The sequence below is a fragment of the Lactuca saligna genome, chromosome 2 (genome assembly GCF_052625555.1).
Source record: "Lactuca saligna cultivar CGN05327 chromosome 2, ASM5262555v1, whole genome shotgun sequence".
NCBI classification, from domain to species: domain Eukaryota; kingdom Viridiplantae; phylum Streptophyta; class Magnoliopsida; order Asterales; family Asteraceae; genus Lactuca; species Lactuca saligna.
In genome coordinates, this window is record NC_136418.1 from 13,613,821 (window position 1) to 13,685,909 (window position 72,089).

Sequence of the window (72,089 nt, forward strand, 5' to 3'; positions counted from 1 at the left end):
CAACCACCGACGCTGCCTCATGTTCAGATTCGGCTGATCCATGAGGTACCTCAAGCTCTTGTGGTCCGTGTAGATGGTACACCGAACCCCATAGAGGTAATGTCGCCATATCTTGAGGGCAAATACCACCGCCCCCAACTCCAAATCGTGCGTCGGGTAGTTCGCCTCGTGAGGCTTGAGCTGCCTCGAAGCGTAAGCAATGACATGCCCCCTTTGCATCAGCACCGCGCCCAACCCAGAAATGGACGCATCACAATAAACCACGAAATCCTCTACGCCCTCAGGCAGGGTTAAGATCGGCGCCTCACACAATCTCTGTCTCAGCGTCTCAAATGCAGCCTGCTGCTCGGGTCCCCACCGAAAGACCACGGCTTTCTTCGTCAGCCGCGTCAGGGGCACGGCTATCTTGGAGAAATCCTGGATAAATCTCCGATAGTAGCCTGCCAATCCCAGGAAGCTCCGAATCTCAGATGGAGACTTCGGAACCTCCCATCTCATCACGGCCTCGACCTTGGCCGGATCGACCAGAATCCCGTTCTGGTTGACGAGGTGTCCCAGAAATTGCACCTCGCGCAACCAAAACTCACACTTGGAGAACTTGGCATACAAGCTCTCCCTCCTCAGGGTCTCTAACACCTCTCTCAAATGCTCCTCATGTTCCTCCCGGGTCTTGGAATAGACCAAGATATCATCGATAAAGACTATCACAGACCGGTCCAGCATCGGTCTGCATACACGGTTCATGAGGTCCATGAACGCGGCAGGAGCATTGGTGAGCCCAAACGGCATCACCACGAACTCGTAATGGCCATAGCGCGTCCGAAACGCGGTCTTCTGCATATCCTCCTCCCTGACCCTCATCTGATGATAACCCGAACGCAAATCAATCTTGGAGAACCAAGATGCGCCCTGAAGCTGGTCAAAGAGGTCATCAATCCTCGGAAGCGGGTAACGGTTCTTCACCGTTACCTTTTTCAGCTCCCGATAATCTATACACATCCGATGCGACCCATCCTTCTTCTTTACAAACAGAATCGGGGCTCCCCAGGGCGAACTGCTCGGCCGAATAAATCCCTTGTCCAGCAGCTCCTGCAGCTGCGTAGACAACTCCTGCATCTCGGGAGGAGCCAACCGATACGGTGCTTTGGCTATCGGAGCCGCACCGGGAATGAGGTCAATCCTGAACTCCACCTGTCGCTCCGGAGGTATCCCAGGTAGTTCCTCCGGGAAAACATCAGCAAAATCTCGAACCACCGGGACCTCGCTCACGGTCGCCTTACCCGCCTCCCGGGTGTCCATCACGTACGCGACATAACCCGCGCATCCCTGCTGAAGGTAGCGCCTAGCCCTCGCTGCTGAACATACAGTGGGTCCACACTGCGGCCGCTCTCCATGAATCACTAACTCTCCCCCGCTTGGGGTCCTGACTCGCACTAGCTGCTGTGCGCAATCTATCACTGCCCCATTAGGGCTCAACTAATCCATACCAATAATCACCTTGTTCCCACGCAATGGAATGGGAACCAAGTCTACCAGGTAACGCTCCTCAAACAGTCGTAGAACACAATCTCGAAACACCATCGATGCTTGCATCGATCGATCGTCAGCAATCTCTACCTCTAACGGGCAATCTAACTCGCCTGAAGTCTCATGAAATCTCTTGCTAAGAGCAAGAGAAACGAACGATCGGGATGCAACCGAGTCGAACAATACCTGGACCGGGATGCCGTTCACATGGAACGATCCTAATACACATGTATACACACGGAGCACATATCAATATCATAACAACGTAAAATAAAAGATAGAAGGAAGGAATCATACCCGTCACCACATCGGGTGCGGCGCGTGCCTCCTCAGCAGTCAACTGAAATGCCCGACTCCTCACCACTGGAGCCTCTGCCTTGCCCTGACGGCCATCCGTGATCCGCAGGGTCGCTGGCGCTGGCGCCTTCACTGGCGCTGAAACTGTCAACATGGGGCAATTGGCCTTCTTGTGGCCCCTCTGGTTGCAGTGGAAACACAGCAACTCCGATGTCTGAATAACTGTCGCAGGAGCAGTGCAATCCCTGCTGATATGCCCAAACTTGCCGCACTTGTAGCAGCCTGACGACCCCATCCTGCACGCCCCCTCGTGCGGCCTGCCGCACCTCCTGCAGCGGCTTGGTCCCGACTGGCCTTTTGGCCTCCCATCTGATCCCTTGGGCTTCTTCCCCGAAGCCCCTGATGCCTGACCATCCTCAAGTTTCCGTTTCCGGATGTGCTCCAAATCTATCTCTCTCTCTCTCTAGCCCTGGCAATCATGGAGTCCAGGGTAGGGCAAGCCGAAAAGCTAACATGCTCCCGAATGTCAGCTCGTAGCATATCATGGTAACGAGTCCTCCTCATATCCTCGTCACCTGCATACTGGGGCACCAATAAAGCCCTCTCCCGAAACTTGGCGGTGATTTCCGCCACGGTCTCTGTCGTCTGCCTCATGTCTAAAAACTCCCTGGCCAGCTGCTGAAGCTCAACCGCTGGCGCAAACTCTGCCCTGAACCTAGCCACAAAGTCCGACCAGGTCATTGCCTCGATAGCCGAGGCTCCCAACGAGTCACCCACTGACTCCCACCAATCTCGGGCCCGGTCCCGCAAACACCCTGCTGCGTACCTCACCTTCGACCCCTCGGGGCAGAAGCTGGTCAACTGGGCGGACTCGATATCCGCAATCCACCGCCTGGCGACAATGGGGTCCTTCACCCCATGGAAATCCGGCGCACCACTGCCCCTGAAGTCCTTGAAGGACAGCGTGCGAGATCCTGACTGGCTAGAGGCCAAGTCGCTCCTGAATGCCCGTAGGCGATCCTCCATCAACTCCCTTGGGCCGTAAACCCCTTTTCAAGGGCTTAAATGCCCTAAAACTTTCCCCAAATGCTTAAGGACTTTAACTACTAGTACTTGTGATTGTTTAGAACATCAAAAGCTCATCAAAATCACAAGTTAGTAGGAGTTTACGGCCAAGAACTCCTCTTGGGCCGTAAACCCCTTTTTGTGGGATAAAAATCATTCCAAGCAACCCTTAAGCCTTTAGACAATTTACCTTGCACCTTTGGGACTAGAATGGAGAGTAGAACACATAAAAACCACTCCTTGAAAGGAGTTTACGGCCAAGGAACATATCTTGGGCCGTAAACTCCAAGTGAAGGCACCAAAGTGTGCCTCTTGTCCCCATAAGCCTTAGATAAATTCATGAAAGCAATCCTTGTTGTTTAAGTGCTTCAAATCAATTAAAATCCAAGAGTTTACGGCCGTAAACTCTAGTATGAAGGACTTTAGGCCGTAAACTCCCATATGGAGTGTTCTAGAGCCTTAAACTACTTCATGTGTTATTCCAACAAAGCTAGGAGTGAGCTAGGACCAAGATAGCACCATAAAACACCCAAAACCAACCTTTGAGGAGTTCACGGCCATAAACCCATGAGTTTACGGCCGTAAACTCCAAGATGTGGGGTTTGTTGGGTGGTAAACTCCAAGATGTGGGGTTTGTTGGGTGGTAAACTCCTATACAAGGCCATTTGATGTTTCAAACCCTTTTGCCTTGTCCCGTAACAACTTAGATGCAACCATTTGAACCTTAAACACTCATAAGAGTGCTTACATGTTCCTAATTGTATTAACTTACTTTGTTAAGTTATTATGTGGCTAATTAGTTATATATATGCTTATTATATGATAACTAGGCTCGTACGTGTGAACAAGTCTCCGTTTGACACTTAGCACGGTACCCGATACCTCAATTCAAGCGACTCACCACATGTGAGTTCATACCCCTTGAATCAATCTTTGAAATGATTTTAAATGTTTTAAACACTTTATGGGGGGGGGGGATACAAGTCAAATACTTATAGTTATTGCTTCAATCACATGTGATTGCCTTTAATCACATGTGATTAATAACTAGGAAAACAACGATTTTTACAAATGTTCAAATTATTTATCAAACTGTTTCACTTCAAACGTTTTACAAACTCTTTTTACTTATCAAATGCTTTTATTAAACTTTGTTCTACTTCTTATAAATTGCATGCCCATATACGTATAGATGTATAAATAATGTTTAAAAGGCTTAGGAAAGCCACCTATCCTATTTCCTTTTCCTCGATTTGGATGTGGTCTGGTGGAGCTTCGGGTGACCATCCGAAAGTCGTTTCAACATTAGTTATATATAATATATACATGTATAGACATAAAAGCACTTCCATACTCAGATTTATCAGTACATCAATAGTTAGTTACCATCGGGGTAACACAGTACAATACATATACATATACTAGAAACAATACATATACAATGATACTAGAAACAATACATATACAATGATGCTAGAAACAATACATATACATATACTAGAAACAATACATATACATATACTAGAAACAATACATATACAATGATGCTAGAAACAATACATATACATATACTAGAAACAATACATATACATATACTAGAAAGAGAAACAGTACATATACATGAATACTTTATTATGGTGATTTAAATCGGAGCATGACTTAACTGTCATGGCTCGAGTTGTAGCCAGAATTCTCTTGAAGGGAGAGCGTTGAGTTTGCGTATAGATCTATATTGGATTGACAATCCTACACCTTGCTGCTAGCTACAGCCGGACCTGCAGGTCTGCGGGTGCCAAACGTCATTCCGTTATTACGACCATTCATTTGTCGTTGTTACTAGTCAATAGTATGGTGCAATTTATCACGTAATGCCTTAATATAAATCCGGTTAAGGTAGTTAGTACCGCAGTAGTCTTATAATACAAAGGCTACAGTACTACATTAATTTACCCATTACATATTTTAGTGATAACCTCACTTAAACGTTTATGTACAAACTATATTTTGTTAAATGATAGTTACATTTGGGAAATTACACACTTTTACATAAAACGAGCATACAAAACAGTTAAGCCTTGGTAGAAGGCTACTTTAATAGAAAATATAGGTTTTTCTGAGAGATTCAAACTTTTACGAACAATTGCAAATCTTTACATACATTTTACAAACTTATACTTTATACATGTTCAAACATTTTCGGATGACAAATACCGACACTAAAATACTTATGAACTCACCAGCTTAATGCTGATAAACTCTTTCAAAATAACTTGTATTCTCAGCTCATCAGTAGACAGGTACCGAGACCAGCTTTTGAGAAGATGGAGCGTATTCAAGACTCATCTTATTATTTTGATATACGTTATTTTTGGTGTCTATAATGTACAGAACACGCTTGTATTAGAATTATATATTTAATGCAATGGAAGATGTTGTTTGCTTATTTACATTTACTGTGATGTGATACTTACATGACGTCCTCCGCCCCAGAACGTTTCCGCCATTCTTGGTTTTGGGGTGTGACACAATCCCAATCAAATACAGTACAACATGTTCAATTGTTCTGTTGTAGACAAACTTCCTATGAGAAGGAGGGCTTTTTCGTCAATTGCATTGTCCACCTTTTTAGGTAGGACAAAAAATTACAATTTTTGTCCCAACTTTTTTTAGGGATATTTTGTACAACTTGTTTTCTCTTAGACAAGCTTTCTTGCGTTATTTTTGATAAGGATGAGGAGGGTATTTATGTCTTTTAGACAAACAAGAGATAAGTTTAGAAATGATTACAAATCGTTAAAAATCGAAGAAAAAACGCCGATAATTACCTTTCATAGTCAACAGTGACAAAATGGTTTCATTTAGGTTTTCGTCGGAAGATATGTTTCTTCGATTTGTTCTTCGCGAGGTTGAGAATGTTTGCGGTGATTGAATCCTTCTGGAAATGGTTTTTGTGTTATGGGGAAACGATGATGTGTTCGAAAAGGGAAATGATAGATTTGTTGTCGAGATTTGATGTGCGATAAAATTACAGAAGTGCCATGGATGGTTTAATGTTTTGGATTATTTACAAATTTGCCACTCTGTTTTTATGTTTTTTAAATTCATTAAATGATTGGCTGCGAATGGTTCTCCCATTCTCAACCTTTTTTTCTCAATTGAATACTCTTATATATATATATATATATATATATATATATATATATATATATATATATATATATATATATATATATATATATATATATATATATATATATGGAAATGATCAAATGAGAACACCTAAAAGGTTGAGAACGCGAAAACAATTCTAGACCAATCAATATACAAGGATATATTAGTAATTGTATATTTTAATTAAATTAAAATAAAATAGAATTCATTGAAATTCCCTTAAATGTAGGATGAGTTACCAAAAAACAAAAAAATATTCTATTTTTAATTTTACTTATTAATAGAATATAAAAAACATTTTTACCAAAATTTAATTTAAAATTGAAAAAAAATCAATTCTTTTCTCGAATTTCACATTTTTTTCAAAAAATGAATAGAAATTCAATCCCAAATCAATATACTTGTATTCAAAAACAAAAAATTTCTTCAAAAAACCTAATACGACTCCAATCGCAAATGAATATACATCAATTTACAAATAATCCAATGCCTTTTTCATCAAAATAAAAATAGCGTAAAAATTATCATTTCTTAAAGAAGTGAATACCTCTAATCATAAATAAATACACTCATTCATACATGAATACAATGTTATTTAGAAATAAATACAACCATTCACACAATAATACACTGTTATTCACAAATAAATACACTGTTACTCATAAATAAATACAAAATAAAAATAGTGTAAAAACTTAAAAATACCTCTGATCATAAATGAATACACTGCTATTTATAATTAAATTCACATTCTATCAGAGATGAAAACACCAAAATTGCATTAACACCAAGGCCAACAAGCTCGGCAGCTAAAAACCTGAATATCTTTTTCTATAGAAGAAGAATATATATATATAAGAAAGTTTAGATAGATATGATCAAAAAATGGATGAAGAAGTACTGAAAACGTACCCTATGACTATTATTGCCATATAAGAGGAATGAACTGAGATAAATGAGCTCCGATGCAAGACTTATGGCGTTAATGGTGATGACAAGAGTGTTGTCTGACAAGAGTGTTTTTTGGGTGATTGATAGGTAAGCCATTGAAGATCCATAGCAAACAGTTCATGATACACGCGATGTAAGGATCTGGTGAGAATTCCTCTACTGATTTGTTCTTGAAGATTCTCCATATCGTAGGCCTATGATTTACCAGTTTTGATTTCATGATATGATCACAATATAGAAAGAACAACTAATTTAGGTGTATAGTCATAATGTAAAGGAACTTACGAGGGAGAGATAAACAGGCCGAAAAGGATGACATTCCATGTGGAAGAGAAAGTTATGAACACGGATAATGTAGAAGAAACAGCAATCTAAACTTGAAATTGGAAGTTGAACAGATGAATTGTATTAGCTAAATAGGAATCATTATTTCATCCGTTTCAAACTAAGAGCAAGTTGATTTTCCAGATAACAGTAAACAGATTGATAAAAAGGGAAGAAACAACAAAACGGAATATGAAATTTTCTTTTACTCTCATTTCAAGCATACTATCGTCGACCTAATCACATCATGTTGATCGACTAACAGTTTTAGATTCAAACAGTCAGATCATTATTCAATTCTGTTTGTAATCAATAAAACGTAAACAATTTAAATCCAATGAAATTTCCAATTGGGTTTTAGTGCATCACCCAAAAATCCCAATTCAAACCCAAAATCCTCACTTGTGATCGCCAAACCACCACCATATAATTTTAATAACATTAAATCCCAATTGGGTTTATGAATCACTTATAATTTTAATAGCAGTAAATTGTGAAAATAATATCAAATTTTAAGAAGATAGCATTAAAAAAATCGAAACATGAACTAGAAGAAGAGTAACACGAACAAGAGTGTTAATCACAATTTCCGACCACTAGGGTTGTCGTCTGGTCGTTGGGCCACCTGAGTACCACCGCAATATGCCTCAAACGTCGTTGCTTCACCATCTCCCTTCTCGATCTCAATCCGAATTAAAGCTTACCTAAAACGATGTTGACAATGTCGATGATGGCGGCATAAGTTTCTGATTTCTATGGAGATAATGACACATATAGAAAGGTTGACAATGGCGGTAGGAGGGTTTAGGGTTTGATTCGAAGTGGTTGATAGATAGAGACGTGCCCTAGGTGTATATATATATATATATATATATATATATATATATATATATATATATATATATATATATATATATATATATATATTCACATTTGTTGCGCGTTTGGTTACTATCTTATCTAAAAAGACTATTTTGTCATTAATTTTTAATTTATTTAAATAAAAACCCTCAACCTCACTTCTATGTCACCTTACCTTATCTTACCTTATCTATCCTCCTTATTTAAATAAATTAAAAAATCAATGGTAAAATAGTTTTTTTGCAACAAAAACAAACTGTTATAAGGACCTTTCCAATTATAACATTAAGTTATGGACCAAAGATGCAAATTATCACAAACTATAGGGATCATTTGTGTAATTTACTCTTATATAAATTTCAAAACATATCCCTATACATGTCTTTCTCTTAATTTTGTTTTAAGCTCTTAATTTTATAAACGTGCAAATTTCAAAACATATCCCTATACAAAAACAAATGACTTAAGAAATTAATATAATTTTCAGTTATACAAATTTAGTCCTTATTTTTATAAACATTCAGTTGTTATTGGTAATATCAAGCACTTACATTATGTTGCATGATATCAAACATGTTTATTATATTTGGTACATATTCTACAAATACTTATATTATTATTCCATTTCAAATCATAAGATCAAACATGTGTAAAATGATATTTCATGAAACACAAAAGGTAATAACATTTGGTACATCTTCTTCAAAAACTTAGTAATATTCTATTTCCCCACAAGATATCAAACATGTTTAAACTAACATTTCAAGAAACCAAAATAAAAAAGTAATAATATTTGGTACATTTTCTGCAAAAATGAAGTTTGTTGTTTGTTGTAGTTGTACATACATGGTTTCAACTTCTATAGAAATCAAGCATTTCTTCTTCCACAGGATGAGTTTTACCTACTATTGTGAGGCAATGAAGAGGTTGACCAAAGTCAACTGTCCTTAATTGCTTCATTGACCCGGCCACCACCTTTTGGTTCTCACTTCCTAGCCTTGCAAATCCCACACACAATGTGTCTTCATTGTAAGCTTCCCAAATCAACAACAAAAAATAAAAATCTTTTTTTCTATATTAAACAAAAAATAAAAAATAAACAAATCAAGGAAATTACCTGATTCTCCACGTAGTTGTTCAACCTCTAAGAGTTGATCAATAGCAACTCCAATTGTCATGAAACTAGGAGGCTCGTATTGCTTTTTTCCTCTATAACATAATAAAAAATGTTGAAAAATATTTGAGTAAATTACACGAATGGTCCCTATGGTTTGGAGTAATTTGCACGTTTGGTCCCTAACTTATTTTTTTAACTCAAAAGGTCTCTACTGTTTGTTTTTGTTGCACGCTTGTCCCTGTCTTACCTAAAAAGACTATTTTGCCCTTGATTTTTTAATTTATTTAAATAAACACACCCCAACCCCACTTCCACCTTACCTCACCTTACCTTACCTTACCCACCTTATTTAAATAATTTAAAAAATCAAGGGCAAAATAGTCTTTTAAGGTAAGGTAGAGACCAAGCGTGCAATAAAAACAAACTATAGGGACCTTCCAAGTTAAAAATAAAAAACAAGTTAGGGACCAAACGTGCAAATTACCCCAAACCATAGGGACCATTCATGTAATTTACTCAAAAATATTAATAAAATGAAAACTACACTTTCTAACCTGCATAGTGATTCCAATGAAGGTTCTTTAACTCGTATATCTGCAATGCCAATAGAATTATTACTTTATTAGTAACTAAAGGATAAATAGTTAAATACTCATTTATGCAACAATTTCTCACAATATTGTTACCTAATAAACACAGAGTATGTAACCCTAGTCCTCGATTTCTTTGAATTTTCTCATAAAAACTATCAGGTCTCCATGTTTCTGTAAAGAAAGGTAAAGAAACAGTTTCTCCATAACGATAAAGTTGTAAGCCACATACTCCAACTGCATTCATTACTGATGCATTATATATCACCTTCACTTCCACCTCCAATTTCTTTGCCCTTACAACCAGATCACTATGTGTTGTCGCCCTATTTTTTATAAAATGTACATAGTCAACAATTGAAAGGGTATTTTTTTTTTGAAAAAATTATTTATGATTCAAATATAAGTGAGGAAAAGTATCATTACCCAAAAGGGTCTCCAACAACAAGGAAAGCAACATCAAATTCACGAGCCTCTAACAACATATCATCAGCCTTTTCCTCTACCATTTCCCTATCTGCAACTGTAAGTGGCTTTCCATACAGCTTTTCCTGTTAAAAACGAAAAAGATCAAACTCAAAAGCAAGAAAATTACAAAGGATATATGAGTTGTAAACATTTTATACAATGAATGAAAGAAAAGCTTAGTGATTCAAGTGTCACAAATCCAAGTCATCAAGAGCTTGAAGAATCGATGCTTTAGTAACAATCAACCTAAACCATGATCTTTAAGCTCTATTTGGGTAAAATGTGTAAGAACATGTTCTTGTACTCGTTTTCTTTCTGAAACTGCGAAGAATCTCCCACACCAAATCCGAATCTCTCTAAAGATACTTACGTATCATAACTTCAATCAAAACATTATCATTCGGATTCTTAAAATCGCAATGACGGCTTTCAAAACTCAAATACAGGAAACCCTAAATCTGATTTACTCAATTCGTCCCAAAGGAGTTTTCTTACAACTTTCGAAGGTAAAACGTTTACTTAATTAACTTCAAATACTAATAAGAACCGATTATTCGGTAGCAAGTAGTGCAATAGAAGTATCTAAGTTACAAACAAAGGAAAGATACGAATAGAGAAGTGAAATTACCAGGGTGGAGATGCCATCTTTGGATATACCAAAGGAAAGGAGAGATGTGTAGGATTCAATATAGAGCTTTTGGCATTTCTTCACAGCTTCTAATCCTCTTAATGTGATGTCTTTTTCATCGCCGAGTCCCAATCCGATTATATACAACATCTTCAATCCCTCCCTCTGCTGAATCTGTTTGCTCTTGTTTTTTTCTCTGTTGTAAACTTGTGATGTGATTGCAGGAAGATCCAATGTTAAACCCTAACCCTCGAAGTGCAGAAGTCGATATGTGTTTTTTGTTTATTAACATTTTTGTGTAAATTTAATCAAAAAGTCGATATATAAGTGTCATGATATTACAACTCACCATTAATATTATATATCTCTTATCATACCATTTGTCAACCTATTAATTATCCATTATAAATTTATTATATCTTCATGCTTAATAAAAACCTCCCTTAAATGCCACTTGTCCATCTTTTAGACCTGTGCTTCTGCCACGTGTCCACCTCTCCAGTAATTCTCTCTATTTTCTCCCGCCCAATTCATCATTCAATATAAAATCTGTAATCAAATATGTATCCCTATAATTCAGCTGCCGAATTTAGTGTAATTTCGGTTTTAATCGTCTCTATTCCTAAACATCAGCGATTAATCTTTAAATACATAATTGATTTTTAAATACAGGATTCTGTATCAATTCATCTTTTAGACCTTCCTACTTTATGTTGTCGATCCTTAAATCTTGCCAATCGTTTATATTTCTTCGTTATTTCCTTTTTTTTTAACCCTAATCTTCTTTTTCCTCTTTATTAATGACTGCGTTTGCAAGGATCCCATGTATGTGTTTTGATCTGAATGGTTTCCATTATTTTCCTTGATTTATTGTTGATTTGTCTAATACACGTGAATGGTGTTGTTGCAGCTTCTCATATTAGTGATATGGCTATTTCAAGGTTTGTAATTTTTCAAATTCGTAATAATCTTCTTGATAGCAACTATTTCTTCTTTGACTTTTAATTCAAAATTTGAAGCTTTGGACTTAATGTTTAGATTGAAAAAACTGAATGATAGTATGAATAAGGAAAAAAACCAATAATATGTTGTTACAATGTGACAAGTTTGATTATGCACACTAAGTGCTCGATGAAATACTTGAACAAGACATAGTCTTAATCATAAATGTTAAGGGAATTTTAGATTGTGTGTCATTCTATTGGTGATTCTGGATCGTATAGGAATGGTTCTAACTCTACTTCAATCTCGAATGTTTCTCATGTTCCCTTTCTTAATTGCTCGGCCTCCACGACCTCATCACTCATGACTTATTGTCGCCATTTGCTCTCCCTCCCGAAAGAGGTCCATGTAAACCCCTCCCCTTCACACGCTCCACCGACACTGCCTACTCTTCCAAGTTACGAAACATACTGATTGACAAAAAAAAAGGAACCAGAAGATTGCAGGTATTTGTCATGGAAGGACCTTCAATTTCTCCTTTCAAGAGTATACACACGAGGTTATATTATTTTCTTCGTTATTGATTCTGATTATATTTCTTCATAGGTTTTGATAAGGCTAGACCTAGAATCTTATAATTGATGTTGAAACCATTTGTAGTTGGCTCCTATAAAAAAACTCTTTAAGCTTGAGAGATATGAAAAGGTATACCATTTGACTTTTTTTATCTAAGTACAATAATTTTTCTTGAATCAAATAGTGAGATAAATCATATGTATATACCATGCCATTGATTCATCTAATTTATTCTTGGGTTTTTATTTACATGTAGATTGGACAAGAACATCCAACAATGAATACCTAGATACCTAGATGTAATTGCATAATGGTAATAAAGTGGCACCGAAGAAGGTAATATTTCACATATTTCATGCAAAAACAGGTTGTACAATGAGGAGGTTTTGATATTTCTTTTGGAAACTTTATATTTCTTTAAAATATTTATTATGCTTTTTGTTTCATTAACACTGTATGCCCATTCATTTTTTTTACAACTTTTATATATGGTGAAACTCATGAAACAGAAAAAAAAAATCATAAGCAAGTCAAAAAGTTATCACCTATCTTAATTCATGTTAGTAAATATATTTCTTTGACCAATTCATTCAAAGAGTTAACTTCTTTTCATAATGCATGTTTGTGAAATATCAACATTTGAATATGATTTAGGTATGTTCTATAGCATAATAATCTAATGGAACTGATCATTATACAGATCATAATGAACTTCAATAGTCTAATATCCATTCTCTATCTCTCTTCCTGTCTAGAAACGTTTAAGCATATGTTTTGTTTAAATTTGATGTTTTTTTTGTGGTTTGCTAGGATGCATCATGTGTTCCTGTACGACAGTGTTCCCTATGATTTTAAATTTTAAAATTGGTGAATTATGCATTTTCGTCCAAATTTTATGATGGTTCATGTATTAGATTTTTGTTGACAATGTTATCTTATTTTGTTTCTTGTGAATAATCATTATATATATATATATTAATTCACAAACGGGTTGGTGAACAGGAACTTTTAGTAAATTAGAATTTTGCCACATGATTACTCCTTTTTACATATCTGCCACATTAATTTTTGCTTTACACGGTTCTAACCCCTGTTCTTTAACTGATTTAACACATTGGACACACCCACCGCCTTTATCTTTCCTTCTTTACTCCTTTTTACATATCTGCCACATTAATTTTTGCTTTACACGGTTCTAACCCCTATTCTTTAACTGATTTAACACATTGGACACACCCACCGCCTTTATCTTTCCTTCTTTATTTGTTTTTCCCACGTAAGGTCAAACGTTCCTTCACCATTCGTCAAACCTTCCTGCTGCTTCTCAACTCTTCTTCCTTTTTCTGTCGATCACTTCTTCAGGTTTGTTTCTGTTCTTCGTTGTGTATTGTGTGTTTTTCGTTTCCTCTTTGCATCATGGCTCTTCCTTCCACTTCCCGTTTGGAATTCCGACAAGGGGTTTCGTCGTCGGCTTTACCTCCTTCTAAACGGGGACATTCTCCTCTCCTGGCTATGTTTCCTACGCAGATAATAGATATGTTGTCACATACAATAAAAGGTTATGCAGTCGTTTTGACGCTCATATTAATGTGGAGTATTGTGGTTGGAATATGATGATAAAATATTTGTTCATGCAAAAGGTACGCCGTTAGAGTGAGTGCGCTTGACTAATATAGAAAGTCAAGTTTGATTGCAGCTAGCGCGCTTGACTAAGAAGATAGAAAGGGCTTTTCTCGCTTGGTTAGTAAAGTCAAGTTTTTGGCCTTATCTTGCAGGTGACGACGACGTCGAGTTGACGGCAGAGAAAGACTGGGCATTCATGATGCAGAAAAAAGAAGAACAGCTTCTTCTTCTATGATGACATCCGCAGCAGATTCAATGGCCTCGAGGAGCGTGGAAAATACTTAATAAAGCACCTTAGCAAGACATGACTATGAATCCATTGCATCATAATAAATTATTATTTTTTCTCCGACTTTTGAATTGTCGAAGCAAGAACTTTATGCGAGAGTCGAAGCACCAAAGGGAGAATTGGGAATTTTTCTGATAGGAGATAAGGGTGTTTTTCCTTGGCGCTATAAAATTCGCCCACCGGGGTTTATTAATTTGCAAATTCTTCCTCAGTTAGTTAAAAGAATAAAATTGGCTAATATTATGACGATACTAGGTAGTATAGATATCATTATGGGAGAAGTTGATCGTTAAAATGATAATTGATACTCTCACTCATTGCTTACATTCGAGAAGTAGCAGATCTTATTGAAGCAGCTCAGACGAAATTACAAGAAGCTTCGCATTTTAACCTAATTAATCAAATGCGAACCACAAAATTTTCATTCCAGATGCGAACACAGTTTAGTTCTTGAACTCTAAACTTGCGAAATCAAAAATTCATATGTTGAACCCATATGCGAATATTAACCCAATTGACTTCAAATTGATTCACAGATGCAAACAGTCGATTGTTTTACTTTCGCAAAATGAGCATCAACAACTCCACAATCGAGTTTTTAAATTCTTGCAAACAACAATTTCACAGTCCTTGACTTCGCGTTTTTCTTCACAAATCATCCCTTAATCATCAATCCAATTACGAATCAAAACTCATATGTTCTTGCTTTATCGATTCATCGACTACACTCATACAAATGCGAACAATACTTAATTTCAAAATCGATTGAAACTACTGGTCCCAAAAAACTTACTATTAAAAAAAAATAAAAATAAGAACAACATCCGATACTACGTAAACAACTCTCTAACAATTCCACCACGTGCTCCTCTCACTCATTGGTTACATTCGAGAAGTAGCAGATGTTATTGAAGCAGCTCAGACGAAATTACAAGAAGCTTCGCATTTTAACCTAATTAATCAAATGCGAACCACAAAATTTTCATTCCAGATGCGAACACAGTTTAGTTCTTGAACTCTAAACTTGCGAAATCAAAAATTCATATGTTGAACCCATATGCGAATATTAACCCAATTGACTTCAAATTGATTCACAGATGCAAACAGTCGATTGTTTTACTTTCGCAAAATGAGCATCAACAACTCCACAATCGAGTTTTTAAATTCTTGCAAACAACAATTTCATAGTCCTTGACTTCGCGTTTTTCTTCACAAATCATCCCTTAATCATCAATCCAATTGCGAATCAAAACTCATATGTTCTTGCTTTATCGATTCATCGACTACACTCATACAAATGCGAACAATACTTAATTTCAAAATCGATTGAAACTACTGGTCCCAAAAAACTTACTATTAAAAAAAAATAAAAATAAGAACAACATCCGATACTACGTAAACAACTCTCTAACAATTCCACCACGTGCTCCTCTCACTCATTGGTTACATTCGAGAAGTAGCAGATGTTATTGAAGCAGCTCAGACGAAATTACAAGAAGCTTCGCATTTTAACCTAATTATCAAATGCGAACCACAAAATTTTCATTCCAGATGCGAACACAGTTTAGTTCTTGAACTCTAAACTTGCGAAATAAAAAATTCATATGTTGAACCCATATGTGAATATTAACCCAATTGACTTCAAATTGATTCACAGATGCAAACAGTCGATTGTTTTACTTTCGCAAAATGAGCATCAACAACTCCACAATCGAGTTTTTAAATTCTTGCAAACAACAATTTCACAGTCCTTGACTTTGCGTTTTTCTTCACAAATCATCCCTTAATCATCAATCCAATTGCGAATCAAAACTCATATGTTCTTGCTTTATCGATTCATCGACTACACTCATACAAATGCGAACAATACTTAATTTCAAAATCGATTGAAACTACTGGTCCCAAAAAACTTACTATTAAAAAAAATAAAAATAAGAACAACATCCGATACTACGTAAACAACTCTCTAACAATTCCACCACGTGCTCCTCTCACTCATTGCTTACATTCGAGAAGTAGCAGATGTTATTGAAGCAGCTCAGACGAAATTACAAGAAGCTTCGCATTTTAACCTAATTAATCAAATGCGAACCACAAAATTTTCATTCCAGATGCGAACACAGTTTAGTTCTTGAACTCTAAACTTGCGAAATCAAAAATTCATATGTTGAACCCATATGCGAATATTAACCCAATTGACTTCAAATTGATTCCCATTGACAATTTCCACATAAATATTTATCATCATTTAAATGCAACACAGCGCCAAAGGCGCACACTTGATTCCTGCTAGTTCGTATAAAAACATTCAGAATCACGATGTAAATAATGAGGGGTATGAAAACATTGATGGTCTAGATCTAATGGACTTATTTCCGTTTTTATAAACATATGCATAACCAGATTTTATATCCAATATATTTGAAACCGTTATTGCTTATTATTATTGTATTTGAGAATCACTTCTTCACAACTATTTTCCAAAATACTAAGGTAAGTTCATCCGTTTCCAATGCATTCAGTTTCCAAAATGCATGTGAAGTTATATATGATTTACTTATTAAATGCAGGATTTTTTGTTAACATGCCTTTTAATAGAGTGAGTTACATTTTCAATTTTAGTCCCTAAAGGAATTGGATTGCAATTTTAGTTCTTATTTTGGAGTTTTCCTTATGATTTTGGTCCCTGCTACAAAAGAAATGACCATATTGTTATAACATTGTACTTTTGGGGTTTTTTCTTATTTACACATCGTGCCTTCAAATATCAATCCAAGTATGGCTTTGTACTTTTAAATCATGGGCAAACTATTTTCATCCATGGTATGTTGTACTTGGTAGAATTGCAAGCTATAAATATATAAATAAACAATCAATACGTCTGTATGTTTTGCATTTGTCCTATTTAGCTAGGCATCAAGTGAATATATGACATTATGGTTTTGAGATGCACATACATTTGTTTACCCCCAAAAAAAATATAAGAATGAATACGTTTCATAATTAGTCATTAAATTCGTAAAATCAAATTAAATAAAAAAAAATCTTCAAAGTCATAGCTCACGTTTGAAAATCTTTACATTTTAATATTCAAAAGTTGAAAAGGTAATGATAACTATATACTCTCTTTTTTCCTTTGCCGTTAAGTTTTTTTATTATTAATTATTTTATAAAAACATATGTTTGAGTTTGTGTATGTTTGAAGCCGATTTTTTGAAAACACATGATCGTTTAATTCATTTTATTTAATGAAAAATAAAAATAATTTATATGTTTAAAAGGTTTGTAACCGATCATCTCCTTTATAATATAAACATGGTCAAAACTATGTTGTTAATATTTTTTGTGACAATAAACATGGATATAGCTATCTTATAAAAATTATGAACAAATGTTTTCATTTATTTATAATACGAGAGGGTTACATAACATATAAATACTTTAATTATTTATACCTTATTATAGATACTTAATCATATTCTAATAAGTCTTATATAATATTTTAATAATAACATTCTAACATAAAATATAAAATGTAAAACATAATTTTATTGTATATAAAGTGATATTTTACATGTTATATAATGTTAAATAAAAAAATTATTATAAATAAGAAATAACATCTTTAAAAAAAAGATTTTACATGGTTTTGTCTTCTTTTAAATAAAAAGTGAAAGTAGAATGCTAAAATGCTAAAATGCACAAGAAATGAAATCACAATGCTATTTCCTATTTTTAAAATAATATAATTTTTCTATAAATAGAAGTACAATGCTATTAATAGAAATTGAAGTACAGTGTTCTTATCTAAATTATTTTAATATATCAACCATGTAGAACACGGGTTATAACCTAGTATATATATATATATATATATATATATATATATATATATATATATATATATATATATATATATATTGGTATGCATGTATCCATATGCAAATACAAAAGAAGCTCCATCAAATATTGATAAAATGGGTTGTTTTATGGTGATGTACGTAATGAATCATTAATATACTTATTCAGTGGAAAACAAAAGCAAGTAACTAAAAAGTATAAGGATTTTACCCGAAAAGAAATCTAGTCAAGACTTCACTCCTAAAAAGACTTTGTGACACAAATATAATTCCGAGAACACCTATTCCAATTCCAATGATAACAATAATTGACACTTCGACAGGAGATCTCGTTTTGTCTACTATATGAAAAGTAAACAGATCTACACAAATTGAAGAGTTCTCCCCACTCCATGGCATAATTTATATGTGTCAAGCCTATCCAAACACTTCAAAAATATGTGGGTATGAATATAATGATCTGAAAAGAAACAGCTTCATGGGTACTTGTTGTCAACAACATGTGTATTATGGAAGCGATATCGCAGTCCGAGTTTGCTAGAAAAAATAGAAGCAATTTGGGTAAATGAAGCTACACACTGGTTGGGTTTTTTAAAGAGATTGAAATGAAAAATCGAAAATGGGGATGTACTCTGGGTAAATGAAGATAAATAAATGGTGGGTTTTGCAAGATTTGAAAATTAGAGGCTTTAATCAACTTCTTTTCTCTGTTTATTTTGGAGTGTCTTCTTTTTCTTATAAAACTTTATAGAGCTAGAGATTGTTGTGTGTAGTCCGGTAACAAAAAGGGCGTGTTAACTTTATAGTTGAATAGTACATACATGCGAAATCAATTTTATTGGTGGATGTACTCTAGGCACCAACCAATTGTAGAGATGAATCCTTTCTTTTGAACTTCTTATTTCAATTTCTATTTTGGACTTTGGATTTGTATATACCTGTTAAATTTTTTAGTAAACTTTTTATTTAGCCTAAAGTCATGCTCTCTCTTGAAATGTATATGTGGATGTTTTCTAATTTCTTTCCTTTTCAATCCAAAAGACGTTCTTGTATCTTAGAAATATTTATTTATATTTTGATCTTAGGATTAAATAAGCATTTCATTACATATATGTATTATACAATAGAGACCATGGATGCTAGAAGTAACAATTTACAACAATTTCACCCATTTTAGTTTTTGTTTTCCTAGAAAAATATACGAAATTTAAACCATTTTACACTTTGTTTTCCGTCTAGTTGTTTAAATAAGGCGTTGCGAAGATGAATAATGTTTACAAAATATTTAAGAAAATAATAACAGATGGGGAATGTAACAAAAACGTAAATAAGACAAATTTCTAATAATAAAAAAAAAACATAGTACTTAATTAGAAAAAACCAAGTTTTCTTAACTGTTTCCGTTAATCATGTTCTTCTCTGAACAAATTATTTTTTAAATAAAAAATAAGAAACTAACAAAAACTAGACCTATTATGCTATTCTCAATATATATATATATATATATATATATATATATATATATATATATATATATATATATATATATATATATATATATATATATATATATATAATACTAGAGAGTAACATAACATATTATTTACTTCGGAAGATATTTTGACCCTTTAAAACTAAATCTGTCTTATATAATATTATCTTCACTCTAAAAACACACATAGTGAGTTTTTAGCATGATTTTTTCCATTCAAACCACATGCTAAACAGATATCATATCAAAAGGAATATTTATTTAATATTAAGTTTTTAAATTTAAAATTTTGAAAAATTCCTTAATAAATGACTTTAGCTAAGAATTTGCTTTTTACATCACAAAGAAAATGTTCTTTTACCAAACAATTTCACAAATCTTTTTTTTTTTTTTTTTTTTTTTTTGCAAATTTTACTAAAATGTTTGTAGGTGTGGTACAAAAAGCCCCCTCCCCAATAGATTAAAGGTTCAAATCTAGTTGTGAACACATGAATAGATATAAGAGTAGGATTAGTGCTTGTTAGCCATTCTAAAAAAAATAGTTTCAAATTATAAAAAAAGTGTTGCAAAATAAGGGCCATCTTGTAGTTATTAATCTTTTCTAATATCCTATGCAATATAGTAGTTATTGGAAACTTCTTGATTACATTTTTACAACAATATATTTTGTGTAAATTAACTTTTATACTTTATGTTAAATATGTAACAATATATGTATTTATAAAACAAAGTTTAGTATTATAGCTTCTCCATCAGTACCAACCTTTCAAAACATAAAAACCTTGCAAAATGCCATATGAAACCATGTCAACATAAACTATAAATTTATCTTCTTGCTTATTATTACATTTTAATTATATCATTTATTAATTAAATAAGTTTATTACTATATAAGTATGTTATATATTATAATTTATTTAGGTTATATTTATTAATATTTTAACAAACTTCTATATTATTAAACAAATCAATAGATAAAATAAAGAGGGGGGATTTTTTTTTTTTTCGTTTCACATTTCCTGTCGCATAAATAATAAGAAAATTCTCATTGCAAACATAATTAAAAAAAAATGTCACTTGAAAACATTAATATTCATCAACTCTAGAAAACTTTAAATAATAATTTTCACTATTAATCTAACCATATATCATCATAACAATAATACAAGGTTACACCATTTGGTTGCCAAACACCCAAAGCCTTTTTTAATGCTCTAAGTATGTTTAAAAACAACTCTTATTACCAAAACAACTAATGTAATATCATCATCTACTTGCCATATTTCCTTTCTCTTTTAATCAATTAAACCTTGCTATAAAACTAGTTCTAAAATGTTAAATAATAATGAAGATTTTAATATGTTATGGTAGATTTGGACCCCATAAATCGGTAGCACTCACCTCCGGGTTTGGCCCAAACCAATAATCATCCTCAATCTGCAACCAACAACCCACATAGTATCAGAATCACAAATATTTAAAAAACTTTTTTTTATAAGAGGATTCCAAGGGCATTTATGTCTTTTGCACATACAAACGATCGAGAACATGTCCTTATCCCACCTTTTTTTTAAGGGACAAATTCATATTTTTGTCTATTTGACATCAAAGACAGTACAACCTGTTTTGTCCTAGACAAACTTTGTAGGGCTATTCTTTTTTATTAGGAGGAGGGCATTTTCGTCATTTGCATTGTCAACCTTTCTAGGTAGGACAAAAAAATTACAATTTTTGTCCCAACTTTTTCTAAGGCTATTTTGTACAACTTGTTTTCTCTTAGACAAACTTTCTAGGGCTATTTTTGATGAGGATGAGAAGGGCATTTACGTCTTTTATACAGACAAGAGATTGATATGATAGCAAGTCCTTGTCCCACCTTTTTCAAGTGAGACAAAAACTTACAACTTTTGTCCCACTGACATCAATCTCATTCCCAGTTTAACTTATTCTTTTCTGTTCTATCATGTCATGTCATATCATAAGAAACTTACATCATTTTGAGGTGGGATTATCTTTTGAATTCCATATGAAGGGGAGTCAACCGAGTTGACTTTGACTGAATCTAAATGCGTTTGCAACTCTCTACTATTTTTGTTGATGTGGCTCCCACCTTCTTGAGTAGATTCTTTAAATGATTCACTAAAACAAAACATACATGTTGCAATGAACACGAGAAATAATAGGAAATAAAACTCATCTTTATATATTAAAATTTCTTTTTTACTTAATCTGGACATAATGAATTAATGTGTTTTAAATAGTATCATTTATGAGAAGCAAAGGAAAGTACCTTATGAGATACAGATCAATGGGAGCTGTATGACTTCTGATAATAAGTTTAAATTGCTTTTGAGAGAAACCATAATCCTGCACTTTCAACATTTTTTTTATATCTTAATAAAGTCATTATGATAAAATAAAAAGATAAATGAAAGTAATAACATTGTAGTAATTTCTTATTAGGACATTTTACTTTGAAAAATCTACTGATTTAAAGTAAAATTTTGTAAAAGAAAGTATGATAGGATAATAAATTAATTAATTAATTAAAGTACATTGCTATTTCTTGCATTTAACAATAAAAAAATATTAAAAAAAAAAATTCATGTTTCATTTGCAATACTCACCTGATCAGGATCAGGAACTTCAATAGAACTACCATGTGGTGCTCTTACTGCTATTAAAGTCTCATTCTGTCAAAAATAAATATAAATATAAATATAAATAAATAATCAAAGAACAGGATTTAATATAAAAAAATGATGGGAATAAAAAAAATATGAAATCTTTGAAACCAGTCAAACCTCAAAACATGGAAGATTCCTAAAATCTTCTCCTCTTAAGTAAAGATGCCTAAAAGAATCAAGAAAAATGTCAGTGATATCATATCAGAGTTATTAACTTTTTTTTAAATATTTTATTGGACAAATTATGAAAATGTAAATACAAAAGAAAAAACAGAAAAGCACTTGTACTTTCACAATTAGATCTATTTAGCCACTTAACTATTTTCTATAGTGACTAAACTATTATCTTTTGCCTGAAAAAGACCTTGAATTTTTTTCATTTTTCCAATTTGGCCCTTTTAGTCATTTTTTTTCCAAAAGTAATGTAAAATGTGAGGGTTTTTTTCGAGAAAAACTTAAAAAGTTGAGGGTTTATTTGGAAGCATTTAGAAGGTTGAGGGGTTTTTTGGAAAAAAAAATACAAAGTTGAGGGCTTTTTCGGAAAAAATGAAAAAATACGTCTCTTTCAGGCAAAAAAAATAAAGCTGAGGTTTAATCTGGAAAAAAACACAAAATATAAAATCTTTTATGAGATTAACCCAATAAAGTATAAGTGGCTAAATCAATAAAATGGTGAAATTACATTGTGCTTTTGTATTTTTTTCATTCTTTCAAGGATATTAAATAGTTAAATCAGTCAAATTATATATATATATATATATATATATATATATATATATATATATATATATATATATATATATATATAGTATCATAAGAGTTATTATATGTGAAAAAACAACATACTTTCGAGTATTATGATCAAATTCCATAGAGTTGAGGCGTTGTTGTGTTTCCCTTATACACTCATCAAGTCTTGATTCTTCAGCATTTAGATGTTGAAGCTCAGCCTGTCATAGAAAGGAATGGAATCACTCATTCCATTGGAATCACAAAATTAACTTTTTCTTTTGTCTGATGGAATGGAATGGACAATTCTAAAAGGAATTTGTTACTTTTGATCCCTTAAACACATTGGAATGAATGAATGATTACAATTTACAATATAACCCATTTCATTAATGTAATTTTTAACAACACAAATTCTTTTTATAAAATTTTCACAATTATTATACATATTAAAACCGATTGGCTTAGGAATAGTATAGTTTTTGTATTTCACACTTTTGCCACAAGAGTTTCTTATTTCAGATTTTGACCACAAGACTTTTCTATTTCCAATTTTGGCCACAAGACTTTCCTATGTTGGCAGGTTTTGTCTCTACACTTTCAAAATGTTGGCACTTTACACTCCTACTTTGTACAATGGCACTTTCTACCCCTCTACTTTGTAAAATATCACTTTCACCCCCCTCAAATTTGGACAACAACATTTTCCACCCAGTTACCTTTAGTATATTGGCAGATTTCCAAGTTTGTAAAATATGATTCTTTTTTCCACCTTTTGTAATTAAATTACAATTTTATTTTCCAATGTTAAACTATTATTATGGGTTTTAATGAGCTATTATTATGTTTCCTTATTTATTTTCATAAATAAAAAAAATCATAAATTATAATTAAACAATATATAGAGTAGAGTTATTCCATTCTATCCAATCAAACAAATCTTTAAATTTTGCATAAAGCCTTTCATTTCTTTTTTTTTTTTCTTTCATAGTGCACAAACCTTATAAAAATAATAAATACGCACACCTGTTACAAAAAGATGAATTATTTTATACATACCTTTAATCTTTTAACATGTTTATCCAAATTTTGTGGTGACAACGTCTTACTTTTCCTGCTAATAATAATAAGTACATGTGTTAGAAAATGAAAATATATGCACAAAATTTATAATATATAAAAAGAATAAACTTACTTCCAACGTATGTGATTCTTTGAAGCCTTTTCTACTAATCCTATCCCTTCAAGAACATTTGTAATATCATAAATTCTCCTCTTTTGGACCTACCAAATAAGTAATATATATATATATATATATATATATATATATATATATATATATATATATATATACACCAATGATTAAGTGAACATTTATGCAATAATGTTTCACCTTTTGTCAATTTTTATGCAACAAAGTGGTTTTTATATTAAATATGCTATAAAGTTTCATTTTAGGACCAAATGATGCAATTTTTTGAAATGTTTTTTTTTTTTTTTTTGCAAATATCAAAAAACACTTGTACATTTGTCATTTTATCGATTTAGCAATTTAACTGAAATTTGTAGTGTGATTAAATCATTATACTTTATCTGATTGTTTAAAAAGACATTTTTCCTGGTTTGAGAAATGGTAATAATTAATAAATAAATAAAAAATCACAAAATACTTTCACTTTTTTATTGATTGAGCCACTAAACTATTACTTATCTATGATAATTATGATAATAATAGTTCAGTGGCTAAATAAATCAATAAAAGGACAATGGCTTAAATGTTTAATCACAACAGAAAATCAATAAAATGATGAAAACATTTATGAAGGACAATGTATATCAGATAATACTTCTAATATAACTGCAGCTTTGTTTAGATCAAGAATTCCATCCTTGTCAGCATGTATCAAATTAACAAACTTCTTTGTGAGGAGTCCTGTTAACAATTTAATAAACTTTTTCATTAAAAAAAAAAATTGGAAATCATAGCATGCATATTTAAGGATGTTTGGTTTGCAGAATATGAATGAAATTCAGTTTTGTGGATAATTAATTTCTAGAATCTTTACATACAGGGGTATTTTGGTCTTTTAACAAAAATGGAAGGAATGAAAACTCCATAAGGGATGGTGATTCTGATGTAACTGAATTTTGTCCATTTGGAAACCAAACATGTCATATAACGGAATCTTGAATTCCAATTCTGAAAGATTATATTTTTATTGACATATCTAGGGGTATTTTGGTCTTTTAACAAATAAGAGAAGGAATGGAATTGAAGTCCTTCCAAACTTTATATTGTGAATTCCATGAATGATGGAACTAGAAGGATTCGGGTGGAAATAAATTTTGTCCAATTAACAACAAAACACATCATGGAATGGAATCTTGAATTCCAATTAAAATACTGATTTGAGTAAGCTTACCAAGAGAACTATCATAACGACAAGCAGCAACTAGATTTTCTCCAGAGTCTGTAATAAAAAGAGAGTTTAATCGACTTTCACAATAAAATTACAAAAAAAACAACATTTACAAATGAAAAAAAAAAAAAAAAAAAAAAAAAAAGATGTATTTGTATTACCAGCATTTGGTTCTTGATTTCCAGGCTTAAAAGCTTTTAATTTCTTGTTTCTCTTGACAACACCACAAGGCAATGATCCAAATGAAGGACAATCTACTTCTTCAGGAATTGTATTTGTATTAATTGCTTCACTTTTGATGGTTTGTTTTGGCTGTTTTATAAAATAGAAAAAAAAAAAATTGAAATTACCATATGGATTTGACTTCTTGATGTAGTTGATATTTCATGATGATGATGATGATGATGACATTAATGATATTGAATATTATGATTGTGTAAATAATTTACTAAAACTAACAAGGAGCAAGTTCATATCCCACCTTTTTGGGTGAGACAAAATTACAATTTTGTCCCACCCAAAACACAAGAAAACTTATTACAAGACTATCTATTTTGTCATGTATAGTGTAACAAACACATCCTAAATGACCAATGGGGTTAAACCCAACAACAAAATAAAACCCTAATCCTAATAAGTTTACTTCTTAGATTAGTTTTGTAGCTTTATTAGGTTCTTCAATGAGAGATAGACACTTCAAGAGGAATGAATGTTCATATGAGGACTCACGCTTTGACCTTAAAAGTCAAACATATATCAAAGCGGCATCTTTCCACAATGAACGCAACTAAAAGTACTTTTAATCCGAACATTATGTTGAAAACATGAAAACCAAATAAATATCAAAGCGACAAAACTGTAAACAAGTTAACTCATTGGTCAAATAAGCAATCCGAAAAACATTCAATGTGTAAAACTTAGATTCTACGAAATAAACAGCAATTTTTAATCCTCCAAATCAGACAAAGCAACGAAAAAACTTCAAATTAGTAAGCGAATAAAGGGGAGAAAGTGAGGGACAATGAATTAACTTACTGAAATCAAGAACATGGGCAAATTTTGAGTAGCAATAGGAGGATTGCAAAAAGAAATTTGTTGTATTCTGGATAGAGGGTTTTGAACTGACAAGTTGACGTCATCAGCACCGGCAGCAACCGACATTGACATCGCCACCACCACCACCACCGCCGGAGCTGACTGGTGTTTGATTCCTGTTGTCTGTTGGCGTTGAAATATAATATAGAAAAAGGACAGGAGTAGAAACAAATAGGGTGGACGTGGTGGTGATGTGTTGATGAAACAGCGGGAAGGTTTAAGGCAGGCGGGACTTTGGAGTTCGAATGCGTAGAAGAAGAAAACCCACCAACGCTACGCTCCACTTCTTCTCTTCTGCTTCTGTTTTTTTCTCCAAAGTTAGGCCTGGCCCAATTAGATGGTGTGTAATCATGATTCATGTTTTGATTTTTTTTTTTTTTTAAATTGGATAAGGATAAGAATAAATTTACATGTTTTTGTTAAATTATATATAATTTTGTAACTTTTTTGTTATCTTTTTTCGATAATTTGTATAATTTTCAAATGATATAGTGTTAAGTTATATAATAGCTTTGATTTCTATTAATCTTTATAGTTATATTTTAGTTTATTGTTGAGATTTATCAATTTATGTTTGCATAAGTTTGTACGTAATTTATTTTGTTACGTAAATTAGTAAAAAGTCGATGAAAATATGTTAAATAAATTGTTAAGATCAACTTGGTTATATAAACAAATAGTTATCATTTTTTTATTTTTTTTATGAAAGAATTATTCATTAAAATGATCATAATAAATGGTGGTATATCGTTATAGAACCAATTTGTTTCAGATTTTAACAAAGTAACATAGAAACCACAAATGCATGCTCCCGGAAGCAAAGTAGATAAAGCTTCGCAATACATTTAAGATAATTATAATATTGGTTTATGTGGTATTCAAAAAACTATACATAGAATCCAAAAAGTTTCTTAAATGGAATGTCCAAAATCAAAACATTTATGTGATTTTGGTTATGTCTTTTTTATTTTCTTTTTCGTATTTCTTAAATCTATATCAATACATTGACAATTTAAAAATAAAAATAAAAAAATAAAAAAAGATATTAATGTACCCCCACCCGTAACTTCTCTCTCTCCATTTTAACCTACAAAATATTTTTTGGATCTATCCAAAGTTTTTTTTTAAATACCACAGGAACAAATTTTATAGTTTTGTCTACATTTAAGTCATTTGTGAGGGAAGCTTTTAAATCATTTATGTATATTTTCTTCTTTACAATACAATCGTTAGGAATGATGTCGTATAGGAAATTCGTTATCTGTTTGCAAGCCATGGTTGTTATTAAGGTAGGAGGTGATATAAAATGTACTAAAGGGCCATTATGATTCTACGAGATAGCCACACAATACTCTAATTATCAATCAATAATTGTTTAAAAGTAGTTCATATATTTCATAAAGCTTGGAAATCTAATTTCAGTATACTTGCGTCTTCTTCTAGTGTTTCAACGACTTCAATGGGACTCAATCAACTTCATACATGTGGTGTTGAGTCGTATACCATGCATATATATCATCGTTTTCCTTATTTCAACCCTGATCTCATGAGGACTATGAGAAGGTATTGGAAAATTTTCCAATGTTGCAAAAATAAGATGTTGATCTCATTAATTTGTCCATATTGTTTTGCAAGTCATTTGTATGGTATACCCTTATATATCCGACCACATGCTTAATATCACAATATTTGCTCATGTTGTTAGACAACTCGTTTCTAACGCAACTATGTCACTATAAGAATAATAGGTAATAGCAGCGACACTTTTAGAAGCGACGGACACTTTTAGCGGCAACATCAAACAAACGCGTTTTTTGTCGCCGCTAAAAGTGTTTGTCGCCGCTAAAGGCTTATGTTGATGATCCGCGTCATTTCAACCATAACCGTCGATTTAGGTGATGATCCAACGACTAGGAGGACGTAGAAAACTCCGCGTTGTTTTTCCTCCGGTTTATCGCCGCTAAAGGCTATCCGTTGCCGCTAAAGGCATCGCCGCTATTGCCTGTTCTAACGATCCGCATCATTTCAACCTCATCTGTCGATTTAAGCGATGATCCAACGACGTAGGAAACCCCGGATTGTTTTCCCTTCGATGTGTCGCCGCTAAAGAGCGTCGACAATAAAATCAGCTTCGTCTTCACTTTCTTCCCTGATCTTCTGTTTCTCCTCTCTTCTCTCTGCTCACCACCGTCGATCTCATCTGGATTTCACCGAATTCTTCGATATTTCACCCCTCTTCCTCTCCATATTTTTCCCATTTTCTTTTCCTTTTCTCTTCTCCCTACTAAATTTGTGTTGGTTGTCGGAATTTTGAGATCCCCCATCGTTCTCGCCGGAGTTTACCGCCACCACCACTGTTCATGATGAAAATTTGATAAATTTGATATTTTAGATGTGTATTTGTATGTGTATTTTGTGTTTGTAGATGTGGATATGTATTGGTATTTGCATTTGTATGTATATGTGTATATTGAGTGTATTTTATGTATGTATATGTGTTTTCTATGATCATTTATATGTATATGTGTACTTTGTATGTGAATTATGTATGTGTATGTGTTTTTGTATGTATATGTGTATTTGTATGTATCAAAATACATATAAATAGTGCCGACACCTTTAGTGGCGACAGATAATATTAGCAGCGACGCGCTTTTAGCGGCGACTCACTTTTAGCGGCGACTAGTAGAACATTAGCGATGAACCAACAGCAACGACCTTTTAGCGGCGACATATTTGACCTTTACCGGCCATGGGGGACTTTGAGGGGAGGGGGGCAAAGTGGGTAGCAGGGCCCAATTTTTTTCCATTATATATTTTTATTTAAAAATTAAAATTTATAATAAAGATAATGGTCTTTTTCTTCTTATTCGTCCTGGGCTTTTAAAAATATTTAATTTTTCAGACCGGTCTTGTTAGCGGCGACTCCGTCACCGCTAATACTCGAATTTCTTGTAGTGTGTAGACATATCCGACGACAAAATAGACTCTTCCATGTCTTCTTTTTAAATTCATTAATGTGTTTTGTAATATTATGGGTTGTACTTCATAAGTCTATCATTTAGTACTTTTAAAGAAACATATCGTGGTTTGGACGTTTGGTACTTTTAAGAAACATTATCGTTTGTTAAATTCAAAAAATTCCTATCAGTTGCATATTAGGTTGATTTTTACATATATCATCCCATATTAATAGATAACTTCATTTCAACTACTTCTCTTCATCTATTTTATCATCTTTATTTTCCTATATAATTGAATGGATAATGAATCCACAAAATGGTACTATTATAGTAATTCTGTGTAACACAGGGGTGTGGGCGAATGTTAATTTCGTTTTGGAGTATATGTCAGCACATTTTAAATACAATTTCACTTTCCATTTGCATATGGGTATTGATGCAACGAAGTCTGAGACCAAAATTCAAAATAGTAATATAGTATATAACCTATTATGGGTTGATTAATGCTATGGCCAGAAAATTATGTGTATTGAATAATAACATAGGTTATCATATAAATATATGACGATTAGCATTGTTGCATGCGTAAATGATGATGACACGGTAAACTGATATTTGTTATGTTTATCCATATACAACCATGTTGTATGTTGTCAAGGGGTTCAAAAAGTGACTACTTGAAATCAATCCTAGAGGTTTATATGTGTCATGTGCTTGGCATAGTATTAACCTTACTCTTAGTTATATGACAGTTTCTTGGGTTAAAGGTTTTTTATTGTGTGTGTGTGTGTTGTGCAACACATATATACATTATATTCTAGTTCTAAAGGATGGAAAATGTTATAGATAATGTTCCAATTTTAATTGTATTATCCAATAGTTGAAAAAGTAGGATTAAAATGTCAAAGTTATTAAAGTTCAAGCTCCAATACAATTCGCTCTCTAGAATTAACTAGATCTACTAATAATGATGATCCAAAATCAAAAAGTGAAACCAAAAGTTTAGGCAGTGCTAATGAGAGTTTTGAGTTTTTACTTGGAATAATTATTTTGCATGAAGTTTTAGTTTTTATTTGTCATGATGCCACTATTAAGCACCAATTATAAAATATAATGACTATTTCTATTAATTTTAGAAATGAAGGGTAGTATAAATATCACTAAAGTTATTGCATTTGATATGGACGTTGAGCCTAAACTTACATTAATGCGTCGTGTTATTAGAAAAAGAAAAAAAAAACAATTTGATGAAATTAATCATGAACAAGAAATACAATCACACGAAGAGTATTTTAAGTTTCATTACTTTTGTATTGTTGTGGATACCTCAGTTGATTGTGTAATATTTTCAACTAGTTTTCCTAAAAACATTGTATATGATCGTAGATTCAAATGATTTTTTTTTTAAAGTAAAAGTGTTGTACATGATTTTGCCTAATAATATAAAGGATGCAATTAATATTTTCAAATAGTTGTATTATCTCTAGATAGAAGTTTTTCAAATTGAAGTTACTGAAGAATTACTTAGAATCGTTGATGTCACAAGAAAGGTTAAACAATTTTGCTATTTTTTATATAGAGAAAGATATGGTATACACAATTGATCTTGATAACATTATTAATGATTTTACAATTCAAAAAGCTAGAAGAAGTATTTTTTTTTCTTTAGATTAATGAATGTTTGTAGGTCATATTCGTCTCCTTAATACTACTATTAATTTATATATATATATATATATATATATATATATATATATATATATATATATATATATATATATATATATATATATATATATAGTGACTAAGACGTTTGTTTGAAGTAATTTTCTTTCGGTTATTGGATTATTATAACAAGGCTGACGATATTTATATCTTTGATGAACTTTTTCTTTCCCCTCAGTGAGACTAAAATATATTTGGAAGAGTCTTGTTACTAAACCAAAAATTAAGAGCAACAATGGTTGCAATGGAAACGTCTTTAAAAAAAGATAATTTCATCAACCCAAATAAAATATAATTATTAAACAAAAAAACACACACACGCACACCCCTTAGAAAACTCTTGACATTTTCAAAATCTTTTTCTAATAATTCATTTACAAAAGTTCATTCTAGTGCTTCTTACTATGTAAGTCATTCTCTCCACTACAAATCACCATTTTGTAAAGTCTTAATTGAGATATTACAAAAGTCTTCCTAAGATGGTTTTTGTCATAGTGGGAATAAATCTCTTTTTGGGTTGCTGAGGTTATTTTGACCAAATAATGTTTGTATGATAAACTAATTTTTGTGTGAGAAACTAGTTGAGAGCTAACAAAATAATAACATTTAGTAAAAGATTATTGATAATATAAATGATAATTATTAAATGGGACATTTAAGTATATAATTAAAATAACATGTAAGGGAAATATTTAGAAAAACTTATGGAAAAAAACACATGAGGTTATCACGAAGTTATTTCAAATACATTTTTTTTTTGAAAAAAAAAAAACTATTTTATCTACTTTAAAAAAATAGACTTAAAAAATATCAAAAAAGAATATTACAAATAAAAAATCCAATCATCATGGATTCAAACAAACAATATTACTACAAAGTACAAACAACATTCGCCTATTCAAAAAAGATAGACGAATAGAAAAAGCAAAACCTCAGCTTTTTATTAACATAATTATGAAAGACCAATTGTTAATAACTGATTACTTATAACAAAATATCATATAAAAAAAATCAATACAAAGTATCTACAAAGTACATGGACAAAATTTGAACTTTCTCACCTCAAAAGTGACCAAAATCTTTAACAGAAACAACTAATAAAAACCTACAAATCAATCTACTAATATCCAAGTTTATGAGAGAATGAATGAATGCCCACTTTATATTATAACATTCAAAATTGGGACTTTCACCATGACACAAAAAAAAAAGTTTTACAAAAAGAAAAATCAACTTATGGAAGAGTAAGTTGTTGACTTATTGGGTTGTTGTTGTTGACTTTTCATTGCATATTTTAGTGCCACTTAATATGTATCCACCACAAGCACTCATTTGCATGTGTGGATGAGTTCTTGAAGGAAGAACCTACATCATAATATGTTTTTTTTATAATAAACAAGTGTTGGAAAATTAAATAATTTACAAATATGAGCTTATTAAACAATTAGAAGTAGAAAAAAAAACAAAAAACCTGATATTCACGTAGCCAAGGTTCTGTAATCTGTAAGCCAATTGCCATTTTCTCAACCTGAAGATTATGCATGCATGTTGCCAATGGCTGCAGTTAAACACAACTTCCATTAATGTCTGATTTTAAGAAAGCTAGAAAATTATCACATTAAAAAAAATTAATAAAAAAAGATTTGAATAAGAAATGACCTGAAGATACTGATGGTAAATGACAAAAGGAGCTGAAAAGGATAAAAACGGTAACACCTCTTTCACAATACTCCAAGCATCCACATCTGGAGCAGCTATTATTAAGCTGCAACATATCAAATAATAATAGATTATTATTATTTCATAACATCTTTTTTCATGGGGACAAGCTTTCTAGGACTATTTTTAATAATTAGTATGAAAGGGGCATTTACGTCTTTTGCACAAACAAGAGATTAGGAGCAAGTCCATGTTCCACTTTTATAGGTAGGCAAAAAAACATGCCAAATGACAGGTGACATGTGACAAATGACGGGTAACAGACGACAAATGACAAATAACAAGTGAGAGATAACAGGTAACATATGACAGATGATAGGTAGTGACAGATGACAAATAACAGATGAGAGATGAGAGATGACAAATGACAAGTGACAAGTGAAGAGTGAAGTGACAAATGACAAGTGAAGTGACAAATGACAATTGACAAATGACAGGTGACAGATGACAAATGACAAGTGACAAGTAAAGTGACAAATGAATGACAAATGATAGGTAACAGATGACAAATGACAAATAAAAGGTGACAGGTGACAAATAACAGATAACATATGACAAATGATAGGTGACAGATAACAAATGATAGATGACAAATGACAAATGACAAATGACAAGTGACAAGTGAAGAGTGAAGTGACAAATGACAGGTGGCAAGTGAGATGAGAGATGAGAGGTCTATCTTAAGTAACAAACATGATATAAGCAAATTGATGTGAACCTTGAAAATCCATTTTCCTTCCATGATTTGATAGCATCTTGAGGAGCTTTTTCTCCAGGTTTTGCAGCTTTATAGACTTTTGAGGCTTCCATGCTACCCCCTTCCAAACTTAAAGATTCTAACACAACATTGGATGATGGATTATCAGCATTACTATCATTTGCAGATTGAAGCATCACTTCATCTTCTTTCAAATCTCCATTATCAGAAAGTTCATCAAGGGACAACCTCACAATCCTATAACCAAAAAAAAACAACAAAGATTGATTACTTTTTATATGCTTTTCAATATAATAAACCTCTCCATCGAAAATCAAAAAGAGTGTGTTTGATTTGTCATTTGTGGGGTTGGATTGTCGGAATTGGAATTCGGGATTCCATTCCATGGTGTGGACAGAATTGAATTCCATTGGAATACTTCAAAGTCTATGTTTGATGAATTTGAAAATTCCAATTTCCTTTTGATAAATTCCATTCTTTCCAAAAACATCTTACAAAACATTGAGTGACTTGTTCACATATTATTGATTTGATGGAATTGGAATTGGAAGGTGATGTGATGTACCTTTTGTTAATTTCATCATTGAAGTTGAATATTCTGACAATCTCAATGGAATATGGAGAATCTCCACGATAAGTATTGCACACATAACCAGTACCTATTAAATCCACAACATTATTTAAAGTTTAAACAACCAAAACAAACATTATTTATCTTCAAAAAAGTTTAGTAGCATAAAAAATAGGAATAAGGGTAAATGGGTCATTTTCTTTCTGCATTAAATCAAAAAGAAAACACTTGTATACTTTATATAGCTTATAGCTTACCAGATTAAGTCATGTTTCCCATTAAGTCCATTAAATCAAAAATTCTACAACACTTTTCTCCCTTTTAATTAAGCACGTGTTATTTAAAGTAAATTATAACAAAAGTTGGAAATAAAAAAGAATAATAATAGTTATAATTTATAAATTTATAAAGTAACATAAAATCATACCTCCTAAACGCTCTGCAACAGCACCAGTAATTAAACCACCAATCATATCCACAACAAGAACATCAGAGTGTGCAGAAACATTAGCAAATGAGAGAAGAAGAGATAATGTGTCAACTCTCAAGAACCTGAGATTCATTCAGATATGCATAATAATTGATTAATCGATTCCAAATAATATTAACAAGAGATTGATGATTATTTAATTAAGTCACTGACGAAAGAAAGATGATATTATAATTATTTACCCGATTCTTGCTGGATACTTTTTGAAGTAAGTGTCACATATACTGAAAGAAATAAGATAAGAAAAAAGTCAACATGGGAAGATAAAGAAATCAGAACCTCAAACAATTTTCAAGAAAATAATATGATTTAGGGAATTAGGGTTATATGCAAAGTACTTTCATATATTTTTGACTTTGTGTATTATAGTTTTATTTTCAATTACCTTCGTGCAAAGGGGCGTCTCAAGAGTACTTTAGGAGCATACTTTTTTTGTTTCTTAAGCCTGTATTTTTCCTGCAGAGGGTAAAATCGTAAAATTTCAGTATGCACTCTACACATGTAAGCATAGTTTCACAACACTCACTTGTGAAAAAGACGTTTTATTCTCAAATGTTGCACTGTTGGCAATAAGAGCTTCAACTATAGCATTCCCACTTGCACCCTGTCTGGATTAAAGCTATATATAAGTCATATTTATCAATAAAAGAAAGCAATTTACAAAATTCATCCCTTTAGTTTATCACTTTTTATGGATATGATCGACGAGTTTCATATTTTTTTTCCCTTTTTTTGTCCCTAAAATGAATGGTACTTGGTGAAGCGTTTCATCGATTGGGTTTTTCCAAAAGATTGAGATGTTGAAGGAAATGGAAGGAGACAAGGGCAAAAGAATCATTTTATAAGGACTTGAAAGTGAGAGAACAGGTTCTAACCTTCGCATTCCTTCTATATCTTCACCAGTAAGTGTTTGGGCTGTATTATTATCGATCAATGCACGATTGTCTCTTGACTCTTCTTTTAGGTCACATTCTTTCTTGTCTTCAGCATTATTATCTGATAGAAAAGAAAAGAAAAAAAGGGAAAATCAATGTAATTGGTTAGAATATATCAAGTTTCATGCTTATTGTGATGGAAAAAAGTAAACAATGAATAAATATAAACAAAAGAAAGTAAACAAACCTTCTGCAGTTGAAGTAATACAGGCCAATGAAGGACCATTTGCTCCATTCTCTACTTGAAATAAAGAACCAAATGGACACCCAATCAATGGCCGAAGAGGGTAATTCTTATTCCCAATTTTCACAATCCTACAAGAATCATCAATTCTATCATCAAAAAGCACATAGAAAAAGCTGAAGCAACTCTCCATTCACAAAGAGTGGTCAAATCTGATCCCCAATCTTCACTATCTTAAACAAAATCGCACGTATAAAATGCTACTCTTCAATCAAAGCAATCATCATCAAAACGCATATTATACAAAACTGAAACGATGTCATCATTCAGAAAGAATAGCGAATTTACGAAAATTTCCTAACTTGTAAAGAAAATTTAATAATCCAATTTATATACTACAAGTATTAGATATGTAAATGTTGATGTTAATTTAGCAGCAAGATCCATATCGAATTCCTAAACTAAGATAACAGGTTCAAAATCAAAAATCAAAATGTAGGATTGTTTGGAACCGATAGAGTAATAACTTACGAGCCAGCAGTGAGACGAGAAAAAACGAGGCGATCACCATCGTTGATATCAAGCAAAACGCTGCAACCTTCCCAAGTTATTCTTCGGTTTTGATTTGAGTTGTCTTCTTGTTCAACTGCTGACATCTCTATTAAATGAAAAAATTCCAAATTTATTGGTACAGACCACGATTCCGAGTTATTCAAATCGATGACACTCTGCTCTTCGTTAGACTTTGACGTAGATAAACCCTAATTAGGGTTTTGACGCAACCGTTAGAAACTATCGTTGTCAAATCGTAAACTATATCCAACGACAGACAACAAGATCTATGCTACAAAAGGTAAACTTATAAAATTTTTATGTTAAATAACAATGTGTGTTTGATTTTTTTATATAATAATTATATTTTAACTAGTTTTAGCTTTTATATTGTATTAATGATCGAATCAACTTTTTAATGCATGTATGTTAGCAAATATAAAAATATTGATACTAGTATTATGGTTTTACATGTAAAAATATGTACTTTAAATAACTTAAAATATATTGTCATGATTTACATTTAATACCTTGCATTGGGTCTACAGATAATTATAGTTTCATATTGTAATACAAAATAATTATTGATTATATATTTATGTTTTCAAGATCATTCTAGAAGAGGTCCGAATCAAATAGGGCAAAGTTAAATAGAATTGAGTGTAAGAGGAAGAAATGACGTCCTAGAAGGAAATAGGAGGATAAATTGAGGTTTGACATGGATGAGCTTGCTTTTACTAAGGACATGACCTCAGTAGCTTGGAGATAAAGCATTAGTGCTGATTGATAGTCTCTCCACCTTACATGTCTTTGTCTTTTATCTTTATTTGTTGTTGATGATGATGATTTCCTACACTTATGTTACTTATCTGGTTTCCTACACTTATGTTACTTATCTGATTGTTCATGTATTGTTGCATTGCTCTTTATCGTTGGAGTTTCCTTTTTTGCAGGATCTCAGATCCATATGTCATTTTAAAAAATACTAATGTTTATGTCTTATTGTACATTACGACTTAGTTTTCCTTTGTTTTCCCTTTCTACATGTTTTTGTTGTGCACATGTCGAAGGTCATCTTAGTGACACAATCGATCTTCCATCCTGGAAGACCCGACTATCGACTCATACCTCCTCATATCCCATTATAATGGAATTTTTGGGGTCTGTTGTTGTTGCTTTTTTTTGTTTTTATCCATTTAGGAGTTGGGAGGTGAGAGACCAAATGTTTTTCTTTTTTTCCCATTAAGTGTTATTTCAATAAAAAAAAAGTTTGTTATTTTGATAAAATGTTAGTAATTTTTGTATAAAGAATCATGTCATACTTGGAAATGTGGTGGGTAAGGTAGATCAAGAAAAAAAGCCATCGAAATCTCAATTTGAGTTCAATATTTATACATAAAATCTCGTTAAAAATGTGATTTTCACAAATATATGAAGGGTGTAGATGCATTTTTGGATGAAAATCGTTTGCATTCACCAAAATATAAGCCAAAATGCATGGTACTTCCAAACAACTCATTTATACATCTTACATCAAAGTGGAATCATGTATCATGATTGTCAAGTCAAAGGGAAGCCAGTAGTAGAAAGATACGAAGATATGTTGATGTATGGTTGAATAAAACATAAAACATAAATAATATTATGCCAACCAAATAGTTGGTAATATTTATTTATTAAACCTAGTAAGCCCAAGGATTTTACGTATTTGATATATAGTGTGAACTATTGACTTTTGATAACCTTCCGAATATTGGATTAGACCCAATAAGCCCAACGCTTTTACTTTTTTTTTTCTTTTTTTTTTTTTTGTAAAAAGAAACGAATTAAAACAATAGATAAAAAGGTTTATCCATTAAAATTCAATGTTGTCTCTTACCAAAAGGCAAAGGCAACCTTCATAACCCATTTTATCTTCTATCAAATCTTACAAATTTAATTAAAATACACCTTTAGAATAACTAAAAATATACTTTTTATTATAACTTTATTTGGATTAGTATGAGCTTTTATCAAGTTTAATTGCTTATTTAATGAAATTAAAAGAAAAATCACAACATAATACTCAAATATGCATTGTACAAAATGCAAAGTTAAAACTACAGAATATATTTACATATAATATACAAACTTAATTATATGAAATGATTAAAACTTAAAACGGATTTGAACAATGTCAAATTCGATCATTAAAAAGCTATTGTACTATATATATACAAGAAGACATAAACCCAAAAGAATAAAGCAAAAAAAAAAAAAAAAACATGGGCAAAAAGGTAAATTCACATACCATTTTGGGTAAAGAACTATATATATATATATATATATATATATATATATATATATATATATATATATATATATATATATATATATATATATATATATATAAAGGCCAAAAAAGAAACCCAAACGGAAAGGTGGTTTGTTTGTGTTGTATTCGTGTGTGTTTGTATATGTAGACACGAAAAACATGGGCAAAAAGGTAAATTCACATACTTTTAACTACTTTTCACAGTACTAATAGTAATAGACCATGTGTCCTTTTCAAAACTGATGATCCCAACAAGTGCACCTGTATCATCAAATATGAATGTTTTCAATTTTTATTAAAGGGCTAAATGCAAGAAATAACTTTTTTTTTTTTGCATATTTAAAAAAAAAAAATAGGGTAGCAATTTATAAGAGAATCTACCTTACTCAATGCGCTTTCAAAGATTCTCCACTTAATTCTCTTCTAACCAGCTCCAAGATTTCAATAACCTGAATTAGAATGGAGGGGTAATATTGTAATTTGCTTCTTTTTTTGTTGTATTGCTTTGAATTTGGGTTAAACAAACACATTATTGCATAAATTGGTAAAAAGATGAAACATTGCATATTTCTATTTTTTATAAAAGCCACTTTATTGTATAAATTGGGGAGGATGTAAAATTTTGATGCATAAATATGCATTTAACCTTTTAAACTTCTATTTATCAGTAACACATTTTTATACAGATGATAATGATATTATCCTTAAATAAATAATTACAGTTTTACCCCTGAGTAATGTTGCAAGACTGGAGAGTAATGATCAAGAGCTATATATATCTTCTCAAGAAGCCCTAAAAGTGTTTCAACTTCATCTCCCAAAAGATCAACCTGAATCCAAAAAAAAAAATTAAACTTATTTCATTTTTGAAATTTAATAAAGTTTTATTTAATGTTAAGTCTTTTTAGCAAAAAAAAATTGAAGTGATAAAGAAAATTTGTTTGACTATATATTAAATATATATATAAAATACATTTCAAACAAACATGGGATATGTTTATATGTAACTTGTTTAATGGTGTATTGTAATTTGATTTGAAGTTTACTTTTTTTATAAAATAATATTTTTTGTATTTGTTTATCAATTTGATAATGGAATGCAATCACTCATTCCATTCCATTCCTTTGTGAGTTTATTCCATCAATCTTAATAGGGAAAATAATCAGTTTATTTCCATATAAAATAAATTTATTTGCCAATACCACTATTCTTACCAAAAATAACCCTATAATATCAAACTAATGAATAAAGGTAATAAAATCTTAGATATCTTGTGAAGGTAATATTTAATAGCAAGAAAAAGAAACTGCTATTTGCTTCAAGAACATTTAAAAAAAAAAAAAAAAAAACTTACCTCATCTTCAGCCATTTGAAGATCATTACATTTTGTTTCAAACTTCTGTTTGTATAAAATCCCCGTTTTTTTAAGTACACTAACTTCCTTGATGAAAGAACTCAATTCAGATCTTGATTTTTCCAACCTAAACATTAAAAAAAAAAAAAAGGAAATTGATTATATCAAAGATTGTATATATGAAAGAACAATAAAGATAAAGTTAAATACCTTTTATTATTATCTGAAATATCCCATGTTACCCTTCTTTCAAAATCACCAATCTTTGATGATAATTCATCAACAAGAACAACTATGGCTTCCATTTGCTTCCTATGTTCTTTCTCTTTCATTTCAATCAATGACATTAAACTCTGTTTCTCATTAGAAACATCAAGAACCATGATTTTGTAATCATTCAATGCTTTTATCTCTTTCATTGATAAATCAACTTTTTCTTTAAGGGAGTTTATTTCCATTCTCTGAGATAAAATTTTCTCTTGTGCTTTTGAAAACTTGTCATTGATTTCATCGACCTCTTTGTTTTTCTTCAACATCAATGTTTCATGCAAATTTGCTTGTTTTCTTAAATTATTACACTCGTTTAAAGCTAGTTCAAATTGCTCTTTTGCTTTTGTCAATTCCCTTTCTACCCTTCCCTTTTCTTCCACTAATTTTGCTCTCTCTTCACCTTCCAATATCATTTCAACCTCCCTTTCCTTTGCCTTCTTTTTGTTGATGCTTATATATTCTTCATGTAAAGTCTCAATCTTTTTCTCAGCATCAGTTAAAGATTCTTTGAATACAGTCTGCAATAGTTCTTCCATAAATAAATATTCCATAAATGTGTCTTCAACTGCAGAAACACTAGAATCTTCAGCACCAGATCCTAATAGAGCCTCATATATATCATGCATTGCGATAATTTCCACCTCTGATTCTTCTTTCATGTCTTGGAATTGACAATTTAGCCCTCCAACAACACATTTGTAGACATCTTCAACAATGGAAGCTTCTATACATGCATCTGTTATTAAAGATTCATGGGTCTTCACCATTTTTTGGAAATGTGTATCAGATGAAGAAAGTTGGGATTCAAGATGCTTTACTTCATCATTTTTAACAATAAGTGCATCTTTAAGATGATTGTTTTCTCCTAAAAGGGTGTTGAGTGTTTTATTTAGAATGTCAATACTAACAACACTATCACCCTTTCCAGGAAACTCATCACTTTCAGAAAGAATTCCATCCAATTTGGAAACAACTTCCGGAATCTTCCTTTTTAATGTTTCAAACTCTTTAGGGAGGACAAAAGAGCGCCTTTCACTCAGGTATTTCCCCTTTAAACTGATATACGCTTCAGTCTTCTTCTGAATTTCGGATTCATGTTCCCTTTTCATCTTTGAAATTGTGTTGTTGAAAAACTTCACTAATTGCTCCTTGTTCATGTGGCTTAATTGAGCTGCATCAAAACTATCAGGAACATCTAAACCTTCAGTTGACTTTCCACTTTCCTCCCATCTTGAAGAAAGTTGACTCCTTAAAGAGTTTCCATGAGTATTATCAAAATCAAAAGAACCATGAGAGAGCAGATTCCCTGATTCATGATGTGGGAGCAACTTTGTCAATGCATCTAACTCATTTCTTAAAAGTGAAATGTTACTAAATTTCTCAGCCAAATCCATATTTTGATCCCAAATTGATCTTATAGAAGTCTGCATTACCATATCTTCAAGTTTTCTTTTCAATTCATGCTCTTGTTGACATTTACTAAGTAAAGTTTTAGAAAATTTATCCACCAATCCGCATGCATTGTTCATCACCATTTCAAGATTATCCACTGTTTTTTCCAAACCCACACCATTTTCATACTTCTCCTCTTTCAAAATCCCACCCAACCCTACTATTTCATGACAAGATCCATTTCTCTTAAGTTTACAACCCTTCACACCCTCAATCTGCTTCCTAAGCTTCTTAAACTCATCTGTAGCAGAATTTCTTAAGAAAACCAATGATTCTTTTAATTCATCATCCTTCACAAAAGCATCTTCAGAACTAACCTGACTAGTTTCTTGTTCATTGGTTCCTTGTAACAACCAAGACTCGTTTTGATCTTCTTCTCCATTCGAATTATGAAATTGCAGAGACCTCTTTAAGATTGCAAGCTCTAAGTCTTTTGCCTTTATCTTTTCTTCTGCCTCTTGTTCAACAGCACTAACCATTCCCTTTATCACAGAATCACTCACCACTCGTGCAACTCTTAGACGATTATCAATGTCTTCCATCATTGAATCCAGATCTTCTAAAAACTCAACATTGAAACTGTCACTGTGTTCAACACCAATGCTAGCTTGTTTGGGTTCGAATCCATTAGCAAATGAAGTATGCCCATTTATATCATTAACTCCATCAGTACTATGAAAAGCCATCTCTTGACTCTCCATTTAAATAGATTATACCTGATAGAATATATTAGTTCGTAATCACACCAACCCACGACTCAAACAACAAATAATCTAAAAGTCAACACGTACGATTTTGCTGACTAATAAAAAACAACTAGCCTACAACATTCGGCTTATTTGAAATCGAACATCATTAATAAGTACAAAATAACCAAAAACGCGAACAAATCAAAGAAATCGAGCTTGAAATTACAGCAATATTGAGTTAAAATTTGAAGAATTTCATCTTTAAGGATAAAAAATCCTCGACTAAATCTAGAAATAACTAAGCTCAATCTCTTCACGTCGCCATTACACACACACACACACACCAAACTGGAAATTGAAGAGCACTTAAACAGTTTTAAAGAATAAAAAAAAGGAGTCATGAACACTTACAGTGTGAAGCTGATAATTAATCGCCAGCAGAGCTGAAGTTATTGGGAAATTTAGGTTTGAGCTATCTGAGACGCTAACTGAAACCTCACACGTCTCTCTGTTGTCTGAATTTAGGGTTTGTTAGACGAGAGGGAATTTCGGTGTTTTCAGAAGAGAGAGAAGCGGGAGTGGTAAAAGAATTGGGAAAAGGCATAGCAGGCCCCTGTTCTTTTATTTGTTTACATTTTATACTACTTTCTTTTTAGATTTGCCATTTTGTTCCGAATTGATTCGTTGTCATTTGTGACAATAACATGTAATGATTGCTACACTTTTATTGTTCTTTTTCGTATTTTATGTAAAGTTATTGGTTATAATTTATATAGCTATATTTTTGTAATTATTTTATTTCATCGCCACTCATGTTATCATATTAAAATTAAAGCATTTATAATCCAATTAACAGTTCAACAAATATTATTTTCACATCATTCACTAAATACTTGTTAACAAAAAACATATATTTAATCATAATCATCACTTTTTTTATATAATTAAATAATCATTCGGCTCTTCTATTTCATTGTTATCATACACATTTCATTAAATACTCACTCAATCATAGACACCGGATTATTCAACTTTTTTTAGAATGGTTAAATTGCATCACACTAAGCTCTAATAGAGAGCTAGAGCAAAAATGAAAAAATTACATCACAAAATTTAAAATTGGATTATGAAGCCAATGTAACATCCCAAAAACGAGAATAAACATTTTCATTTTAAAAACATAATTTCACAAATACAAAGTACCGAAACATTGTTTACAAATCATAATAAGCCAAATATCAAATCAAAGTATTCATCAACATAACAACGGGATGAGGTGTATAATCACGTCTATATTTTTCTCCGCTCATCAGAAGTACTTGAAACAGTGAAATCCAAAATTGTAAGCCAAACTTAGTGAGTTTCTCAAAATACATCACATTACAAACAAATATAAATATAGTACAAACATGCATACAGGGTTTGTTGGTCCTTGACCTCAAACCAACCATATTGGTTTTGTTGGTTTACAGCATAGCAGTATCACCTCAACCAAACCGCTTAGGTTTTGTTGGCACGAAGCCTCAACCCAACCGTCCAGGTTTGTTGGCGTGTGTCACACCCCCGGCCGTCGACGGAAACGTCAAGGTGTGCAACGTAAATCGGTGATCATGGTTATCGAACATACAGTGAACGGTACAAATATAATCTTCTATTATTAATGAAATAGAAATTACATTGACAAGACCATTGCTAAATCGAGACACACGCTTAACAATCCGGTGTTTACAAATGTGTAATAAAGATAACGGAGGGTCTTCTGAGCGAACACTTACGACCTACTAAATAACCTGAGAATACATGCATTTAAAATACGTCAACAAAATGGTTGGTAAGTTCTACAGGTTTTGACATAAAGTATTTTTATAATCAAAGTGTTTTGTAAAATTTATCTGGTTAATCGGCTTTTATAAATGTGTATCTTTCTATCAAAAGTATAAAAATAAATGAGTTTTGAAAGTGTATTTGTACTCATTTAAAAATATCGTTTGCTCAAATCCATGAATACACCATTTACTAAATATATAAGTAAATCAAACTTATAACAAATTTTTACGGTTCTCATAACCAAAATATTTTATATAAGTATTTTGAATATCAATTTATATAAAAGAAAGTCATGTCACTATTTGTGAAAACATAAAATAGCCAGGTTTACCCTTTAAACCTTGTACAAGCATTCGTATAGTTCATATATAAAACTCATAAGTTTCGATTTTATAAACTTTGTAAATTTGTGTCGTAGTATTAATTAAGTGTTATCTTTCTTAATTTATAAACCAACACTTAACCAGTAGGGCAAACTCCTCCCCACATAAATATTGTGTTTTCGCACAGAAACAAAAGAGTTTATATAAATAACTTGTTTTATGTAAGTTAATAAACATCGTTCAGTCGTGTCATGATATTAATTAACTATTCTATTACTTAATTTATGGTATTAACTATTATATGGCTTAATTTTTTGGTATTAACCAGGGATCTATAATGTGAAGAATGAAGTTTTGAAATCCCATATGGCATGCAAGGGCATAAAGTTGCCAACTTTATGCCCTAGAACATATTAATGAACTCATACCCGATTTTGGATGTGATAACATCAAGTATTAAGCACTTAATGGAAGTAGATGCTTAATATGCTTGTACGTTGGGCGGAATATAGCGTACGCAGAGCGTACAACTCAAGGACTCAGTACGTTGAGCATACAGGAGTAGTACGCAAGGCGTACGCACTCAGATGGGTTTGGGCCTGTTTTGGGCTTGTAATCCCTTTGGATCTTAATCAGTTATTGGGCTTGGTCATGATTTGAGCTAGTGGTCCAATTTATTGTTTTGGGTCATGGTTGTTATGGTTGGGCCTTATTGGTCCATGAGGCCCATTAATAGTTTTGGATATGAACTTTGGGCTCATTAGCAATGGAAGACTCTTGGGGTATTATGAAAGGACTTGGGCTTGGGTACTTGGGTTCTTTAATTAGATTATATTCAACCCTAATTTTGGGATAATGGTATTGTTGTTCAGCACGAGTGGTTTCTGACTGTTAGGAGAGCAGCTTTCGGTTTCAACAGACAGATAGTGAGTCTTCTCACCATACCAATGGGTCTAAGGCACCAAGGTCGGCCCATTATAGGATATGTGGATTGTTAGATGATTATGTGTTATGTTGGTCTGACATTTGTATGGAAGACCCCGGGGGTTCCCGTGATAGTAGATTAAGACCATGCGGGGGTTCCCATGGCAATTGGTGTAAAACCTTGGAGGGTTTCCATGGCATCCTAGCATGACCATATGGTTGGTTTTTATGATAATTCTTTAGTTAGCGAAGACCATGTGGGGGTTCCCATGGCAGGTATTTGAGACCATGTGGGGGTTCCCATGGCAAGTAATTAAGACCATGTGGGGGTTCCCATGGCAGTGGGCTAAGACCATGTGGGGGTTCCAGCGGCACCTAGTGTAAGACCTTGGAGGGTTTCCATGGCATCCTTATATGTTTGTATCCATAGCTTATGTGGTTTGTGTAGCTAATATAGCTAATATGGATTATATGATTATGTGGATTGTGTGAGGTATGCTTTGGGAAACTCACAAAGCATTAGCTTACAGTTTGTTGATTGTTTCAGGTACTTCAAAGCCTAAGGGCAAGGGCAAGGTTTGATGGCGCGGCATGCACTCTTTGGCATTTTATATGGGGACACTCTGATATTTGAAATAAAATGTTGATGTAATGGATTTTGAAAACAATTGTCATTGAGATTTTATATTTTATGGTAATGTTTTGATTAATTAAAAATGAAAATTTTATTTGGAAATTTTGGTCGATACACTTTCCACTAAGATGTACGGTCTTAGTATTGTGACAAACATAGCCCATACAACTTAAGAAATGATCATAACTCATAAAGATTTTAGAATAAACGTAGCTCATACAGAACGTCATGTGGGTGTGATGGATCCTAACAATGAGTCTAGGCACCCTAGTCCTAAACTTTCTGATACAGGACTCTTGAATACTTATAATTCTTTGGTGTCTAGGAATGATTTTGATTTAAGTTTTTTGGTATTTGATGTGAAATCCCCATTTTCACGGCCACAAAATACCGATTTTGTTTATGCTTTATAAAAATCAGAGTATCTCTTTTAATAAAAATGTTGCAGAATTTGTTCCCAGTAAAACATGGGTAGATGAAATATGAGTTGGATGATGAGTTGAGAGGTGATATAGACCATGAGGTAAGGGTGAGAAGTGGACGATGTGAGAAGTCTTGTTCCCAAATGTTGGTCCCGTCATCTAGCAGAGTATGGATGACAACCACAGACTATTCTAGACAGTCCATTGGAACACTAGCATGCTTGCAACCTATAGGTGTTGTGAACGATGTGTTCACCGGTGTACTCTAAAAATCCATTGACATGTATTGCGAGTGGACTCTCGAAAACGATACCGTCAATAAACGAGATAACCCTATCAGTTGTGCCCGAAGGACAATCCCAGCAACTGCGTCTCGTAGAGAATGTCACAATTCTAGCAGCTGCGCCTAAGTGATATAACTAACATCTGTGTTTGACAGTTGTGTCATTGACAACGATGGACTTCGTACCCATTCCTTAGGATAATCCTTAGGAATGAATGAATAAGAAATAACTGATTCTTAGGGTAGATCCTTAAGAGTAAAAAACATAATGGGGATGGGTAATTGGGTTAACTGTTTGATAATTAAACATAATAATTATATTATTCTGGGTTGAAAACCCTATGTACTCACCATGTTTCCCAACCTGACTCATTCTGTTTATTTATATCACATGTGTTGATATGAAGTCACATTATACTGAGAGATTAAGGAGATATAAATCACTAGTGATAATGAATGTAAGTTTTGTTTATGCTTGTGTTTCTGTATTAACGATGACATCCTAAATGTTTTAAAATGAATAAAAATACTTTTCTTCGGAAATTCCTTGATAACGTATTTATCATGTTTTACTGGGAACAAATTCCACAACATTTTTATTAAAAGAAGTACTCTGATTTTTATAAAGCATAAACAAAATCGGTCCTTTGTGGCCATGAAAATGGGGATGTCACATTTGAGAATCATAAGACTAAACATATATCCAAATTTTATTATCTACCGTGATGAAATTTGGACAACATAACGGTTGTTTTGAAAATATTTTCCAGGTTTCAACCAATGTGAAACCAACAATTCTAATAATATTTATAACTCACATGATTAATGTTATACCATATTTCGCAAATAACGACTCTCAAGTCGTGAAGTCGATCATGTTATTTATTGCAATAAAATCCATAACTTAGTAAAGTTGTAACGTCCCAAAAATCAGCGGTAAAAATTTCATTTTCAATATAACTAAAACATTGATACCATTTAATTCAAACAATCAAATCATAGTCAATCAAATCGTTTATCATAGTTTATCCCCAAATCATTCATTGCGGAAATCATAGGTGTGTGCACTGCGATCAACCCGAGCTCTTCCTTTCCAAAACGATGATACCTGAAGCCATAAACAAACCTGTAAGCACGAAGCTTAGTGAGTTTCCCAGAGCATACCATTCACACAAACCACATATCACATATCCTGTTAGCTATAAAAGCTACACACATATCATATATATTGTTAGCTATAAAAGCTACCATATATCACATAAGCCCTGCATACATAAAACCTGTAATAGTGCCATGGGCTACCCCACATGGTCTTTACCTAGGATTGCCATGGGCTCCCCCACATGGTCTTACATCCAATGTCATGGGCTACTCCACATGGTCTTTACATATGACTGCCATGGGCTACCCCACATGGTCTTACATCCAATGTTACGGACTTCCCCTGGGGTCTTCCCTGCAAATACCATATATAACCAAATAGCATATCATGCATCGCATAAATATCTACACATAACACGTACATAAACCTGTAAGGATGTCGTGGCTACCCCCAGGGTCTTATACCATTGTGCCATGGGCTTCCCCACATGGTCTTCCATGCAAGTATCACAAAGACAACTAGCATATCACATAATTACCAGCATGCCACCTAGCATAAAGCTAACTATCATATCACACAACATAAGATGGGTCGGCCGTGGTGCCTTAGACCTATTGGTATGGTGAGAAGACCCAGCTGCATCTATTGATTGAAGAAATAAGATCACGCTGCTCCAACCACCGACACGAACTCCTCCACTGGTCAACACTAAATAACTGAACTCAATAAATACCAATAATGACCAAAATACCCATAGAAGTCAACTGGTCAACTCTTGGTCAAAGTCCTTAGTCAAAGTCAAACTTCCTGACTGACTATACTCGCCGAGTCAACCTGCTGACTCGTCGAGTCCAAGAATCTTCGAGTCCCATCCTTCTCAACTCACCGAGTTGTCCCTCGACTCACCGATTCATGACTTAACCAGAAAAGGTTAGGGTTCCATCACCATACTCGCCGAGTCCAAGAATAGACTCGTCGAGTCCAAGGCAATCTTCAACAGACTCGCCGAGTTCATGCACATATTCATACAACTCGTCGAGTACACTCATGTGACTCACCGAGTATCTTTAGTTCTTAATCCATTTAGAGGCTTTTCAAGCCATGCAGGGGCTCCAGTCCATAGATCTACCCTTCTACAAGCTATCCCTCACGTAAAGTTGCAAACTTTAAGTGATACTAAGGAGATATAAGCCCAAAACACACTAGGGCTGGGTTTTAGACAAAGGGGCTTTACCAACAACCCAATAACTGAAGCTTTATGACATTCTAAGCCATAATGAGTCTAGATCTGGAGCAGCAACCCCAAATCTAACTCCCAAATCTGAGATAGGTCTCAAAAAAAGCTAAGGGACTCCCAAAACAACCACCAAGGATAAACCAAAAAGTAAATAGCTTAAGATAAGTCTCCTTACCTCAGAGATGTGCCCAAAACTGATGTAGATCACATATCTATACAAGCCCTTGATGCTAATTCCAATTTTTCAAGCTCCTTCCACCAATTTCCTCTTATAAGCCCCTAATCTCCTCAACAATGAAGCCTCACACGAATTTTGGGGTTTCTGGAACTTAAAGGGAAGGTAAAGAGGCTGAAAGAGGAACATAACATTCTTTATATAGGGCACAACCCCGGGATTAGGGTTTTTCTCTCTTCAGCACCAACTCGTCGAGTCTAACTACCGACTCGACGAGTTGGTCACGTAACTCGCGACCAAAATCCCGCTCCGACTCGGCGAGTCAGAATACCTACTCGTCGAGTCACTTTCTTTATTTACACTTTACCCCCCCCCCCCCCCGAACTCTTGATTCTGACTTGGGATGTTATATTTCCTCTCTTGGCCTTTCTGATTTCGGGTGTTACAACTCTCCCCCACTTAAACTAAACTTCGTCCTCGAAGTTCACTATGGCTAACTGACCTGCAATCCGCCTCCAACACCTTGCCTGGTGACTCTAACACTATTAGCCTTCTGCCCGATCATTCTGGATGGCATATTCCTTATATGTCAAATCCCCGAGTATAATCTAATCCTTAACCTTCCTGAGAACACCCCCTGCTCAACTGGAAATCCTTCCGGTACTCCCCAAGTACCTAGGCTAAACATTGTTATGGTTTACTTCCTTTTCCTCGTGCGTTTCTGGCCTCCCCAAGGTTGCCCTCTATAGCTATCCATTTCCTTTGTCACTGTGAGGAACGTACCCTTCACGATGACCATCACTCTAGCCACTCTCGGTGCCAGTCACTATTGTCGGTAGTACCGAACTGCCTGAAACACTGAACTGCTATATGGTTGCTTCCCAAAATATCTTGAGACCTTCCTGGTTTCCAATCATTCGTCAGTTATCTGCAACACCGAGTTCCAACTCGACTGTGGAGTCCAAGGACTCCTCACTCAGTCTCTCCCACGACTTTTGAACGAAATCTTTCTCTGGAACTAGTTTCCACTAGTTATCCTGTCACTGTGACTCTAACAACCTCCCGCTACTACGAAACTGCTTTTCAAAAAAACGACCGGGACCTCCCTGGTCCCGACTTGACTGTCACTTGTCCGAAGCAATGGACACCTTCCCGATTGCTGAGCTAGAGACACATGCTCCACATTCCCACATGACCTCCGAAGGACACCTCTTCTGACAATAATCGCCCTGGCGATATCTTTTCTCTTGAATCCTTCACTCCCTTGATCCATCCGATCATGATAGACTGACAACCCGTCGCCACTGAAACCGACACAAAAATGAATGCCACAAGAACAACTGTGGTCTTACATCATACCCAACCTCCCTTGACCTGTCTTTTCCTGGTTAAACATGTCGTGGTCCCATTACTGATAGAACCAATTCGAGTCACACTGTGATGGCTTGAGCTACCATCAACCACACCTATTCATTACCCTGGTATCCTGCATTTGATGCCCTTGGCATCTTATACTCCCAATCTCATCTTACTGAAACAAAATCCTGTACTGAACATGCACGAACCCTGATTCGGAATCCTTTCCGAAACCAGTCGACACCCCGCTACTACCTCGAGGTTCATAATACACAATAACTTTCGACATCCCCTTCGTGACCGATAGACAATCACCCTTAGCCGATCCCTGAGACTACCAGTCTCTCATCTGGTCCAACCACCAGGTTTCCAGGTGATCAAAAACCATGACTACCCAGCCGTCGCCATACTACATCACGTGCCACTTATCCACAAGATCCTGCAACTCAAGATCCAACCCTTAACTCAACAGTCTCTACCATTTCCATTCTGAAATCCCATACCCATCCGGACTGGCCCATGAATAATCCATCGAATAATCCCTTCGATCCTGATTCTACCTAAGTTGTGGCTTTCCCACGACTTTGCGAACTGATATACCATACCCCCAATCGCTCGAAGAACTCATGAATGTTACGACTACCCCATAGTCTTATAGAACTTCCCATGTCATCCGATTATTATTGAATGCTACAGCCCCCTATAGTCTGACAACACTCCCACCCTGACTGTCCATTAGTGACCGCTACGGCTCCCCCGTAGTCTTACAACACTTTCACAGTGGATGCTACAGCTCCCCCGTAGTCTTACAACACTTTCAAAGTGAATGCTACAACTCCCCCGTAGTCTTACAACACTTCCACAGTGAATGCTACGGCTCCCCCGTAGTCTTACAACACTCTCACAGTGAATGTTACATCTCCCCCGTAGTCTTACAACACTTTCATACCACATGATCGTTGCCCATGGCCCTACTGCTCACCTATCAATCTGAACGTATCTCACTGTTTAGCACCCACGTATTCTATCCTCCCAAACTGAACTCAATTACCGACTGGAACACTACCTGGTTCCCTTCCCCGAAGCCTGCAATATGACATCAGAAGGACGCGATCCAAATGTCAGGGAGTTTCCCGAATTCCCATCCGACGATATCTGACACTCAGTCAGCCCCTAAGGCCGCCTTTCCTTCCAAAAATGAAAATGTGAGATGCATCCAAGTCTCACACTCGCTTTTCTCCGGGATATCTGAATAATTCTCCCCCACTTAGATTCGACTAAGTCCGCTTGGCACATGAAAATTGAAGGATTCCCACATCCTCTCTCTCGTTCCAATGGTTAATTTGTTGACAGGTGGCGCCTAACAAAGCTAGAACACCAAGAATAACCCTTCCCAAAACAACACAACTTCCGAAAACCCGCTAGCATCTCTGAATCCCAACCATATCAACGGATTTAGATGCTTTAAATACTGTTATACTCGGTTCTTGCTGACTGAAGGTCAGATGGTCTAACCAAATCTTCAGCAACAATTCTCTCTTACCTTGACAACCTCGGGAGCCTTTCCAACCATGATAGCTAAGGTTACTAGAACCTAGTCATAATTTCCCTCATATAAGCCCTGGAACCAATCCATGTCATACCCAAAATGACATGCGCGTACTGAAAATTCTAGATAATTGGAGTTGGTGCCCTCACTACTCCTCGCTGATCGTCAAGTGGTTGACTTCCTTGTCCCCCATCTGCCTTCAACGAAAATATGACGGACTTGCCCCCTATGGGCATTCCCTGCTGACGTGGCCAAACTTGCTACACCTGTAGCTACCCAGATCACCGGATAGCCTCCGACAATGACTCGGAGCAATCCCGGTATGTGTGGAATACACTCCGCAAGAGACGTCCATCTGAAAGCTCCTTAAAGATTCCTCGGTGCGCTGGATGGCACCTGATACTCTTGCTAACTCGAACAATAGCAGAAATCCGACCCAAGGTCTAACTATCACACTCCCCAAGTTATATAAATTACCGGTACACCGAAAATGACCGAAGATAGTATATCCGCAAACATCTGGAGGACTCATGACCATCTCCTCCCGAGTTACCTCGACCATCCGGAAAACATGATGCAACACTTCATCCTGATCCCAATGGCAATCCAATCCTTTGTAACAAGCTCCATCGCGTAGTTTTCGCAAGTGTTGCACCAAATCCGGCCCTGTTGGGCTCTCAAAAGCTGCTCCAAACTCCTGGATCCCCCTCCCGAGATCCTCTACTATAGGCACCCGGTCTGGTCCCCTTTTCCAAAGGTGACCCTAATCAATCCCTGCTCTCGAACTCTAGAAATCATAACATTCAGGGTCTCGCACCCTGACACACTCACCTGATCAATCGTCCATAGCCGATCTGCAATAGATGAAGCAACCTATACTCGTAGCCAGTTACAAACTATCCCCAAGACAAAGTCTTTAACTCCGAAAGTGCAATAGATTGCACCATCAATCATTGCCGCCTGATGCAAGAGATCCAATGCGAACTCTCAATCCTGGCAGTCCTTCTGATAACTGGCTCTCTACCGAAGCCAGGACCAAACCCTGGTCCTTCCCCTTGCGTGTCCATCCGCATTCTGCACTGCAGCTATCCCCACAGTCCACTCGTAACCACGAATTCCTTTCCCAGGTTTCTTGGATTCTTCGAGACTTTCCCCGATTTGAGTATGGATCATGTGCTTTTAGTAGTACGGGCCCAATACTACCTTCCACACCCATCCATACTTTCCTCCGGAATCATCCCAAATCCTCTAAGTCATCTACTTCCCTGATGTACTAAATGTCTGCTAAACAGCAGCCCTATATCCACCTAAGCACCTCCTAGGTCTCCCCCCTAGGCTCCCAATCACACCAAACCACCTCACTACTCACTGGAGCATATCCTAGGCTTTCCTAGGTTCCCGACCTCGCCCTGCCATCAGTTGCTGAGGAACTCCTCACGATGCAAGTCATCTACCTCCTGGATATCGTCACATCCACTTAGTAGCTGACTCTCATCACTAAAGAGTTCCATAAAGTACAAAGCAAGCAGCATTCGTGCATACGCACTCCTGACACTATTCTCATCCTAGGGTAATCTCCGACCCACAAACGTGATGGGTTTTGGTCATAAGACATCCTATGTGCTCATACAAACCCTAATGCTTGGATCTAGGTTTCTCTATTGTACATGCTTTGAATCCAAGACTATAAACCCTAATTATAGCATTCAAGTAATCATATTAATATGTAATTAGGTTTAAGATCATACCTTGATTGTTATGTAGCAATAACAATCCCTATTCCTCCTTGTATTGACTTTGGAAGGCTTAGAGTCACAAGTGTCACTCCTCTAATGGTTCACAAACACCATAAGCAAGAAGATGAAGAGGAGAGAGGTTGGAGGCTGCCAAAAACATGTGTAAACCCTTTCAAGAAGCTTAGCCACGTTTTTTAGCCTTAAGGGGTCTTTATATAGTTAGGCTATTAGGGTTATCTAACAAGGAAACCCTAATTTGGATGCTTAAGCCCTAAGCAACCCATAGACTCCTTTTAATCAAGCCCTTGGACGATTTCCTTATGGGCTTCCCCATAGAATTCGTCCAACCCTTGATACAAGGCAATCCATGGCCCAAATTGCAATTATCCTATAATTACAATTCCAGTCCCTTAAGTTTAATTAATCTCTTTTAGTCACAAAACTAATTACCAATTAATTATTGACTAATATTAATTAAACAATATGATTTCTCCTTTAATATATTATTCTCATAATACATTAATAAATCATATTTAATCCTTACTCTCCATAAATCATCCTATCAAGTTGCTTTGGTGAAGGCAACCCAAAAGGACCATGCACAATCGGGTCAAGTACATACCAAAATAGTTATGGACTTAGACACTAATCCAACAGTCTCCCACTTGGATAAGTCTAACAACTATTCTGCGTATGACTTCAGATCCTGATCTGCAATCGTAGCTTTCCAAAGCTGCTGTCAACTCTGATCATATCAGATACGCGTGTCCTTAGATAAGGGATCATATATTCCTCCATTCTAGATATCGTATGAGATATGATTTTTAATCATTCTCTTTGTACTACTTCTCGATTTCTGATTTATGAGGACAGACTAACTGAATAAATCAAATTAGCCCTAGCCCGGCCGAGCATTTACGTTTGTCATCACTAAACCATCGAGGGGCCCAAATATATCGCTTTTATCCTACCTTGGATAAAAGGAACGGATAAACTTTGATACAATGCTTGCTTGCACTCACTAACCAAATCACACACAACAATATGTTTTATAACACCAAGTTACTAGTGCGTTTACATATTATCAATGTGCAACCGATTAGCAAGATACAACTCACACATCTCGGTTTCAAGAATATAAGATGTTATCGTCTCACTAATCACTCGAGATACTGATCTAAGTGAGCGTGGGTTTAATCCAATGCTCAAATCATATTCATAAGCACTCATGAACGTTGCAGCAAACATTTGCTTATGTCTAATACTCTTTTAGACAATCCACACACCAATTCACGACAATCTTCATTCATATCTACTTCCAACATATGAACGACTGTGGCCCGTTCGAATAATTCGATTATTCTTAATAAACTCAATTATTCTGGAAGTCAAAACATGCAAGGTGAAACACAAGAATAATACTAATCCCATATGGCCTCAAACCTTTGAGCATAAATAAAACACGTTTTATTTAACACCATATCGATTACTCATTATTTGTCATTTCGGGTAATCAACTTTATACTTGAATTATTACACTTGTCCCATGCTCCTAGCATGCACACAATGTTTACCTATGGTTTTTACTTTGTGAAATAGACAAATTGAACACATTTCCAATCATTCTCATTTTACAACTCCAAATCCATTTTCTTAAGTGTAAGAATATCAAATTCTTGTTACTTATAGAATATACTAGATTCTAACACTTTATGCAACGATCCTTTTGTAATGTCACTGCACCAAAGTCTCAAAGACTATTGCCAATGATATTACAAAGTCCTCTAACGTAGATTGTTACAAGACAATTCCTTAGATATGATGTCTCTCACTCAAAGTACATTCCTTTGAACATCCTTTTGCATAAAGGTTTCTAATCTAGTCATAGATTTTCAATATTTACTTCCCAATATGGACACGCTTCCATATTTTCCATATGACAACTAATTTCTTAATAGAATCTTATCTATTTGTAATGATGTCAATATTGTCCATCCAATATGGAAACATTTCCATAATTTCCAATACTATACTTCCAACTACTCACAAGCGACCAATTCTCGTCGAACTTCGAATCGTCATTTGATAGTCGTTTAATTATTTTAGTCAGAACCAATTCTAGTCCCTTTTCCCTCTAAATGCGCTGGACATTTGGAAAATTTTAGAATGGTCAAACATTAAAGCATTTGCAATCGATCCTATACCTGAAGCGTATGGGACACGATGCACAATGTTTTATTTTCTATGTTCTCAAAATTCGAATTGTGAAGAGGAGTGCCGTAATCATAATCGAAATTTTAAGAACACACTATGTACCTTTGACTAAATTTATTAACATTCCACAACCTAATCCTTTAGATTTGAAATGAAGCATAATATTCTCTCCCTTAATTATAGCAAAACAACTATACAACCCTTACGACTTTGCAAGGTATAACTCTTGTTTTTCTATAATTAATATTGCCAACTTGCAAAACTTTCCATAATAATCATACAATCATAACTTTTATGCTCCCACTATCATGATGATTATTATAAAACATAACACTTATGCTCCCACTAGCTTCGACATGTATTCATAAACATCTTAACTTTCAGAAAAACAATACTTATTGAATTTCTTAAGTTCATGTTTCTAATACTTCGTGCTTTGATAATCTTTTATCAAGGCTTCTTGAACTTATACACTTTTGCCTTAGATAGTTCATATGTGTGTCTTAACAATTAAGACTAATTGCCAAACCTCACAATTCAAATTATGGAAAGGGATGCCGTAACCATGATCGAATTCGAGAATGCAATTTTACAATCACTATCTTTTAAAATCTTTCTTAGTGAAAGCATTTTCTCACAATCATTTTCATGAAGGAGGAAATCTTATGACACTTAGATTTAAACGGTGTATGTGTTCCTATCCATGTGAATTTGTTAAAAACCAAATTCTACGACAAATTCAAACTCATATGGATCGAACTTCCTTAATCTTGATTTCTTGCCTTATGGTAGCACAGCTGCCCACCACGTCTTCCAAGTAGTTAAGCATCTCACATTTTCCTATCAATGTACTTTCCATTGATCAAGGTCCTTGCCTTTTATGCATTCAAATGAGAACTCATAGGACTCACATGCATAATTAACTCGATTGGATTGGCACAGAAACAAAATAATGTCTCCACGATAGGTTGTAAACCTCAACTCGTGTGCTAGTGATAATCGATAAGGTTTATTTGATTTGTTCTTGAAACTTTTCAAGACTATTAAGACTCCCACTGACTCCTTGACATATACGATTCTCTTATCAAAACATTTCTTGACAAACAAATATTCAAGATTTAGTGTAGCTTTTATCAAAACAAAACACTTCATAATTTTGGTATTGGTTGGTCTTTGTCTTATCCAAGACATCACAACTTTCCATAATTGATGAATGTTATAAACCTTCTTAATACTATTCACTCAATGTCACAATCTTGACTTTAAGACTTGTTTTGGAACGAAGTTGATTGACTTCTTGATTTGACCATTTCTTCAATCTTTGATTCCTCTTCTTGGACATACAATTGTACCAAGACTCACTTAGAGGATCAATTGAGATATGGTTCTTAATCATTAAGACCTATCATAAAGCATAAAAGCTACTCTCCCTTCTTCTTAGAATGGAGAAACTCTTATCTTTCTGCCTACTTGATTCTTCTTATTCGTTTTGCTATTGATCTAAACCCTTTAATCAATTCAAAATTACACTTAATCTTGTAAGTGTAATCATATTTACTAAGCCTTTAGTAAATCATGACGAATATCTTTGTTACTCTTATGGTGAACTTGATCAACACACAACTTTGTGTACTCGATCTCCTAGTCCTTCACTTGACACTTTGTCAATGAATTAGTCTAATTTCCAAATATGAAATTTCTCATTCATCGTGCAACCAGGTTGTATGATTCCAAGTTTCTGTCCAATTGAAACTTGGGCGATGAGAAACTCTCCCTATTTGGTAAATTCTTAACTTTCCATAACACAATAAGAAACAAATCCATTATTGCTAATAATTTTAACATCAATTTTTCATACACTCCATTGTAAGGATAAATAAATAAAATTTAAAATTAAAATTTATTTTATTGCGGAAAAATTTGTCCTTACAACGCAACTCATTGAAAAACTTATGCTAATACATCTTTCTTAGCAATCTAATTCTAACTCTAAGTAGTAGCTCAGGAATCTAATCTTCGAGAAACGTGATCGAAATCCATTCCTTCACGGTTAGATTCTGCTCACTTCTTCCCTTAAGCTTCTTTTCTTTTCTTTGATCCTTCTAAACATCAATTGTAATCTTATCACATTATGTATTCAGAATCTAGAATGAAGCTTAAAAGAGTTAGTCAATGGATTTTACCTAAATTAGAGCCATACGTTTCGACTCTCCCATCTCTTAGATCTCTTAGGTAAATAGGGCAGCTTCGTCTCCAATGCCCATTCTCTTGGCAATAAAAGCAAATTGACTCTTTTTGGAACAGGACATGTAACTACTTCAGACATCGCCTTTCTCTTATGATCAATCTTTTCAATCATAGCATGTCTTTCGTTGCCATTGTCTATATCCATAGAGGTCTCGAAGGCAGATTCACCAATCAACTTTGCTTTTCTATTGCGCCAAACCATTGCTGATTCAGCAGCAATAAGCATATAGGTGAGATCTATAAGGGTCACGTCGCGGTTCATCATATAGTACTCTCTTACGAACTCACTATATGAGTTAGTAAGTGATTGAAGAACCCAATCAACAGCCATCTCTTCACCGACAACGGATCCTATCATTCTTAACCTATCAATGTGTGACTTCATCCCTAAGACGTGTGCACACACCGACTTGCCCTCTTTATGTTTACTTGCCAAAAGGGCTTGAGTGATATCGAACCTTTCAATTTTACAATCTTGTGGGTTAGGGAGAATAATTGGAGGAGGAGGAGGAAGTGAAGCATGATTTCTTGTTCCTCGATCGAATCGTGGAATATCATCTTCATGTGGAATGCTTGTTCCACGGGATTTGATAAGACCATAGTTGTCGAACTTAAACATCGGGAGAAAAATGAATTCTAGTTAGTTGATTGATTGAGTCCTTAATAAATCACCCAAATGAAATACTAAGGCTAGGACCCAAAACAATATTCTACAACTCGGGAGAGGGATGCCGTAACCCAAATTGAAGAATATTTGAAGGTAAGTGAATGACGATCACTAATTTCCACCATGAAAAACGAAAAAGAAATTTAAGTTATAAATCTATGAAAACTCCTAGATCCTTTGAGATTCATTGAACTTTCAATGGCATGTTTAAATCTCGATATTCCCCTCATGCTTGTGACTGGGATGCCGAGGATCACAAAGCGGGTGTGAATAACCATGCAAACTACATGGTGCCCTCACATGTTACAGTCACCTATTCGATGTGCCGGTAAACCACACACTCTCCACCGAACTATGACAAACATTGAGTCACCCTTTGCTACCTTTGCTTAGAACCATTTAGTGTGCCGGTAAACCACACACGCTCCACTAACGTCTTCGCAAGGGCACAAAGTGTAATTTCATGGAATTGCATCAATTCACTTTTGCCTAAGTAACTAAGATTGGGAATTTGAAAAACATTTAGTTACTTTGTGTTTCATTATACTTATAATGGAAGGTTTCGTCCTATCCTACCCATTCGGCTAATGACCCTCTACTAGTCAAGAGTGCGGTGGGTAAGAGTGGATACCCATTCAATCGCCATTTTATAGGCAATTTCCTTAAACACCCCTTATAGACCAACTTCGTGAATGAGGCCTACTAACGGTAAGACTGACTTTTACTCATACATATATATAATGTTATACTTTTAATGTTATATATATAGTATAGGGTGTATTTTATACTTTTAAAATACTATATGGTTAACTTTAACAATTACACTTTCAATTCAATTAAATGGTTAACCTAAACTTTTATGGATTTATTAAACCTCTTTTAATTATACTCCTTAATTAATTAATAAAACCATAAGGGTGTGATTTGAACTTTTCAAAACATTACTAGGGTTTTAGAATTTAACATTCCTAATTAAACTTTTAATCAACTTTTAAATTCCAAAACTTGAGGGCAAATTTTGAAACATTTCAAAACATTAGGGTTTTAACTATTTAAATTTCAAAACTTCAAAACTTTTGGGTTCAAATTTAAACTATAAAACCTAAAGGGGAAAATATGAAACTTTTCATAACAACAAGGATCAAATAACAAATAATTTTAAATTAACATTTAATCACATAATTATCCATATTTGATTTATTTAATGATTTCTTGCAAAACAATTTATCAATTTACTCAAAATAATTAATCAATTATCTTATAAGGAAACAATTATCTTATTAATTGATAAATATCTTCATTTAGATCAAAAATATAGTCAAATATATCATATAATCGGATTAATATTGATCTAACATGATAAGGTAACTATCCATATGCAAAACAGCAAGAAATCCCAAGATAAGCATTATCTGACGAGTTGACTCGTCGAGTCAGGCATGGACTCGTCGAGTCTGCATGGACTCGGCGAGTTCATCCATGGACTCGGTGAGTCCAGCCTCCAGAATCCAAAAAATTGAATTTTCCAGTTATACAATGCATCAAAACAATTGAAACCAAGCTAGGCTCTGATACCACTGATGGGTTTTGGTCATAAGACATCCTATGTGCTCATACAAACCCTAATGCTTGGATCTAGGTTTCTCTATTGTACATGCTTTGAATCCAAGACTATAAACCCTAATTCTAGCATTCAAGTAATCATATTAATATGTAATTAGGTTTAAGATCATACCTTGATTGTTATGTAGCAATAACAATCCCTATTCCTCCTTGTATTGACTTTGGAAGGCTTAGAGTCACAAGTGTCACTCCTCTAATGGTTCACAAACACCATAAGCAAGAGGATGAAGAGGAGAGAGGTTGGAGGCTGCCAAAAACGTGTGTAAACCCTTTCAAGAAGCTTAGCCATGTTTTTGAGCCTTAAGGGGTCTTTATATAGTTGGGCTATTAGGGTTATCTAACAAGGAAACCCTAATTTGGATGCTTAAGCCCTAAGCAACCCATAGACTCCTTTTAATCAAGCCCTTGGACGATTTCCTTATGGGTTTCCCCATAGAATTCGTCCAACCCTTGATACAAGGCAATCCATGGCCCAAATTGCAATTATCCTATAATTACAATTCCAGTCCCTTAAGTTTAATTAATCTCTTTTAGTCACAAAACTAATTACCAATTAATTATTGACTAATATTAATTAAACAATATGATTTCTCCTTTAATATATTATTCTCATAATACATTAATAAATCATATTTAATACTTACTCTCCATAAATCATCCTATCAAGTTGCTTTGGTGAAGGCAACCCAAAAGGACCATGCACCATCGGGTCAAGTACATACCAAAATAGTTATGGACTTAGACACTAATCCAACAAAACGATCATAGAATATCCGGCCCACATACTGTCACACCCCCAAACCAGAATGGCGGAAACATTCGGGGGTGGATGACTTCACGTAGTATCACAACGATTGAATATTGCAAAGAAAGTAACACAACCATCATATATGAAAACGTGTATTGTTGCGTTATACATGTTATCAAAAGAATATTACAATATGATGAATAAATGTTTAATGATAAAATCATCCTTTGTGTTCCTTCTTCCAAAAGCTGGTAGTTTACCTGTATCACTGATTCCCTGAGAAATACAAGTGGTTTTGAAAAGTGTCAACATTTAAGTTGGTGAGTTCATGAGTGTTCCGAGTTGAAAAGTATATTCCTTTGGTAGTAATTTGGTAAACGAGATCTTTAGAAAATCCAATATTTTCTTGTAATATGTAAAAGGTTCCAAAGTTGGAATGTGTTAGTAACTTTTATAAACAATTGATAACAATAATTTAGTATGAAAATATAATGTAGAAATACTGCGATGCACATATGAACCTTGTAAATCAATCTTGTTTTATACTTTTTATAAACAATTGATAACAATAATTTAGTATGAAAATATAATGTAGAAATACTGCGATGCACATATGAACCTTGTAAATCAATCTTGTTTTATACTTTTTATGTGAGTTTTATAACCATACTATTGACACTGACGGCCTGTAACAACATTCTTCAAGTGTTGCAGTGTTATGACATTTGTCACCCCAGACCTGCCGGTCTAACTATAGCTAGTAGTTTAGGTGCGGGATTGTCAATCCCGTATAGATCTATACACAAGTATCACGCTCTCCCTCCAAGAGATTATGGTATATAATACAGGACTTGAAATGCGTACAAAATGTACGTTGAAGTTTAAATGTCTCACATTTACCTCGTATAAATAGATTTACAATGAAATGACTTTACTCCTTTTTGAAAGTGTTTCGTTTTTCAAATTGTATAAAAATGTAGGATTGACTTGCTAACTATACCCATTATAGTTCTTCAGATAGTATGTTCCATTTCGTGGACATAACTTAGTGACATAATTGCCCTTGTATACATAAGATGTTTGTATCGATATTCGAAGTTAGAAATTGTATTTATGTTTAGAAAACGATACTTTTAACGTGTAATGTACTTGTATTTCCCCCCCCCCCTAAAACATGTAAAAGGATTTAAAAGTAGGGGTATGAACTCACTCGTTAAGTTTGAAGAGAGGGGCTAGAGTTGAGCAGAGTTTCGATCTCGGATAGTTGCGTCGTCGGGCTCTTTGGGAACTTCTGCAACGTAAATCTTTCATCGGGGCTCGAGTGCGGAAACCGAGGTGAGAAAAGGGTCTCTGGAGCTGGGAGAATGTCTGAGAAATGGTGAAGGTGTGCCAAAACCCGAGTCTTATGCCCTCTATTTATAGGGCTGAAAACCCCCGTACGCGGCGCGTACTGCCGGAGTACGCGGGGCGTACTTCGGTTACGCGGGGCGTAATAAGGCGTCATGGCTTACGACTCCTGGCTAGCTAGGCGTAGTTTGGGCGGGCCGATGGGACTCGACCCTGGGTCTAGTACGCGGGGCGTACTCCCAGATTACGCGGGGCGTAATCCCTGCTTCCAACTTCTAAATTCCGTAACTTTCGCGTACGAGCTCCGTTTTTCGCGGTCTTTATATCCACGCGTAGGTGAGATTATGCTCTACAACTTTCATTTAGACTCCGTCGGCTAGTTTTGACTTTATTTTTAATGATATAATTTTAATAGGCCGGGACTCCTAAAGTTCGTTAAAATTTCATAGGTTCTTTATTCGACGTCGGTTTTCGTTTGTCTTTTTATTGTTTTATTACCACCGAGGAGATCTTCAACTTCCGTTTAGGTGGCGATAGCTAAATAATACTCGATCTTCAATCCGAGTTTTTAGCCCTTTACTACTGTTACGAAACTTTGAAAATTCGTAACTTCTTCATACGAGGTCCAAATTGGGCGATCTTTTTATGCACGCTCATCTTTCAACGAGATCTACGACTTTTGTTTAGATACTTTAAGGCTAAAATGTATTTTATTGAGATTTCACTTTTTACATCAAATTATGTTTTAACGTCGTGTCGTAATTATACGAGTGGTTATAATTTCTTCAATATAACTCGGTTTTGAGTGTTCTTTATGTTTTTGGAAACCTGGGCATGATATCTAATATTCGATGCATCCCAACTTAGATATCTGAACACTTTATTTTCGAGGTTAATTTCGTTGTTTTTAGCTTTCGAGTGTTTACAATGTTTTTGGGAAAAATAGGGTTGTCACATCATCCCCCTGTTAAGGGAATTTCGTCCCGAAATTTAATCTAAGATCAATATTACAATTTAGGAAAAAGATGCGGGTACTTTTGTTTCATTTGATCCTCTCATTCCCAGGTGTATTCAGGTCCTCGCTTGGCGTTCCAGCGGACCTTTACGATAGGTATGCGGCTTTGTTTAGTCCTTTTGACTTCCCGATCCATGATCTCTACCGGTTCCTCTACAAATTGGAGGTTTTCGTTTATTGCGATTTCGTCTAGAGGGACGACAAGGGTCTCGTCGGATAAGCATTTCTTCAGGTTCGATACATGAAAGGTAGGGTGTACATTGTGGAGTTCCTGAGGTAGTCTAAGTTTGTAAGCCACTGGACCGATCCTCGCAAGGATCTCGAATGGTCCGATGTATCTGGGGTTCAGTTTCCCACGTTTTCCGAAGCGTATCAATCCTTTCCAAGGCGAGACTTTTAGTAGGACACGGTCTCCAACTTGGAATTCCAAGGGTTTTCGTCTCTTATCTGCATAACTCTTTTGTCTATCCCTTGATGCCTTTAGACGTTCTCGGATTTGAACAATCTTCTCCGTAGTTTCCCGTATGATTTCTGGCCCAGTAAGTGTGTTGTCAGTTGCTTGTCCTTTTGCTAGTTGGGTGTCTCCCACTTCGGCCCAGCATAAAGGTGACCTGCACTTGCGGCCATAGAGGGCTTCGAACGGGGCAGCTTTGATACTGGTGTGGTAGCTATTGTTGTACGAGAACTCGACCAAGGGTAGATGTGTGTCCCATGCTTTGCCGAAATCGATTACGCAGGCTCTCAGCATGTCTTCTAGGGTTTGTATGGTTCTCTCGCTCTGACCGTCGGTTTGAGGGTGATAGGCGGTACTCATGTCTAGTCTTGTCCCCAAGGATCTTTGGAGCGACTGCCAGAATCTCGAGGTGAATCTACTATCTCGGTCCGAGATAATGGATACGGGCACACCGTGCAGTCGTACAATTTCCCTGAGGTACGTCCTTGTTAACTTCTCCAATTTATCCATCTCCTTGATCGGTAGGAAATGCGCTGATTTAGTTAACCTGTCGACAATTACCCAAATGGTGTCGAGTCCGTTTGTCGTTTTGGGTAACTTGGTTATGAAATCCATAGTTATCCGCTCCCACTTCCATTCGGGTATTTCTGGTTGTTGTAATAAACCTGAAGGCTTTTGGTATTCTATTTTGACCTTAGCGCACGTCAGACATTTACTCACGTAGGTAGCAATTTCGGCTTTCATGTTCGGCCACCAGTACAACTTCTTGAGGTCGAGATACATCTTGTCGGAGCCGGGGTGTATGGAGTATCGTGTTTTATGGGCTTCGTACATGACGATTTCTCTGAATCCACCAAACTTTGGTGTCCATATTCGATCCATGAAATAATGAACTCCATCGTTCTTGGTTTCAAGATTCTTATCCATCCCCCTTAGGGTTTCTCCTGCCACATTTTCAGCTTTCAAGGCTTCCATTTGGGCTTCCTTGATTTGCGTGGACAGGTGGGAATGGATCGTCATAGTTAGGGACTTCACTCGGCGACCTGAGTATTCCTTCCTACTGAGTGCATCCGCCACTACATTAGCTTTTCCGGGGTGATATCGAATTTCGCATTCGTAATCACTTAGTAGCTCTACCCACCGTCTTTGTCTCATGTTGAGTTCTTTCTGGTTGAGAATATGTTGAAGGCTTTTATGGTCAGTGAAGATCGTGCATTTTGTGCCGTAGAGGTAGTGTCTCCATATTCTTAGAGCGAAAACGACTGCTCCTAGCTCAAGATCGTGCGTTGTGTAGTTCACTTCATGCGTCTTTAGTTGTCTTGAGGCATAGGCGATGACCTTCCCTCGTTGCATCAGGACACAACCGAGTCCTTGGTTTGATGCATCACAATAGACCACGAAGTCCTCCGTCCCTTCTGGCAGGGTTAGGATGGGCGCACTACACAATGCTCGTTTTAGCGTTTGAAATGCGGCATCTTGTTTTTCTCCCCAGTCGAAGGTCACATTTTTCTGAGTTAGTGTGGTGAGTGGCTTGGCAATCTTGGAAAAATTTTGTATGAACCTTCGGTAATACCCGGCGAGTCCTAAAAATTGTCGGATCTCGGTAGGGGTTCTTGGGATCGTCCAATTCTCTATTGCCTTGATCTTCGAGGGATCCACGTGTATTCCTTCCTTGCTTACTACGTGTCCTAGAAAATCCACCTCTCGAATCCAAAATTCGCACTTGGAAAATTTTGCATAAAGTTTCTCTGCCCTTAATGTTTCCAGAACTTGGCGGAGATGTTGGCTGTGTTCTTCCTGGTTTCTAGAATAGATGAGTATATCATCTATGAACACGATCACGAATTTGTCCAGGAAGCAAATCCATGAACACTGCTGGAGCGTTTGTCAATCCGAAGGGCATCACTACAAACTCGTAGTGACCATATCGTGTTCGGAAAGCCGTTTTGGGGATGTCTCCTTCTAGTACTCGTAGCTGGTGATAACCGGATCTTAGGTCGATTTTCGAGAAGTAGCTCGCTCCTTGTAGTTGGTCAAAAAGATCATCTATACGTGGAAGGGGATATCGGTTCTTGATTGTCAGTTTGTTCAGTTCTCGATAGTCGATGCACATGCGAAAAGATCCGTCCTTCTTTTTCACGAACAGGACTGGTGCACCCCATGGTGAGAAACTTGGCCTAATGAATCCCTTGCTCAACAGCTCGTTCAATTGACTGGACAGTTCCTGCATCTCGGCTGGAGCTAAACGGTACGGTGACTTTGCTACTGGGGTGGCTCCGGGAATCAAGTCGGTTCTGAATTCGACTTGACGTTCTGGTGGGATTCCTGGGAGATCTTCTGGGAAAATGTCTGGGAAGTTGCAGACTTCTGGAATATCTTTAATGTTCTTTGGTTCTTTCTTCTGGTCTACTACGTGGGCTAGAAAGGCATGGTATTCCTTGCGAAGATATTTTCGTGCTTTAATACAGGAGATGATTTGTAATTTTGCACTAGGTTTGTCTCCATATATGATGAGATTTTCACCGTTGGGAAGATTGAGACGAACGGCCTTTTCATGGCAAAGAATGTCGGCATGGTGAAGACTCAGCCAGTCCATACCGATGATTATATCAAAACTTCTTATCGAAATGGGCATAAGGTCGATTGGAAATAAATGTTCGTTTAAATTTAATGTGCACTCGACGTACATATCACTTGTGCTTTCTGTTTTTCCATTAGCCATTTCTACCGTGAATATTTTATTAAGTGGTTGGGGTCTCTGGTTAAGTAGATGTTTGAATTTATGGCTCACAAAACTTCTCTCCGCACCGCAATCAAATAGTATGCATGCATAAATGTTGTTGAGGAGAAACGTACCCGTAACTACTGTTGGATCAGTTATTGCTTCATTTTGACCTATCGCCAGCACTCTCCCAATACCACCAACATTCCTTGTCTTGGGGCAGTCCCTCTTGAAATGCCCGGTTTCTCCACATCCATAACAGGCTTGACTTACCCCAGTACTAGGAACTTGAGTGAATGGCCGCGCTGGTGCCTTACAGAAACGGGCTGTGTGCCCTTTCCTGTCACAGTTCTTACAGTACATTTCGTGGCAATTTCCGTGGTGATGGTAGTTGCATTTGCTGCACTTTGGCAAGTTCCCTGCATATTGTTTTGTTGGCGTCGAAGTTGTAGGAGTTGTGCTAGGAGTAGTAGCAGCATGAACCGCCACCATTTGTCTCTTTGAAGGTTCTTGAGAGGTTAGTCCCTTCCTCTTGTTCCAGTATTTCTTCTTGCTGTTGTTATTGTTGTCATTGTTCCCTTTGGTTGGTTCAGTTGCGATAGTCGTGACTCCTTGGCAGACGCCATGATCCACCAGAGATTGCGCCAGTTCTTTGGCACTGTCGAAGGTCATGGGCTTTGAAGCTAGCACACTTCCTCGCAGTTGGGGTGATAATCCCCAGATGTATCTCTCCACTTTTTGGCTTTCTAGAATTAACATCCCAGGACAAAGCGTTATCAAATCGCTAAACCTATTGGTGTAGCCTGCGATGTCCGATCCTTTCATCGAAAGGTTCCACAATTCTTGTTCCAGCTTCTGAATTTCGCCCCTTGGGCAGTATTCCCGTAGGAGCATTCGCTTCAAATTCTCCCAACCCATGGAGTTCGCCACCACCAGGGTTAGTGTCTTGACGTGGCCGTTCCACCATGTCAAGGCGCGTTCCGAGAATGTACAGGCAGCAAATTTTACTTTGCTTTCTTCCGGGCATGCGCAAATTTCAAATACGGCTTCCGTCTTCTCTATCCATTGGGACAGAGCCAACACTCCTCCAGTTCCATAAAAGGGAATAGGTTTTCCATTAGTGAAGTCTTTGTAAGTGCAGACTCCAGTACGGCCTTGGCTTGGGCCGTTGGTAAAGCTATTTATTCCACCTCCCGACCCATTGTTGCTCATTTGAGCCATCGCCGCGGTTACAGCGGCCGTTACAGCAGTTTGGAACATAGCTGCATCCATAGTTGGAGGAGGTGGTGGAGGTGGTGCTAGAGTTGAGTTTCTGCGTGTTGTTCTACGAGGAGGCATGTTCTGGTAGAGAAAATAAGAATGAATACTATAAGTTTCTAATGTCTTGACAATCGTGTAATTGAGGGTTAGTCGTACGTTGTAATTTGTTTTGACTTTAGTTTTTGGTTTCAAATTAGATATAACAATTTAATTAATTTCGAGAGGTATATAAAGAAGCACTGCATATATATATATACATCACACCTAAGGTGTGTTTCTTTAGGCTTCTAGGAAAATTTGACCTATTTAAGAGGTCTCCGTTTTACAGATACAAAAGGAAATAAGAGAAAAACTTTTATCCGCGGTCCTAGTCTATATCAAAATTTGTTGGAGCTTGAACAAACTCTACTTGTGGCGTTTGGAGCTGGATTCGGCATCTGACCGTTTGACTCCCATCAGTCGCCTCTCGAATTCCGCTTGTTGTTCTTTCATCTCTCTTATATCATCTAGAGCTGTTATCATTTGGTTCTGTAGTGTCCCCGTGTAGATTTGGAGATTCTCATGTAGTCCGTCCAAACGGCTGATGTCGGAGGCGTTACCTTGGGTAGCAGCATTGATCTCTCGAATTCGGGTTGCTTGTTGGTCTGCCTGGTAGTTCTGGTTAGCTATAGCGTTCACGACAACGGGAAGTGCTCGATCAGCTGAGCCTCCTCCACTGACGTTGTAAAAATCCCGACACATGCCAAATGGAGGACGCACGCCTTGCTGACGGCTCCAGTCGTAGAGGTGGCTTCCCCATATGGGAATGGGTCCCGGTTGATGTGGCCTGATCACTGGAGGATGTGGGATGGGAGGGTCAATTACTTCTGGTTCGGAATCTGTTCCGCTAGAAATTTCCACGATCTCCTCGTCGACTTCGTATTCCTCTCCGACTTCGATTTCGAATTCTTCTTCGACCTCTTCTTCGATTTCTTCTTCGATTTCCTCTGGGTCTTCCTCCGGGTCTTCTTCTATCCAGCCGCCGTTACCTTGATTTAGGTAGTAGGGGTCTCCCGGTAAAGGAAATCCGGCCATTTGTCTGTACTGGGATAGAGGTATGAGATTTTTATAAGAAAAGAATTTCTAATTAACGAATTCCTAAGCCTATTTATATATTTACTGAGCGCAATGTTTTATTGTTTAATAATAGACTTATATTATTTCAATTTAGCGAATTTAGATTTTTTTTTTATAAGTTTTTGGCTTGTTGACTACTACGACCATTCCTCGACGTATATTGGCCAAATCCAGGATAAATATAGTTGATCAGGCTATATTTATTCTTGATTTGATTACATACCCCAAGGCTCAATCGTGGTATTGCAACTTGCCATACTACTTTTTAGAAAAACTTGTCATGACGCGAGACTGATACATGCGGTAAAAATGTATATATTTAAAAGAAAATATATTTATATGAAAATGTTGTTATCAGAGGGTTTTTGGTTCCCGTTGTATTTATAGTTTGTATATCTTATGTGGTTTGATATACTTAGTTCACTATAAACAATGCTCTGATACCAATCTGTCACACCCCCAAACCAGAATGGCGGAAACATTCGGGGGTGGATGACTTCACGTAGTATCACAACGATTGAATATTGCAAAGAAAGTAACACAACCATCATATATGAAAACGTGTATTGTTGCGTTATACATGTTATCAAAAGAATATTACAATATGATGAATAAATGTTTAATGATAAAATCATCCTTTGTGTTCCTTCTTCCAAAAGCTGGTAGTTTACCTGTATCACTGATTCCCTGAGAAATACAAGTGGTTTTGAAAAGTGTCAACATTTAAGTTGGTGAGTTCATGAGTGTTCCGAGTTGAAAAGTATATTCCTTTGGTAGTAATTTGGTAAACGAGATCTTTAGAAAATCCAATATTTTCTTGTAATATGTAAAAGGTTCCAAAGTTGGAATGTGTTAGTAACTTTTATAAACAATTGATAACAATAATTTAGTATGAAAATATAATGTAGAAATACTGCGATGCACATATGAACCTTGTAAATCAATCTTGTTTTATACTTTTTATAAACAATTGATAACAATAATTTAGTATGAAAATATAATGTAGAAATACTGCGATGCACATATGAACCTTGTAAATCAATCTTGTTTTATACTTTTTATGTGAGTTTTATAACCATACTATTGACACTGACGGCCTGTAACAACATTCTTCAAGTGTTGCAGTGTTATGACATTTGTCACCCCAGACTTGCCGGTCTAACTATAGCTAGTAGTTTAGGTGCGGGATTGTCAATCCCGTATAGATCTATACACAAGTATCACGCTCTCCCTCCAAGAGATTATGGTATATAATACAGGACTTGAAATGCGTACAAAATGTACGTTGAAGTTTAAATGTCTCACATTTACCTAGTATAAATAGATTTACAATGAAATGACTTTACTCCTTTTTGAAAGTGTTTCGTTTTTCAAATTGTATAAAAATGTAGGATTGACTTGCTAACTATACCCATTATAGTTCTTCAGATAGTATGTTCCATTTCGTGGACATAACTTAGTGATATAATTGCCCTTGTATACATAAGATGTTTGTATCGATATTCGAAGTTAGAAATTGTATTTATGTTTAGAAAACGATACTTTTAACGTGTAATGTACTTGTATTTCCCCCCCCTAAAACATGTAAAAGGATTTAAAAGTAGGGGTATGAACTCACTCGTTAAGTTTGAAGAGAGGGGCTAGAGTTGAGCAGAGTTTCGATCTCGGATAGTTGCGTCGTCGGGCTCTTTGGGAACTTCTGCAACGTAAATCTTTCGTCGGGGCTCGAGTGCGGAAACCGAGGTGAGAAAAGGGTCTCTGGAGCTGGGAGAATGTCTGAGAAATGGTGAAGGTGTGCCAAAACCCGAGTCTTATGCCCTCTATTTATAGGGCTGAAAACCCCCGTACGCGGCGCGTACTGCCGGAGTACACGGGGCGTACTTCGGTTACGCGGGGCGTAATAAGGCGTCATGGCTTACGACTCCTGGCTAGCTAGGCGTAGTTTGGGCGGGCCGATGGGACTCGACCCTGGGTCTAGTACGCGGGGCGTACTCCCAGATTACGCGGGGCGTAATCCCTGCTTCCAACTTCTAAATTCCGTAACTTTCGCGTACGAGCTCCGTTTTTCGCGGTCTTTATATCCACGCGTAGGTGAGATTATGCTCTACAACTTTCATTTAGACTCCGTTGGCTAGTTTTGACTTTATTTTTAATGATATAATTTTAATAGGCCGGGACTCCTAAAGTTCGTTAAAATTTCATAGGTTCTTTATTCGACGTCGGTTTTCGTTTGTCTTTTTATTGTTTTATTACCACCGAGGAGATCTTCAACTTCCGTTTAGGTGGCGATAGCTAAATAATACTCGATCTTCAATCCGAGTTTTTAGCCCTTTACTACTGTTACGAAACTTTGAAAATTCGTAACTTCTTCATACGAGGTCCAAATTGGGCGATCTTTTTATGCACGCTCATCTTTCAACGAGATCTACGACTTTTGTTTAGATACTTTAAGGCTAAAA

General features: G+C 35.0%; 4 protein-coding genes across 5 annotated transcripts; all 4 read right to left on the reverse strand.

Moving 5' to 3' along the window:
* Positions 1 to 8,832: 8,832 nt before the first annotated feature.
* Positions 8,833 to 11,277, reverse strand: LOC145030717 (putative diphthine methyl ester synthase). Its single transcript, XM_078979119.1, has 6 exons — positions 11,000 to 11,277; positions 10,330 to 10,454; positions 10,000 to 10,229; positions 9,868 to 9,907; positions 9,314 to 9,405; positions 8,833 to 9,230 (listed from the first exon to the last, which is right to left on the reverse strand). Exons 1-6 carry the CDS (start codon positions 11,147 to 11,149, stop codon positions 9,049 to 9,051), a joined length of 819 nt encoding a protein of 272 aa, XP_078835245.1. The 5' UTR covers positions 11,150 to 11,277; the 3' UTR covers positions 8,833 to 9,048.
* A 9,607-nt stretch (positions 11,278 to 20,884) lies between these two features.
* LOC145028763 (transcription factor E2FC-like) lies at positions 20,885 to 27,017 on the reverse strand. 2 transcript variants are annotated; one of them, XM_078977506.1, is made up of 12 exons: positions 26,653 to 27,017; positions 25,779 to 25,929; positions 25,621 to 25,668; positions 25,045 to 25,130; positions 24,393 to 24,481; positions 24,257 to 24,311; positions 23,315 to 23,418; positions 22,586 to 22,634; positions 22,409 to 22,474; positions 22,072 to 22,148; positions 21,773 to 21,920; positions 20,885 to 21,218 (listed from the first exon to the last, which is right to left on the reverse strand). In XM_078977506.1, exons 1-12 carry the CDS (start codon positions 26,782 to 26,784, stop codon positions 21,144 to 21,146), a joined length of 1,080 nt encoding a protein of 359 aa, XP_078833632.1. In that variant the 5' UTR covers positions 26,785 to 27,017; the 3' UTR covers positions 20,885 to 21,143. The 2 variants fall into 2 exon arrangements, with proteins under 2 accessions (XP_078833632.1, XP_078833631.1); XM_078977505.1 differs by having other exon boundaries at positions 24,257 to 24,314.
* Positions 27,018 to 32,407: 5,390 nt separating this feature from the next.
* LOC145030718 (eukaryotic initiation factor 3 gamma subunit family protein) lies at positions 32,408 to 36,855 on the reverse strand. The gene is made up of 12 exons (XM_078979120.1): positions 36,549 to 36,855; positions 36,021 to 36,148; positions 35,774 to 35,894; positions 35,425 to 35,506; positions 35,284 to 35,354; positions 35,081 to 35,122; positions 34,836 to 34,960; positions 34,403 to 34,496; positions 33,838 to 34,074; positions 33,060 to 33,165; positions 32,872 to 32,958; positions 32,408 to 32,765 (listed from the first exon to the last, which is right to left on the reverse strand). The coding sequence occupies exons 1-12, from the start codon at positions 36,671 to 36,673 to the stop codon at positions 32,658 to 32,660; spliced, it is 1,326 nt and encodes a 441-aa protein (XP_078835246.1). The 5' UTR covers positions 36,674 to 36,855; the 3' UTR covers positions 32,408 to 32,657.
* A 2,059-nt stretch (positions 36,856 to 38,914) lies between these two features.
* LOC145030719 (myosin heavy chain-like protein) lies at positions 38,915 to 43,258 on the reverse strand. Its single transcript, XM_078979121.1, has 6 exons — positions 43,061 to 43,258; positions 40,449 to 42,676; positions 40,239 to 40,365; positions 39,612 to 39,713; positions 39,265 to 39,332; positions 38,915 to 39,144 (listed from the first exon to the last, which is right to left on the reverse strand). Exons 2-5 carry the CDS (start codon positions 42,659 to 42,661, stop codon positions 39,270 to 39,272), a joined length of 2,505 nt encoding a protein of 834 aa, XP_078835247.1. The 5' UTR covers positions 42,662 to 42,676; positions 43,061 to 43,258; the 3' UTR covers positions 38,915 to 39,144; positions 39,265 to 39,269.
* Between the last annotated feature and the right edge of the window lie 28,831 nt (positions 43,259 to 72,089).

Bases quoted from the DNA above. Each gene is read 5' to 3' on its own strand.
- LOC145030717 (XM_078979119.1), bottom strand. From the start codon at position 11,149: ATGTTGTATATAATCGGATTGGGACTCGGCGATGAAAAAGACATCACA. The intron at 10,230-10,329 runs GTAATGATACTT...TATAAAAAATAG, and splicing joins GTTGTTGGAGACCCTTTTGG to GGCGACAACACATAGTGATC. The intron at 9,908-9,999 runs GTAACAATATTG...TTGGCATTGCAG, and splicing joins ACATACTCTGTGTTTATTAG to ATATACGAGTTAAAGAACCT.
- LOC145028763 (XM_078977505.1), bottom strand. From the start codon at position 26,784: ATGTCAATGTCGGTTGCTGCCGGTGCTGATGACGTCAACTTGTCAGTT. The intron at 23,419-24,256 runs GTATGTATAAAA...TTTCTATGACAG, and splicing joins AACATGTTAAAAGATTAAAG to GCTGAGCTTCAACATCTAAA. The intron at 22,475-22,585 runs GTTTGACTGGTT...TATTTTTGACAG, and splicing joins GGAATCTTCCATGTTTTGAG to AATGAGACTTTAATAGCAGT.
- LOC145030719 (XM_078979121.1), bottom strand. From the start codon at position 42,661: ATGGAGAGTCAAGAGATGGCTTTTCATAGTACTGATGGAGTTAATGAT. The intron at 39,714-40,238 runs GTAAGTTTTTTT...TTTTGGATTCAG, and splicing joins TTCAAATGGCTGAAGATGAG to GTTGATCTTTTGGGAGATGA. The intron at 39,333-39,611 runs GTAAAACTGTAA...ATTCTAATTCAG, and splicing joins TCTTGCAACATTACTCAGGG to GTTATTGAAATCTTGGAGCT.
- LOC145030718 (XM_078979120.1), bottom strand. From the start codon at position 36,673: ATGTCAGCAGTTGAACAAGAAGACAACTCAAATCAAAACCGAAGAATA. The intron at 35,895-36,020 runs GTTTGTTTACTT...CTTTTCTATCAG, and splicing joins TATTACTTCAACTGCAGAAG to ATAATAATGCTGAAGACAAG. The intron at 33,166-33,837 runs GTTCACATCAAT...GATATGTTGCAG, and splicing joins AAGGAAAATGGATTTTCAAG to CTTAATAATAGCTGCTCCAG.